Source organism: Thamnophis elegans, chromosome 4 (assembly GCF_009769535.1).
Source record: "Thamnophis elegans isolate rThaEle1 chromosome 4, rThaEle1.pri, whole genome shotgun sequence".
In the NCBI taxonomy this organism is placed as follows: domain Eukaryota; kingdom Metazoa; phylum Chordata; class Lepidosauria; order Squamata; family Colubridae; genus Thamnophis; species Thamnophis elegans.
This window is the reverse complement of record NC_045544.1, coordinates 98,001,108-98,055,078: the sequence shown is the minus strand read 5'-3', so window position 1 is coordinate 98,055,078 and position 53,971 is coordinate 98,001,108. Positions and strand designations below refer to the sequence as shown.

General features: G+C 39.9%; 1 protein-coding gene across 1 annotated transcript; it reads left to right on the top strand.

The window, feature by feature from the left end:
• The first annotated feature begins 732 nt into the window (after positions 1-732).
• On the top strand, positions 733-53,532 carry LOC116507428 (cullin-9-like). The gene is made up of 41 exons (XM_032215550.1): positions 733-829; positions 3,598-4,194; positions 6,281-6,435; positions 8,239-8,772; positions 10,936-11,074; positions 16,157-16,347; positions 17,228-17,600; positions 17,808-18,000; positions 19,844-20,051; positions 21,657-21,850; positions 22,205-22,413; positions 22,907-23,144; positions 23,887-23,992; positions 25,236-25,463; positions 25,866-25,956; positions 26,061-26,232; positions 26,807-26,912; positions 30,829-30,924; positions 31,936-32,111; positions 32,750-32,883; positions 32,979-33,164; positions 33,822-33,937; positions 34,464-34,646; positions 34,843-35,000; positions 36,958-37,192; positions 37,336-37,507; positions 40,001-40,146; positions 41,041-41,149; positions 41,452-41,648; positions 41,734-41,993; positions 42,095-42,458; positions 42,771-42,911; positions 44,764-44,928; positions 45,016-45,179; positions 46,350-46,443; positions 46,772-46,846; positions 47,263-47,373; positions 49,119-49,236; positions 50,228-50,361; positions 50,537-50,628; positions 52,006-53,532. The coding sequence occupies exons 2-41, from the start codon at positions 3,612-3,614 to the stop codon at positions 52,205-52,207; spliced, it is 7,548 nt and encodes a 2,515-aa protein (XP_032071441.1). The 5' UTR covers positions 733-829; positions 3,598-3,611; the 3' UTR covers positions 52,208-53,532.
• The last annotated feature ends 439 nt before the right edge of the window (positions 53,533-53,971 follow it).

The following is a 53,971-nucleotide window of genomic DNA, read 5'->3' as shown; positions in this document are numbered from 1 at the left end:
GCGGGCCCAATTGGCAAAAGAAAGCTCAAGATCATATTGGTTGGAAACACAAAGAAGAAATTTTCATCCTGCAGTGGATAGACAACGGCTGAAATGACAATGATGACTTTGGTACATCCAAGACTGTTGAAGCATAAAGCAAGGATAAAGGATGCAGAAAATTAGAGTGATTTTCATTTCCCTCTTATAAGAGTGTGGTTCTTCTGTTGAGCCCTGACAATCACACGTAATGCATTATAGCCAGAGAAAGGAAAGAGCATATGGTTACTGTACAGCCGTTCTTTATATTTTCCACTTTCTTCGTAATTTAGGAAAGTGCTGTAAAACAAACATTCCCATCTGTCAGTTTATTTGCATACTGATTATAATACAGTTCAAGGTTTCCATATTTTTTGACTTTATTAAGTACAATGTAATGTTCCAATAGTTAATCTGTGTCGCCATCGCGTTTACTTGCAGTAATGGCATAATTAAGTAATAAAACAGCTGCTGCAAACGGTCAACCACAACAGCGTTTTTTCAACGGGGACCACAGCGTACAGCAGCGCGCAGGCTTCTTTCAGCCACAGTAGCCCAGACAGATCGAAGGACTCGCATCGAGGAAGGACTGACTCATCAAGACCACTTCCTTCCACGTTCTAACCCCGCCGCTTTAACCGCTCCCAAAATGTCCCTCGCGTGGATCCGTAGGAAGGGAGTCTAAAAGAGTCGGATCCGTGCGTGCACGGGGGCTGTTGCGCATGCGTTCTGACCACCCGGAACTCGCGAAGCGGTAGAAGTGGCCGGCAGAAGAAGCAGGGAGAGGCGCCTTGCTGCCCTCGATAGCCGGGTAAGGAGTGGGAGGGGAGGAGGGTCGTAACACGGGTTGGCTCCCGGCTTTCGTTCCCGGCTTTCGTGTCTTCCCCGGCTGTTTGTTTCTAAGATGGTCTCCGCTTGGCGACCTTCAGGGTTAGGCAAACAAAACAGTTCCCGGCTGTGCAGCCGAAGGTGGTTAGTGGCTCATTTCCCCTCTTCCGCTTTTCCCGCCCTTTCCCTCCCTTTCTCCCTCCTTCCTTTCTTCCTTTTCCCATTATGAAGAAGGGAGCGTGTGAAAACGGAACTTAGAATATTGCTCGTTTTCCTCTGATAACGGGTGCGGGCTGGGAGGCTTCTCTGAACACGGAAACAAAAAAGGAAGCGTGAGGAAAATTTCTACCGAAAACGAAAGGGCAAAAGTTTTTCTTTTTTAAATACAAGAGTACATTTCCTTGCTTCATTTGATGAGTCAGAACCTATTTCGTATGTTGCGTGCTCGCATTGCCTCTACTGTGTAAAGTGACCGTATCAATGGCTGCGGCTAACAGGTCCCCTGCCCCCCCCCCGAGTTATAATCCAGCTCCGTTTGCCAGATGAAAGGATGACTAGAGGCTTCCTAAAGAAGTGGCAGAAAGGTTTTCCATCATTTTGGCATCTGAATGTGCTAAAATCTTTCTTGAATCCAGGCTGCTAAAAGTGGAGGAGAGTTTATTTCCTATCAGTTCATGAGTCTTTGTAAATTATAATTCGTACATCATTTGCTGTACTATTCATATGAATCTTTGTTTTTTCTTCATTGGGTCTGTCTGGCAAACCAAAGTCTCTACTGACTTTTGAAATTTGAGCTAGTTTAGATAAATTCAGTTTTAAAACATTGAGTACTTAATCATAGATATCCTTAAGGAACTAATGAGATGCCAAAGCAGGACAGTAGCCACCCAGTGCATCATCCTTGTGTTTTGTAATATATTTTATACTGTAAGTATAACGATCTCTGTACATTTCATTTTTTAAATTTTTGATACTATTTCATTTTTTCTGTTTTATTTATTAAATTTGTTGGCCGTGAGCCTCATGATATTCCAAATTCCATCTGATCTGTGGGATTAAGTGATCCCTTTCTGTTGAAGTTCAAAATTCAAAACACTCAACTGAGGAAATAAAAGTATGGAATATGAATCTGCAGTACAGAATTTGCTTTTCATTCTACACACCCACCAGCTGTCTCCAGGCTTTAAGGAGTCAAATATGAGTCATATGTTTCACTGGTAGTGGAAGTCCTTATTTCTTCCTATAAGTTAATCTAGCCTCCATATTAAGTCCCACATTATTACGTTTAGTGCTGAATATTCCTCTCGGCTGGAACCATCCAACAAATACTATAGTAGTATACTTTTTCCCCTTCAGCCACTATAATTGTGACACAACTTTGTCTATCAGATATAATTTACAATTTAGCTGTCTATAGCTGTGATGGCGAACCTTCTCGGCACTGAATGCTGAAAAGAGAGCACTCGCTCGCTCGTCTGGGCCATAACCTGGAAAAGGAGCTGCCCAGGTGACATTTGCGTGCCGGAAAATAAACTTCAGGTTTCTGGCACTGCCGCATGCATGAAGGCGAGCTGATCAGCGCATGCACCTGTGCGCCAGAAACCCAGATGAGGAAGACAATGTCACGCGTGCCAGACAACATGCCTCTGTGTGTTACTTCAGGTGCACATGCCATAGGTTCACCATCATGGGTCTAAAGCAATGATTTTTAAACTGACCCAATTCTTTCTCACCATCTTAAATAGTAGCATTAGCTTTACAAAAAACAAACCGGACTTTGCTTTAGAGAAGTGTCTCAGCAGTAGTGGTCTCAAAATGGATCCTGGACTCCCAATCAAACAATTACAAATTGGTCCATTACCCCCAGCCAAATTATCTCTTTGAAGTAATTAGCCCAGTTTAAAAATCACTGTTTTAAAATCAAACAAAAGTAACACAAACAAAAAATAATCAAAGATTGTGGTACTCTGAGAATGCCCAGACTATTCATTGTTCCTCCTGTGGGTCCAGGCAGGGGTCTTTAAAGGCTTTTCTTTATTCTTTTCTTAAATGCCAAGTCACTGTTGCTAAATTCCAGCAGGATGCTCCAGTAGACTCAGCAGTGAAAGTTTAATTAGTATTCTGGGTGGGTCTGTGACTTATATGGTGATAGCAGAAGTAGAGTAAAATAAGGGTAATGGGAAGATTGCAGGTTAAACATAAATTGAATCATCAAATTGGAAAAGTAAAAGTGCTCCTATTAGACAATTTCCTCAGTGCCATTTTACTGGAGTTCTTAAGTATATTTTCAGCTTTTGAAGTTGCTATGTATTTTCTAAGCCAAAATTAAATGAAATTTAAATGAGCAGGAAAGAGGAAGAATTGTCTTCATACAATTGTGTACTTTCTTAGAAGAAAGTAAAAATGAGATTTTTGAGGGTAACAGGTGCTATTACCCTAATTATGACAAATATTTCTTTTTAAAAAATCATTGAATGCAAAATTGTTTGTCACTAGAGTTCCAGTACAGAAATTTAAAAAAAAACCTTGTTTAGGGCAAAATGTTTATATAAGAGAAAACAATTGAGAAATCTTGTAGGTAATGTCCCTTTAATCCAAAAAGATGCCTCTGATGTGTTTTGCAGCAAAGTTATTTATGCATTTGAAATAGATCAATGCTTCTAAATATATCAAGTGAATGTTAATTATTTGAAAATTCCTTACTTGGTACTTTTCAAGTTGCATTCTAACTTCTTACACTTTTTTTCATAGATATATTTTCCATCATGGTGGGTGAAAAGAGGAATGGAAATCTTGGGTCAAAACTACAAGCTTATGCGGAGGAGCTAATCCGCCAACGTCGTGGACACGATGGACATACTGAATACCTGATTCGCTGGAGCATCCTGAGTTTAGATGACAACGTAGAAAATGCCACCCAGGCTGCTTCAACTGAGAACAAAATGGATAACATTCTTATGTGGATGTCAGCAGAAGAAGTTTATGCTAATTGTCCCACACTATTGGGCAAGAGGAAGCCTGAGGGGCAGCGAGTAAAAGAAGAGAAATCACCTAGCACATTCCCATCTGATGTCACAGTGGATGAAGCTTCCTTACATGAAATGAAGGCTGACGTCAGGAACCTGGTACAGCGTGCTAATCGACAGATGGCCAGGACAAGTGGTCCAGAGTCCTCCATCCTTAATACTGTCCATGTGCTCAGTGCTTATGCCAGCATTGGCTCATTGACAGGTGTCTTTAAGGAAACAGGTGCTTTAGACCTGCTGATGAAGATGTTATGTAATGAGGAGAAGCAAATTCGTCGTAGTGCTGGCAAGATGCTGAGAGCTTTGGCTTCTCATGATGCAGGTGAGGTTGCCTATTGAGATGTATGAGCTTTCTTGCAATAATTCAATCAGTTTTTGAGTCTTGTTGTCATATTTGAGAGATATATTAAGGTATATTATCCTGAAGAAAATCAAAACGTTTCCTACTTGGCATATCTTTCCACTCTGCTAATAAACAGGCTCAATAATTTTATAGCACCAAAGAAACAGTGCAGAGCATCTGCCAGTGAGGTCTTTGCTGCTATCTTCTCTGTAAGCATTTGTTTTTTGTTTTGTTGCCTTCAAGTCAGCCTTGGTTCCTGACAACTGCTCGGGCATGTCCCTACGGTTTTCTTGGCAAGATTTCAGAAGAGATTTGCAATTGCCTTCTTCCTAGGACTGAGAGAGAGTCACTGGGCCAAGTCATCCAGCAAATCTATGCTTACTCAAGATTTGAATAAAATTGTTGGAATTAATGGAAAAAGTTAATGACGAATAAGGCTTTTTGAATCCAGTGTCTATTCTAGGGCCACTCCCAGATTGGCTCTTTACTCATGCAATTACAGCACATGCTTTTGGGCAACAGATTATTTGTTTCTACCTTAGCAGTGATACAAAAATAATAGTTACAAATATAGTTCTTCATCTAAACTGCTGGAACTTGAAGGCAACAGTTTCTCTTTAGTGGGAATTTTTTTTTTTTTCATTTTCATGAATGGCTGTTCCCACATGTCATCATGGTACCATTTCGACAATGCCCTACCAAGTGAGTAGGGCATTTTTGGAATCCCCATTCATATTGATCAGTTATATTGAACAAATGTGTCATAAACTTGGGATAATTGGCTGGTTGCTGATTTTTGCATTCCATCTACAAATCTCATCACATTGTGTCTTTTGAATATGCTATTTTAACTATGGATATTGGAGCTATTATGTTTCTTATTTTCTTGTTATTTTTTTCATTTTAGTATAGTTTAGTATTATGTGTGTGTGTGTGTGTGTTGTATTTGTGCTGATAAATAAAGGGAGACTAGTATAGATCTATTTCAAGCTATTTAGCTCTCATCAGCTAGCCATACCCTTACTAGGATTAGAACCTGTGCTGTACTGCATCTTAGGCTTAGCTGATAAGGAGTAGAACTCTGTGGCTTAGTGGTTAACACATCTGCCTAAGATGCAATACAGCACAGGTTCTAATCCCAGTAAGGGTATGGCTAGCTGATGAGAGCTAAATAGCTTGAAATAGATCTATACTAGCCTCCCTTCATTTATTTATCAGCACAAATACAACACAAATGTAACAAAGGCAACAGTAAAAATATTGGGTTTCTGTCTGGATGGTCTCTTATGACGAGCCGATGGACAGAGAATGGAAGTAGTGAACTTCCTCCCATATTTGGGCATACGGGGGGTTGTAACTCTAAATAAATAAATAAATACATACATACATACATACATACATACATACATACATACATATAATGTCCCTGGTGGAAAAGGGAAAGGACACATGGGAAAAAACCCTCAACTTTTTACTTTTATATAATAGTATAAACTAGCCATTTCTATAACAACAAACCTATCTAATTGGTAAAACCCAAAATCAAAGTTTCATTTTTTCCACCTCAAGTACAAAGTCCATTCCATCTACAAGTCTCAGCACACTGCGTCTTTTGGACATGCTATTTTAACTATGAAGAGGATATTGAAGTTATTAAGTTTCTCAGTTCATTTAACAACTTAGTTTCCTCTTAGGATATTAGCTATCTCTGATATCATCTATGGGGAAATAAGTTTCTAGAGACTTGTATATTTGAGATGGTATTGTGGTATTAAGTGATATTGTGACATGATTTTAAGAGAATTGCAATGCCACTTGTCGGTTATCATTGCTAGCTAAAATATTGTGAAAAAATAAGATATCTACCATGAATATTAGTCTACCAATTTCATGTAAATTATATGACCTGCATTTATGATGTATCTTCTGTTCTCTGCTATGTCAAATATTTTAATATACTGTATGTCTAGAGCTGAATAGATTTTCAGCATGCAAGTAGATAGGTAATCTTGGAGAAATAAAATGTAGTGAAGGATCACATTAAGCATGGCTATTTTGGTTTCAGGTAGCCGAGCTTATGTTCTTTTGTCCCTGAGCCAGCAAGATGGCATTGAACAGCACATGGATTTTGACAGTCGTTATACTCTCTTGGAACTTTTTGCTGAGACTACATCCTCTGAAGAGCACTGTATGTCCTTTGAAGGGATTCATCTTCCTCAGGTACCAGCCTTTAGGTTGGCATTGATATGGATATCAAGATTTCTTTTTTCCAGAGGTTTTAGCGAAATATAAGACTATATATGAATATCTCATGAAAGAAGGATAGTCTAAAATCAAAGTTAGGGGAAATCACATTCATGAGATGATGACCAATTGTATCTATTCCTGTACCAGAAATCCTACCTGCAATCTCTCATGTCATTTTCATCTCTCTATGGGATTACTGCAAATGTTTTACATGGGGCTGTTCTTGAAGAACACTTTGAAGCTTCAATGGCCTAGACGGTTTTGGGTCATAGGGTTTGCCTGGGTTATGTCACCATTTTAGATGCAGCATTGGCTCTCAGGATACTTCTATGTGCAATTCAAGGTGGTGATCACCTTTGAAGTCCTGCATTTGTGGGACTGCCTTTTTCTGAGAGTCTCTGCTCATCTGACAAGCCCCCGATTTTGAACAGTGCTATCTTGTGGGACTAAGGAATTGCACCTGCCCTATGGAACAGTATAAATCAGCTGAAATGGCCTGGATTTCCCCTGAATGCTAAGCTCTATGGATATGGTTGGTTGGATGGTTTGTTATATGGTGTCTTAATTATTGTATTTTGATTTTTAACTGAGATTTTTTTTATTTGATTGATTTATATAGGTTTATTATATTGATTTGGTTGACTGTCAGTAGCCATGCAGCATTCATTGAGATGGACATATAATCCCCCCCCCCCCAATTAAATATATAAATATATTAAAATGGGATGGTTGTTATTCACTTACTGGAAACTCATATGTGAGAAGTAATGGACACGGCACTGATAATTTGATTCTATCCAGATGTTTTATAGTACAGATAATTCTTGTTCATTAAGGTAATTGGGACTGCAAACTCTGTTGCTAAGCAATGCAGTTATAAAATGCAATATCATGTGATTATACCATTTTATGGCAGCAATTTCAATAGTCCCAGTTGCTGTTAGGTCCGTGATGGCGAACCTCTTGCATGCATGCCAAAGGTGGCACGTAGAGCCCTCTCTGCTGGCATGTGCGCCACTGCCCCAGGTCCAATCTCCATGGAGTTTTTTTTGTGAGCTTCTGTTTCCCTACAAACGATGAAACGGAAGCTCACGAAAGAAAAAGATCTTACCTCTTGCTGCACTGCCGGTGTTGGGATGCCCCGACTTCCCACTGGCCAGCTGGTCTTCAGGTCTCTGCTGCGCATGCAGTCATGCACATGCCTGTTTGCGTTCATGCATTCACACATACTTTTCAGTTTGGACATGTGCGCATGTGTAGTTTGGGCACTCGATGTCTAAAAGATTCACTATCGTTGTGTTAGGTGAATAACAGGCAGTTGCAGCGTCCTAGAGTAGTGTAATTACCATTTGTGATCACCTGTTGGCTTCCTCATTGATTTTGCTTATTGGAAGCTAACAATGAACATTCCAAAAGGTGACCACTTGACTGTGGGATGTTGCAACAATGTAATTGTGAGCTTGTTGCCAAGTGCCTGAATTACAATCATGTGACTGGAGACTGCACTGGCTGCAACATGAGGACCCATATAAGTTCTCCTCGTTCAGTGCCCTTGTAGCTTTGAATGATTGCTGAACAAGTGGATATTAAACAAGGACTACCTGCATAATTTTGCAACTTTGACAATCTGTCAAATTGATGAAAATGATCCACAATATTTGGAGGTAATTCCATGACCTAAGCCTTTCTTGGAATCCAATTGTTTTGCTTACTGGGATAGAATTGTAAAATGTATTTTTTTTAAGTTATTGGTATGATAAGCTGTATTTATTTCAGATTCCGGGGAAGCTGCTGTTTTCTCTAGTGAAACGTTACCTATGTGTCACCTCCCTCATGGACAAGTTAAACAGTACCACAGAACTGGGAGGGGATCATCAGGATTCTTCAGCACCCAGTTCAAGCTTCGGGGAAAAAAGCCGGGTACAGCGAGAATTTGATTTCAGCATGGCCATGGCTAACTTGATTTCAGAGCTAGTCCGGGTCATGGGCTGGGATCGCAGCCACGAAAGGGAACTTCTGTCTCTGACGAATGCCCAGCCTCGAATTATTCGATCCATCTTCCAGCCCAAGGGTTCCACTTGTACTGCTGTTCAGGTGCCTTTAGTAACTTCCAACCCTTCACCAAGAAAAAAGCAAGGACAACCATTTTTGACTCTGTCAGATTTTTCCAGTCGCAGCAGCTATGTTGAGTATGTGCAGGAGAATCTCAAGCCAGGAATGACTGTGCGGATGTTGGAAGAATACGAGGAGATTGATGCTGGAGATGAGGGTGAATTTCGTCAGAGCAACAGCGGAATGCCTCCTGTGCAGGTAGGTTGAGCGGTAGAAGTTTCTTTAAATGCCTCCTGTGTCTGGGTAGTTTGGTTTTGTAATACCGTTTGGTATAATTTTTTTAAGTTAAAAAACCCCACCTTTTTATTATTACAAGAGCAGCAGGAGCAGTCAGTTTCAATTCAACCAATGGTTGTTGTTTATAAAGCCCTTCATGGCATAGGGGCCAAGCTATTTGCAGCACTGCTTGTCTCTCATTTTCTCTTCTTATCTAATAAGATTGAGAAGGGTAGGACCGATCACTTCCCATCTTTAAATCCATGTCATCTGATAGGACCTAGGAGATGCCTTCTCTGTTTGCACTGCTTACCCCCTGGAATAGTATCTCCCTGGAGATACAAGCTGCTGCTTTTTTTAAACAGGACTTGACCTGGCTCCCCTCTCACCACCCCACCCCACAGGCTCTGATTTAGGAGTGCATCCCTAAGTGAAAGCATGTTAAAGTTGTCTGAAAGTTTGGTTATTGCTATTTGTTTTAATGTATTGGGTACAATTTTTAACTCTCATGTTTCCATGAGCTTAGGTGACTTTTATACAGATTGAGAAAGCTGGATCATCAAAAACTATTAAATGAAGAAAAATGGATAGCATTAGCCCTTAAACTTATATACCACTCCATAATGCAGGGGTTTTCAATCTTGGCCACTTTAAGACCTGGGGACTTCCCCAGCCAGCCATCGGGAATTCTGGGAGTTGAAGTCCCCAAGTCTTAAAATGGCCAAGTTTGAAAACCCCTGCCAGAGTGCTTTACACCACCGTCTGAGTTGTTTACAAATGTCAGCATATTGTCCCCAGCAGTCTGGGTTCTCATCTTACTGACATCAGAAGGATGCAAGGCTGAGTCAATTTAAGCTGGTGAGGATCGAACTCCTGGCTGTGGGCAGTTAGCCCACAATACACCATTCTAACCACTGCACCACCATAGTACTTTTGAAATATACCAAAGAAAATTTTGGAATACCTTAGACTGCAAGAAAAGTAAATCATTCAATATTAGATGAAGTAAAGTAAAATGTTTATTAAAACTACTACTAATGAGGCTAGAGCTACAGATAATGAGGCAATTAGAAAACGGGTTGATACTAGATGGGTATCACCACTGAGGTGACAAGAACTGAATTACTGAAAAAAGTCTTGACAAAATAATGTTCATTGGGGTTATGAGAATTTGGAAATAATTGAACAGCACTGGGCACTGAATGAATTGTACAGGAATGCATTTAAAAAGAAACTATATAATGATGTATTGTGACAACTATGAGCTTAACATGAGCAATGAGTCTTCTCAAGAAAGATAAATATAATGTACTTTATCCTTATTAATTGATTCCCTTATCCTTAAGAATGTGCTGCAGCAAGAAATAATCCAGACTTTAGGAGTAGTAAAGAGAAACTGCTGGTTATCCTATAATTCTGTGGGCAATTCATCTGATGAGTTGGTCAGAAAAGGGATTGATTGCTATTTGTAGAATACCAATTTGCTAGGAAAAAACTGATTTAATGCTTTCTTAGCGCTGTTCTAAAACATACAATGCTATTATGTGACTGTACTATTATTCTATCGTATAGAGCAAAAACTCAATTGCTTAATTGCTGCTAGGAGACAATATGCCCTTAATAACAACCTCCCCCCCAAAAAAGTGTTGTGGTAGAAATAAGATAATGTGCAGCCTAAATTACCTTTCCTAAAGTTGATGCCCTCTAGATATGTGAAAATTGTAGTACTGTTTTAATTATATTTATTTGTATGTATTATGTCTTTATGATTTTTACAAATACTGTAACTCAAGGCAGCAAACCTGTCAACACCTTTCTCCAATTGCTCCCTGCCCCCAAGCAACAACCCTATGAGGTGGTTTGGACTGGGGGAGAGTAACTGATCCAAAATCACCCACCTGGCTTTTATGAGTAGGGCGGGACTATCTCCTGTTCTCTTGCTTTCTAGCTGGGTGCCTTAATTACCAGACCAAACTATATTGCTTACTGATAGTAAAAAGTGATTCAGTTTACTTTGATCATTAACATAAATGAAATTATAAGTACTTCTGTTCCATGCAAGCTGGGCAGTATTTGTTTCTATTTTGTGGCATGGAGAATTTGAGGGAACAGATGGCTTTAACTATGTAGTTCATTGTTTCGCAGGTTTTGTGGCAATCTACTGGCCAGACTTATTGGGTGCACTGGCACATGATAGAAATTATTGGCTCTGGGGAGCAAAATGAAGAGAATGCAGCACATGAAAAAGTATCTAGTTTAACAGAGAACCTGAAACTACCCACAGGTGAGATTAGAGGAATTTACAAACTAAATTATGTGTAGTTTTAGTTTGAATTATTGCATGCTATAAATTTATTGTTGTTGTTTATTTCTTTTAACTAGTAACATCTTAAATTTTATCTAAGTAAAAAAGTTTACGTAGATATTATTACACTTTAGGTTAGATGGTAGCTTACTTTTAGGATTAAAATACTTATTATGAAGTATTATAAAATAGATACTTTAGTTCTGTAGCTTTATTTATTGTCATCTGAAGAAATGTAATATGGTTGACTAGTAGCAGCTATATTGTGCCTTACATTTTTCACTATATTATTTTCTCTGAATTGCATTAGAGATCTATTTATTTTATTATTTTATGTTATTATTTTATGTTAATTATTTCCTTTTAGTATTTATTTCCTTTTAGTATTATTTCATTTTATACCCATCTATATTCTTTTAACAAATAATTTAAGGTGGTGAACATATTTAATATTTATTAATTACATTTTTATGTAGCCCACCTCCCCTGTAAGGTGATCCAACCATACTTTCCTCCTATTTTCCTCACAATAGCAATGCTGTGATTGAGCGGGCTGAAAGAGTGACTGACCCAAAGTTACCCAGGTGGCTTTTGTAGAATCGGTGTGCATTTTTAGTTCAAGAATTCAAATTCTGCAGCTGAATAATTGCTTACAGGATTCTATAGTCCTACAGTGAGATAGGCGGTAAATAACTTTAACAAATAAATAAATAGATTGAGCATATTCTTTTCTGTAGAATTCTAGAGTGCCTACAAATGAGAAGTTCCTAAGGAAGAATCTTGCTAACAAATTAGTTAGAAATAGACCGTTGTACTTACCTGAACAGTCATTTTTGGTGTGCTGCGTGATAATCCAAAGGAATGGGTTAATTTCGATCTGCTTGCCTAAAGACTGAATTGAAGAAACTTGGCCACACCTCCCTTTTCACTCGGCTAGTCAGTTTTTTCAATGGAAGGCATGGCCGTTTCGAAAGATGAAAGCTCATGAAATGCCCTCCTAACCTCAAAACCTACTGCCCACAATGACCCTGGGCCTAATTGCGAATGGGCGGGGTTGGATTCTCACGCAGTGCACCGAGAACGACCATTCAGATAAGTACAACGGTCTTTCTCCAGTGCGCTGCTTAGAGAATCCAAAGGAATGGGATATGCCTAAGCATACTGACCTAAGGGTGGGTAGTTGACTGGTCCAGGGAGCCAGAGTCCAAATGAACTGCCTGCAATACCCAACATCTGAAGGCAGCTTCGGCTGAAGCATAAACATCCAATTTATAATGTTTAATGAAGGGCGACGGAGATGACCATGTCGCTGCCCTACAAATCTCCTCAACCAAGGCTTGTGTGGCCCAGGCTGTGGTGGTGGCCGCGCTGTGCGTCAAGTGGGCTGTGATGTGACAAGGTGGTGGGTGGCCCTACACCTCTTATGCCTTGGCGATATAGGCCTTCAACCACCTTCCAATAGTGGTGGGTGGCACTTTCTGTCACATGGAGTCGGGAAGGAAGGCAACAAAGAGGGCGTCCGACTGTCAGAAGAATGCTGTACGCTTGATGTAGCATCAAAGGGTCCGTAGCACGTCGAGGTGATGCCATTTCCATTCATGAGGGTGCGTCGGTTGGGGACAAAGTCAGGCAATACCAACTCCTGGGCCCTATGAAACCAGGAGTTGACCTTCATAAGAAAGGAAGGGTCAAGCTGGAGGATCACCCTGTTAGGATGGAAAATACAGAGGTCACTGCGGACCGACAGGGCAGCCAATTCCGAGACCCTCCGAGCCGAGGTGATGGCCACAAGGAAGGCCACCTACAAAGTCAGTAGACGAAGGCTGATGGAGCAGATAGGTTCAAACGGTGCTGATGTCAAGGCTTTAAGTACTATGGGAAGCTCCCACGACAGGTAACGATGGCCCGTCAGAGGTCTGAGGTTGGCGGCACCCCTCAGGAAGGCATGAACCCTGGGATGGTGTGCCAAGGAACGGCCCGTGCCTCCATGAAGAACCGTAGCAAGTGGCGCCATCTGTCTTCGCAAGGTGTTTGGGGCCAGTCCCTTATCCAGGCCATCCTGGAGGAATTCCAGGACTTGAGGGAGCAAAGCCGATCTCTAACCCTCCGCCCTGGGTGTCTGGAATCTGCTGAAGAATCGAGGCAGGTGTGTGTTGGTTAGACTCAGCCAATCCGTCAGCACGTTCGTTGAGCTGGAGATGTGATCCGCCCTGACGGAGAGAAGTGAGATTTCACCCACAAGCAGAGTGCCTGTGCCTCCAGAATCAGCCTCTTGGAATGCATGCCCCCCGGTGGTTGATGTGTACTTTGGTGGCCACGTTGTCCGTGAGGATCAACACGTGCCGCCCCACCACCAGGTCTCTGAATTCCCAAAGGGCCAGATGAATGGCCTGAAGTTCCAACTAATTGATATTGTTCGTCAGGTCCTGGGGGCTCCAGCGTCCCTGGGCCCCTTGCGATTGAGTGTGAGCGCTCCAACCGTATAAGCTGGCATCGGTCATGATCGTGAACCGATCCAGCTCTCTGAACAGACAACCTTTTAGGAAGGCAGAAGAGGTTCACCAGTAGTAGAGAGAGCAGGTCACTTTGGAGGACAGTCACACTATAATGTCCAGGATGCTCCTGTCTCCTTTGGTGCGGAAGGAGGAAGTATTGAAGATGGTGTGCGTGAAGCCGGGCCCAGGGAACAATCCCTATGCAAGAGATCAGCTTCCCGAGCAATGTGTAAAGGATGGACAGGTGCACTGATCTCTGGGCCAGCACCTGGTTCACCAGGGCTCGAATGCTGGTGCAACGGTCGGGTGACAGGGACACCTGACATTGAACAGTGTCCATTACGGTCCTGAGATGTAGCAGTGATGTTGTTGCTGGGGCTGCTGCTGTTGCCTGCCCCTGTCCCTAAATCTGGACATATCCTGGGCTCGATCTGATCCCTAGTAGTAGGATCTTTGATACTGGGGCCCAGTGGACCCCAAATCCCCCTGAAAGGGCTGCCCGTGGGAGCTACGGTTGGGACCTGGGGTCCGCCCGCCTTTGTACAGAGGGGAGCACTTTCTTTTTATCTCTATTCTCAATGAGAATGGGGTCTAGGGCCTCCCCAAAACATTTTCCTCTTTTAAACGGGGCTGCACAAGGCGCTACTTGGAGCCCATGTCCACTTGCCAATGGCAGAGGCAGAGGAGGCAGCGGGATATGATATTAGTAGCCAATGTCCTGGAGGTGAATTAAGCCACTGCTAAGGTGGCATCAGCGGAAAATTCCAAAGCTGCCACCAACTTATTGACATCTTGGTGGAGGCGCATGTCCTCAGGTGCTAGCTTGGACTGCAATTGTCTGAGCCACAACAGGGAAGTCCTGTTGAAAAAGGATGCGGCAGTAGCTACACGAATCACCCAGGCAGCTATCTGGTGCAACTTGTGGAAGGTTTGTTCCTCCTTACAGTCCTCTGCCTTCAGCCCCTCAGATGCATCTGAAGGGACAATGGCGGGAGAGGTCAAAGCGGCTACTGGCGGATCCACAGTTGGCATTTGGAGGAGCCCCTCCAGGTCTGGGCCCAAACAGCCGCTTGTCATTATTGCTCGGTGGGGGAACCGCAGCTGGCAGAGACCACTGTCTCTGGATGACATCCAGAAAAAGTTTGGGTGATAGAATAACCTCTTGCTCCAGAACCGGTTCTGAAAACAAGTGCTCAGTGGAATCTAGACCCAGCGAAGGTTCCACTGGGGTACCCTTGCTGCCCATATTGGCTGTGGTCTTTGCCTTAAAGAGCAAGGATTTAAACAGTGTAGGCCAGAAAAGGCCTCTGGGAATGGGCACCCTCATCATCTGACAACTCCAGGTCGCGTTGCTCCTCATCACCCAGGAGCGAGTCCTTTCTGTGGATAGAGTGCACAGGAGAAGGATGGTCCCTTGCAGGATCCGGGGAGGGCCTAGAAGGTGCCCTTGAATGTTTGGATCTCCTGTGGAGTTTAGAATCAACCCCCTGTGAGATGGCAGCTGAGATAAGATCCCTGAAATCTCTAGGGAGGTTCAGGACTTGGTTGTCCACCTCTCAGAAATCTCTAGGGAGGTTCAGGACTTGGTTGTCCACCTCCACCTGCTGTGGGGGTAAATGTGGCCTCGGGTGGGAATGCCTGGTTTCCGGTGTTGAATGCTTGGCCTGGGAGGCCTGCGCAACGCTGAGGCCCAACGCTACTCTGGAGCTCAATTGGCACCAAAACCAACGGCCCACCAATTCCAGGGTATCCAATCACCACTCAGCAGCTCTTGGCGCAGCCCACGCCCGCGAAATTCAAAGCGCAATTCAAAATGGTGGCTCTGAGCGCCTCAGATGGAGAAGCAGGCAGTGTCAGAAAGATGGCGAACCAAACCTCCAAGCGCAGCAAGAGGGGCTTGAGAATGGCGCACGGAACTCATGACTCTCGGAACCAAGCGGCTATCAGTTACGGGCTAGCCTGAGTAATCAGGTAGAATTGCCCACCGCACACGCATTCCCCTGAATGTGGAAACCCTAGTGACAGTTCTTGCTGGCGGACCGGGAAAACCAGCGCGCCCACTGAAATTGTACTACTGAAACAACAATAACAAAAGAAATGCAGTACCTGTGCTTGCAAAGAAAATCCAAAGGAATAGACTATAAAGGTATAGGAGAAAATGTAAATACGCCTCTTCAGGCAGACTGAATTGAAAAAACTGACCGGCTGAATGAAAAGAGAGGCGTGGCCAACTTTTTCAATTCAGTCTCTAGGCAGGCAAACTGAAATTAACCCATTCCTTTGGATTCTCTAAGCAGCGCATTGGAGAACTTCATTTCTTCTTCCCTGGTGTATCTTATGCTGCCTCCAAATTTGCTCTGATGAGTTGGAGAACCATCTTGAGTGATGGAAATGCTGGTACTGGGGATTGGAAAGGAGAAGGGAGAATAGCAGATATCACCTATCCTCTTTGTAGAGCTGTGAACTATTCCAAATGTTATCCTGTTTTCTCAAGATATAGGCAAGTGACAGTCAAATCTCTGAGTTCAAAAGTTAGTTTTTGCTTTTTTTCTCTCTCTCTCTGCAGCTACTCAGACATTTTACTGCAAACCTCTTGGAGGACTTTACTGCCTGCCATACTTAGTGGATCAGTTATATGAGAGTTCTGGAATGTTGAGTCGGGCTGAATGGTGGGAGCTACTTTTTTTCATTAAAAAGCTAGAGCAACATGAGCAACAGGAAATTATTCGGTTCATTCAGGAGAATCATGAGGAACAGGTAAATGGAACAACTTTTCCTTGGGAGGAAGGGAACATAACAAAACAGGCATCTGACTAGAAAAAAACAGCCATGGTGGCACGGTGAGTTAGAATGCAGTAGTGAACTGCAGGATAACTCACTGCTCACTCCAGGGGTTCGATTCTGAGTGGCTCAAAGTTGACTCAGCCTTCCATCCTTCCGAGATCGGTAAAATGAGGACCCAGATTGTTGAGGGAAATATGTTGACTCTGTAAACTGCTTAAGAAGACTGTAAAGCACTGTGAAGCAGTATATAAGTCTAAGTGCTATTGCTATCTGAGTAGGAAAAATGCAATGGCACCTCCAGCATTCCTGCTTTTTAGGAACTAAGAAATGTGAATTGGCAGCCAAGAAGAGCAGCTCCTGTGTTCTTTTCCTAATAAAGGCATAAACAACCAATGACTGGTTTGTCCCACCCCTTCCCCATATCATTTAGAATTGTACTATTGAAAGTTAGAACCAAACTAACCACATTCCCATGGTGCAGTTTTGCAGATTAAGAATCAGAATGCACTATTTTACAAGGGATTGGCCTAAAGTGTAAGAATGGTAATGCTTTACCTTCTTATCACTACCATTTCCTGCCACCACCATTCTAATTAATGAATGTTAAAAACAGTCTGAAAAGATTTTTCAATATTCTTTCCAGTGATTCTTATACATTGGATCCCATGGTTCTACATAGAGTCAAGAAGCTTAAATACAGCCTCCAACTGCCCAAAATGTGCCCTTTCCTGCCCTAGTATATGAAAGGTCCATTGGACAAACAGGCTCTTTTATCCTTTTACAGCTATGATTGGATGTGAGAAGCACTATGTATATAGACTTCTGATTACTGAATTGTCTTTTGCATTTTAAGCTGTCGGAACTAGATGAGGAGGGCCTGATTCAGCTGTCAATATCAGTAGAATTGGCTCGGAAACTCTTGCCGCTTTTGAGCAAGTACTGTCAAGGCTGCACCCAAAATGACCTCCAGAATTCCCACATTTATCTCAAATACACCTTCAGCAAGGGAAGTTCAGAAGAAGGTTGCCAAAGTATGGACATAACCTCTGCAAAAGATAGTGGCTTTTCTGAAGCCATGGCTTCCCAAAAACCAAAGGAGTCCATTTCTGCTGAAATGTCTTCTCCAGTGCTGTCCACAACAGAGAAGACTGATACACAGTTATTTAATAAACTTCTTCACGTAGAAGGACTTTACTCTCCAGAAATACCAGATGAAAAAGCCAAAGGTAAATGCCAAAAAGATATGTATTTAAGCTCATTTATGTCAAATAATTGCAGGGAAAAGAGGGAGGGTGGAGTTGAAGAAAACCAGAGACTAATTTAGTGCATGTATAGCTGTTGTGGAAAATAAAGAATAAAAGTTTAACAAAAAATACATGATTGGGTAGTTACTAAGAGTCTATTTTACTGATCTGTCCTTTGTTATTGATCAGCTTACTTCAGTGGGAAAGTGTCAGGAAAGAGGAACTCCCTGGAGAAGCTTGCAGATATTGTAGACATAATACAGAAATCTAGTTCTGAGGTTGCACTACAGGTGGCTGGACTCAGATTCATAATCAAGATCTTAGAAGATGAACCTGGTCAAGAAAGACAAATTATTAAAGTAGAAAGTGGACCCTCAATCAGGTCAGTTTTCTTCCTTCAATATGCAATAGTTATAGTAGGCCCGCATTTCAATTATAAAGCGTCTTTAGTATCTGTAGTTTTAACGCAGTCATTCTACTTCTGTGTGTGGGTCTTCGTAGTTTGTGATTTTCTCCAGTTCTTTTTCTTCTATTGTTTCCAAGTACATCCACTTCCACTAGCCAGATCTTTTTGTCTTTCTTATCAATAGTTGTTCCCATGTTCCCCCGAAAATAAGACAGGGTCTAATTTTCTTTTGACCCTCAAAATATTGATTGGGTCTTATTATCGGGGGGCTTATTGTTTTGGGGTTGCCGGGTGGCTGCTCTCTGTGAGCGGGTGCCCGAAGAGCCAGGCACAGTCTCAGGGGCAAACGGCTGTGTTGCGCTGTCGCAGCAGCACAACATACCAGCCATGAAGTGACCACGCTCATGAGCAGCCACCCGGCAACCCAGCCGAGCAGAGCGCCACTCATGGACCCAGTGATATCCCAAAGGCGCTAAGCTGCGTGGTGCTCTTCCCTCCCCCCAGCTCCCGCGGCTTAGGTCAGTGCCTGGTGCTCTTCCTGGCTGGAAAGGGAAGTTGCGCAAGCGCTTGTTCAATCCCCAGCTGGTGGGCCTCCCAACCTCACCATGCCCTGGCCCAGCTCTCCCTGCAGGGCCAGTGTGCTGCCGCCGCGCTCCAAGCATAACCTATTCTCCAGCTTCCAAACTCCGGAGATCCTCAGCTGAGTCTTTTGGCAGTAGCCGCTCTGGGGATATGCTCTATGGTTTTGGGCTGGCTGAGGCAGAGCGTACTCCCAGAGCATACAACCATAGAGTGTATTCCCAGAGTGGCAACTTTCGGAAGACACAGCATCCTACCTCTGTGCTTTGGAAGCCGCAGAAAAAGCTATGCGGCAGCAGCAGCTGCAGCAGCTGCAGCGGAGATGCCCTGGCTCTGCAGGGAGAGTTAGGCAAGGGCATCGTGAGGCTGGGAGGTGCGTGAGCAGGGAGCGGAAAAGCCGCTCATGCAACCACCCCTCTCCAGCCATGCAGAGCCCCATTCACTGACTAGGGGCATTCTGAAGGCGCCAAGCCGCGGGAGCCGGAGGATGGTGAACAGCGCTCACGTGGCTTGGTAATACCCCTAGGTCAGTGAATGGCGCTGTGCCTGGCTGGAAAGGGGGGTTGCTGGGTGGCTGCTCGTGAGTGTGGTCACTTCATGGCTGCTGTGTAGTGCTGCTGCAACAGAGCAACACAGCCGTTCGACCCTGAGGCCTTGCCCGGGTTTCGGGAGCCCACTCGCAAGAGAGCAGCTGCCCGGCAAACCCCCTCTCCAGTTGGGCACAGCACTGCTCACTGACCTAGTGGTATCCTGAAGGTACCAAGCAACATGAGACTATGCTCCCCCCCCCCCCCCGGTTGCAGCTTGGTGCCTTTGGGATACCGCTAGGTCAGTGAGTGGTGCTCTGCCTGGCTGGAGGGGGGGAGTGTCCAGAGGGCTTATTTTCAGGGGAGGGCTTACATTTTTGCCCACCCAAAAAATGTGGCATGGCCTTATTATCAGGACATGTTGTATTTTTGGGGAAACACAGTAGTCTGGAGTCACTCCTTGTCAGTTGTATATATAGTTGCATATTTCTGTTTCTTTCACAGAAACATATATCTTTGGACATAGTCTTCTGAGTTTGCAATGGCCTTCTCTTTCTTGAGCTCCACTCCAGCTTTCCTGGTTTGATTTTTATCTGGTCATCTAGTAATTTTATTTTTCTTAGGAAAAACTAGAGGTAGCACCTGAGAATTTATTTGCTCAGAACCTTATAAAGACACAACCATAAATTTAAAAGCTTTTTTATGCTCCTCAGAGAGAAGATGGTGAAGATGCTGGTGGAGCTGCTCAGCAACCAGCTGAAGGAGAAATTGTTGATGGTGACAGCATTAAGACTGCTTTATGTGTTAATGGCAAAGTATGATTGGCGAATCCTTTTTGCTACAGAAGGTGGGGTGCGTGCTGTGCTGGGCTGTATGCAGGAATATTCCCCTTCTGCATTGGTACAGCAGGCTGGCTTGGCAGTAAGTTGAATATATTAATGACATAAATTGATGGTGGGAATTTGATGTATGTGTGTCTCTGTTTGTTTTAGAAGAATTTTCCATTAACTCTTAATGGAAATAAAGTATATATTAAACAATAATTAATACATTAAAATACCAGAGCAAATAAATATGCTTAGAAATTAGAACTATGGAAGAATGTTTCTCAGAAAAATTCTTAACATTTATCATTTTTAATATGTTCTGAAAATAAGTCTTAATACCACATAAATGTAACTCTCAGCATGAAATTCAGTTTGAATTTAACAAATTAATTGTGCAGATAAAATTAATGCAAAGTATATATTTTTTTAAAAAATGTGAAGAGAAAAGAGAAAGAAATAAGTCAATTCCTCCTTTATCTCAGCAAGCATAAACAACTTTAAACAACTTTAGCAATTTGTCACCATCTCTTAAAATACAGCAACCTCTTCCATCTCATACCTCACCACATTCTCTTAAACAAATCTTTAAAATCTCATGCTCTATCTTAATCAACAAGAGTCCATTAAGGGTTACCAGAAATATCAGCCTATCTAGTATATGCTTGATCTAATAAACCCACCTGAATTCCATCCTTGTGTGTCCATTGTTAACAAATATCTACCATTGATAAAAGATTTTGCTCCATTCTGCATTATCAGATTGATACTAATAAAGGAGAATATTTGTAGTTCAGGGTTGAAATGAGGGGTCCTTCTCTGAGCTTGGTGGTTTTCTTGCAGTAGTTGCCTAGTTTGAGTAATGAAACGTCAGCAAAAAAACCACCAAGCTCGGAGAACACGACCCCACATTATCAGACTGAGCTTTAGGAAAGAATACTTTAATTCCCTTTAATTATAATACTTATTTCCTTCTACTGCTCTCTAGTCTCCAATCTTCAAAATCCCACTTAATCTTCTTGTTTTTCTTCTGGATGTAAAAACATGGATAGTTTTCTATGGGAAGGATTTTTATATTTAATTTCAGAATGTTATTAAATGTATCTGCTGACCACAGTAGCTTTTAATTAGATGGACAGATATATAAATGTGATGGATGGATGAATGGATGGATGAATATTGATCTTTAGTCAGTTTATAAAATCAACATTCTAGTCTCCCTTTTAGTGTCAATTCCAGAAAAAAGTAAGTTGTTAAACTTAAAACTTCTTTTCTGAAAGATAGAAGGACATTGACTCAGTGATTAAGAAATGAAGATCAGCGGAATCATCTTCCCTTAAAGGCTACATTATTAGCTTTGTGGAAATCCTTGACTTTTCATCATTCAACTCACAAGCACAACAATGCCAAGTCCTCCCAGCTACGAGGAGCCACTGTCCAGAATATGTCTGGGCGATCTCACAATCTCTCCTTTATCCTGAGAGATTTCCTGGGCCCAGATTCAGTATCTAGCCAGCAATTTCAGCTTAATGTTGTCCTTGCTTTTTCAGAAATGTCTTCAGTTTACTATGTCCTCAACAAAAGTCCAAGTTGAACAAGATTTCAAACAGCTGAAGTATAAAGTGGGTGCTGATGAAATATTGTGACAAAGGGAATCAGTTACTTATTTCTGATCTTCGTTTTCTGCTTTTGGTTTTTCTAGGCATTGAAAGTATTGGTGGGTGCTGGAAACTGTGAGCTACTTGGTACCAGTGGGAAATCATACCCTCTGAATCATTCAGATGCTCAGATGATGCGGGAAATTTTTGCCAGCATTGGTTCTGCTTCCAGCAAAGAATCTGACAATTTACTATGTGTAATTTGTATTGCTATTGAGAAGATGTTGGCTACACCTGGGTAAGATGAAAATGAAGTCTTGACTGAAATAAAGGAGCATATAACTAAGTTCAAGGAATTAATAATTAAACAAGAATAAGGAATGAATGTTGAGAATTCACTTTTTTTTCTTTTGTAGGGAGAATTCGGTTGATGCCTCATTTTGATAAGTTTTCTGTTCTGTACCTTTAAATCGGAGGCAATCTGACAGACATTAATAGGATTATTATTATTTCAAAACATGTAATCATTTCTTGAACTGAATAGGATTATTGAGTGCTTAGTGTTGGAATATTACATATTCCAATATTTTTTCCTTCCACATCCTTCAGCATTGCTTCAGTTGTTTATGCCAACCATTCCTCTTTTCCTCAGAGCCTCGTCAGCAGTGCAGAATGGGCTGTTGGTATTAAACATGCTGATCAACAATCATAAGGGCCTGGCAGAACAGTTGGGAAGCTGTGACCTCCGTTCGGTCCTGCAGAGTTGTTGTCAAACAGGCCAGAGCTCCAGTGAGATGCTAGCTCGAATAGTGCTCAATCGTTTGGCTGAGCATAAATTGCCATTGAGCCAGGAGAATGCAGGTAGAGATTGCTTTTAAGTTTCTAGTTGCTTATCTTTATCCTTTTGGCATTTTTCTCTCTAACTGTGTAATAGTTTTATTTCCATTAGGCTTTGCTTCATAGAGTGCTCTCTTTTGAGGATCTAATAAGGTCTTAACCTCTCCATTATGTTGGAAGGGATTGCCTAAGCACACAATCATCATTTTCTTATTCTTCTATATCAGCATGTCTTTCTGAATATCCATAGGCTTCCTTTTAATAGTAAATCACAGGAGATAGTTTTCACTTGCTGTGTTTTGAAACTTGGAAGGCCAGAGGTTAATTATCCCCATGGCTACTTCCAGGGATCTTTTCCTGCTGGAGAAGGAGCCCTCCTGGAGAAGATGCCCTGCCCCTGTGGCCATTTATTGGGGAGATGATTAGCAGCATCTGTTTTTTTTCCTCCATAGCCTATTTCAGGGAATTATATTTTGACATAGGGAGATCTTCTCCTTCTCTCCCCTTTTTGATACAGAATCTGAAGCTTCCTTTGAGTTCAAAGATATGGATGTACCAACCCTACTGAAAAACCTGCATGAAACCAGCTTTTCAAAAGATGTAGTGCTAGCACTGGAGCACTGCCTTTGTGACGAGGGTGTTTACCCTGAGAGAAATGTAACAGACATTTTGCCAGATCATGAGCATTTCTTGCTGCTGTTGAAGACCCTAGAACAGTTGGGAGCTGAAAAGACTGTCCAGATGGCCATGATGAGGTAGAATGAAGATGTATTTTACCATCATGGAATGTGGAAGATTTTTTTAGAAGAGTATTTGGATTCAGAGAAAGTCGGGTGGTTTGAGCAGTGGTGGGACCACTCTCTCTTCTGGATAGGTTAGCACGGAAGGTCTGAAGTAGGTAATTTAAATAATATAACTTGCTGACCTGCATCACCATAAGTCAATCTGTTCAAGAAAATGGCTTGAGGCTTGTGTATATCATAATCTTAGGAAATAGAACACTGCAGGAAATTGTTTGAAATGGGAATTATTTATTGTTATAAATTTTGGGACACTGCACTTTATAGAAAACTATCACTCTCACAGAGGCTTAGAATTCTGGGAACTGCAATCCTAAAAAGGCACTGAAGTGGGTGAAATGCCTGCAGTCTTTTGAGCTGTATGTGAAAGAACTGAACCACAACACAGAAACAGCTTTGTGATCAAAATCATAAAAATGAATATTTGGCATCAGATAATACAGAAAATGTTTGTTGCTACACCTGTAGAGAATGTGCTTCATCCCAAATGGTGTTGGAACATTTTAAATTGATGAAAAAATGTATTCTTTTTGCAAGAAAGTATTAATAATCATATCTATAAACAAAAAACCCTGATATTTATCGTATATTTTAAATACAGTTATTAAAATAGTCCAGGCAGTCAGCTTAAGAACTAAAGACTGCTGTTGTTCTTAAATTGAAATTCGCTTTTATAACAAGTATCTTCTCTTTGCAGGATTTTGAATAAGTTTTTGGATATTTCCCAAGAGGATGCATTGCCCTGGCATGAGTGCATTGAGCCTTGTTTGTCCTCAATGAGTACCCACAATAGTGAACGGGAGGTAAGGAATTAATTGCAACATAAATGGAAAAGGAGTTTAATAAGAGGCATTTGAAGAAGGTATGAAAAATATTAGTGAGCATGTTGACAAAATTGCAGATTCTCAATTCAAGCCAGATGTAGTTGGCAAAAAGCATTTTTCATCTCTGCTGGTAAATATATATTATTAGTAAACAAAATTTGGATTGAAAATCAAATAGAATTGGGCCAAGAAGCCAAAAGCATATGCAGGTAGTCCTTGACTTACAAACACAATTGAGCCCATAATTTCTGTTGCTAAGTGAGACATTTCTTAAGTGAATTTTATGGTGTCCCATTTTTATGAACTTTCTTGACAGAGTTAAGTGAATCCCTGCAGTGGTTAAATTAGTAACATGGTTGTTAAATAAGTCTGCCTTCCTCATTCACTTTGCTTGTCAAAAAGTGGGGAAAGATGGTCACATGATCCTGACACAGCAACCATCATAAATATGAGTCAGTTGCCAAGCATCTGAATTATGATCATGTGATGTTGCAATGGTTCTAAGTGTGAAAAATGGCCATGTCACTTTTTTCAGTGCCGTTGTAACTTTGAACAGTCACTAAATGAACTACTGTATATCAAGGACTACTGGTAGGTATATTTGCAAGTATAGAACAGGCATAGCTAAGTTCTTATCAGTCTAGATATTGATAAAGATTTCCCATAAGATTCATAAATAGGCATCATCTTTGTCATGAAAATTTGCTTACTTTTCCAACAGTAATAATCTCCAGTTTCTATTTGAAACACTTTCATAATGATCAAATTAACTGTTTTATCCTCAGAACTGCTCAAATTTGATACCCTTGGGAGAAACTAATTTTTAACTTAGCAGTTGATTACAGGCAAGAACTCCTCCCTATGCCTTTAAATAGGCTCTAACGTTAAATTCTTGTGGGCAAATAGAGTGTATGCCTGGAGTTTCTGTCTTTATAAGTGGCAAGAGAAAAAAAAATAGAGATTTTACACTATATTTACTGATAGCATGTGATCCACAACTTGTTTGAAAAGAATTAAATTGTCATTGAACTGAAATAGATCTCATACCCATGATGCATGGATTGATCAGGTGTTCCTGAAGACCCATTGAAGAAGAGTTGTAATCCCCTGGAAAATATGGTTGGTGATGAGGGATAAAAGGAAATACAGATGGAAAGAGGAACTTATTTGCCAAAAACTCTTGTTTCTGTACACTTTCTTGCTATTATGTTTCTGTCAACAGGTTGTGCAGGAGTTCATCCGTTTCCTGCATCGTTTAGCTACCACCAACAAAGATTGTGCGGTTGTGATGTGCCGCGTAGGCACAAAGGAAGCTCTGACCAAAGCTATGGACAAGCACAACTCCAACTTGTTATTGGTGACAGAGTTGCGGGACCTTGTGACTGACTGTGAGAAATATGCTAGCCTTTATAAGAAGATGACAACCAGTATCCTGGCTGGATGCATTCAGGTAACTTTGATCTTTCCTGTGTGTGTATTAGGTGGTTGGCCTAGGAACAGGTAAACAATGAGTATCAATAGAGTGGTCAGATAATCTGTAATAAATCAGAGCAAACAGTCAAGAGCTAAATTTGGTCAAAAACAAAAACTTCCTTAAAATTATGAGATTCTGTTCTCTCTTCTTGTATAGGTATAAGTAACTTTCTGACTCGTGTGTGTGTGTGTGTGTGTGTGTGTGTATAGGATTCAGGGCTGTATACAAAGGATGGTAGGACAGAGAAGCTTAGTAAATTGTGCTCAGTTGAATAGCTTGCATTGTAGAATCAGTAGATTTAAAGAATAAAAGTTTTTCTTTAACTAAATCTTAAGCTTTATTGATAAATATATTCTGCTATCTACTTTGTTTATACAGATGGTTCTAGGACAGATAGAGGAACATAGACGAAGCCACCAACCTATTAATATTCCCTTTTTTGATGTTTTTTTGCGCAACCTTTGCCAAGGTAAATATTTGCATCCTTTGGAATTTAAAAATTGGAGGATTCATGTACAGATCTGCTGTAAAAGGAGTAATTCTCTCTCCCTCCCTCCCTCCCTCCCTCCCTAGGTTCTAATGTAGAGGTGAAGGAAGACAAGTGTTGGGAAAGGATAGAAGTCTCTTCTAATCCACATAGAGCCAATAAACTGATTGACAAAAATCCAAAGACTTATTGGGAGTCTAATGGTAGCACAGGTTCCCATTACATCAATGTATATATGCATCGTGGAGTGGTAGTCAGGTAAGTCCCAATGGAGGCAGTTAGCTAATTGACTTTGAGAGTTTCTAGGCAGCAGGGTAAGAGCAAGCTCTATGATTAAATGTGAATTAAGCAGATAGTTGATGAAACTCATGAAATTATGTGCAAACTTTTCAGTTATTGGGAATTGTTTATTAGGCAAAATGAATAAAGCAAAAGCAGGGAGGAGGGGTAGATAAGTCTGATTTAATTTCAGTATGGTGAATTGTGAGATTAGCAGATGATGAAATAATTTCTCACAGTGACTTTTGAAATGAAAAAGCAAATTAAAAATCTCCCCCCCCCTTTTTTGCAAATAATTGTTTGCAAAAATGCAATATTATACATTTAACTGTAAAATGTCCTAGAAAAAAATATTGCTATGATTGATTAGTTACATTTAGGGGTTGGTTATGATTGCATATGTCAGTGTGTATGTCTATGTAGTGAGTTCTTTGAGAGGAATATATTTGGGGCTATTTCATGAAACATTTTTAGTCACTCAGGCAGACTTTAGTGAGTATGCCAGGATTCATCTAAAGTCTGACACAAATACAAAGTTTTGTTTTTGCTACAGGCAGATGACTTTAATAGTAGCTAGTGAGGATTCCAGCTACATGCCAGCTCGGATTGTCGTGATGGGAGGAGAGAACACATCTAGCATCACTAGTGAGCTCAATACTGTGAGTGCTTCTTTTTTTTTCCTCTAAAGCCGGTCTGCTTTTAGAAAGCTTCAGTAAGGAAGATTTTCTGCTATATTGCTAACATACAGTCAGGGTTCATAGACCTTCTACAAAGAATATGCATTTGTTTGAGCTGTCCATCCTTGATTTGAGATTTCGTTGGAAACTTGCCATTTCTCAAATTATCTGTGCTTCATTCTCTGATACAGTTTAATTAATTTATTCTGTTGAGGTGCCACACAACTCCAAATGATTCTGGTGCGTCTCACAATATAACAAGAAAGATAAAACACTGTTACAATCAAACAGAAAGCCAATTAAGCATTAATTAAAAATCAGATAAAGAACAAGATGGTGATTCTGGTCAAGAATAAAACTAATGATGGACTTTAACCACCCTAGCCTAAAGTCTGGGAAAAAAGACAGGTTCTTCAAGACCCCACAAAGGGCTTTCAGAGTAGGAGCCATTCACATGAGAGGTGAAATTGCATTCGAGAGGGCAGAGGGAAAATGTGCTCTTGGCTCATGAAAGATGACACCATTTAATTGAAGTGTTGTTGGTTTGTATCAGCCAGGTAGTCATCATGATAGGCAGAGGAGCCTTCAAATAACTAGGCCCTATAATAGGTAGGGATTTATAGTCTTAACCAGCACCTTGAATTACACCAGGAAGCAGAGTAATAACCAGCCTTAATAGTTGTCACATGGACATACTAAAGCTCACCCATCCTTTCCTCCACTGCTCTATTCTGGACCAGTTGAAGCTTCCAAATTACCTTCAAGGGCTTCCCTCTGTAGTGTTCACTGCAATAATCATGCTATGAGTTGACTAAGCCATTATAGTAATTATTTGAAGAGCCTTCCTATCCAGGAAAGGGAACAGTTGGCACAGTAGATGAAATTGTGCAAAGGTATCTTGGCCACAGATACCAACTTCTCAGAAGTGTGAGTTCAAGAGGATCCTCATATTGTATACCATCTTGAGTGGCAAAGTGAAGTGAGTGATCAAAATTGGGATGTTGAGGATCCCATTTTACAGCCACTCAGTCTTGGTAGAATTGATTTGAAGTTGTTTTTTCCCCAGTTCTGCCCACATAGTTTCCAGGCACAAGAACAGGATTTTGACAGTCTCATTCGGCTAGGCAGGGCTGATGAAATCAAAACCCAACTCGGTAGCATGTCTCACGTTGATGTTGAGTGGGAGGGGAGAAGGCACTCCACATATGGGGCCTAGCAAGTGACCTTTCTTCCTTGCCTCACTCCCCCCCCCCTTGGGTGGGGGAGACTGTATCCAGTCCCAAGAGAAGGAAAAGAACCACTCTGGAGCTAATCCAGAGAGATGCTGTGGTTGTCAGTATCAAATGCTGCTGAGAGATCAAGAAGTGCTACCTCCCTCCTGGCTTCACCTCAGTACAACCATGGCCTTCTCTTCATAAAATGCCAGAATGAAATGTGACTGAAATGAATCTAAAAAGTCCTTTTCTTCTAAGGTCCTCAGCAGTTGCAATCCCCAACCACTTTTTCAATACCATTCCCTAAAAGGAAGGTTGAAGATAGAACAATAGTTATCCAGGACTGATGAGGCCTCTTCAGAATGGGGTATACCACCGCTTCTTTCAAGGATGGAGGCACTACCCCTCCCTCAGGAAGGCAGATACCATATCATGGAACCTCCCTGGCCACTTTGACACCCGACCAGGGATTTGTGTCTAGCAATTATTGAGTGAGCTTACAGTGTAGAGATCCCTAACTCGCCTTAGCTACTTTTATTATTTATTATTGCTTACTTTCCTTTCATTATCCAATGCAAAAAAGTATTCCTAAAGTCAATTATTCCTGTAATAGCAGAGGATGTTGAAAGAGGCTGATGCTGAATGAAGCAATTCAAGATCCAGAGAAACTGCTTGCAAGTAGTCCTCGACTTATGAGGACTAAAATTTTCAGGTAGTCCTCAACTTACGAGGACTAAAATTTCTGCTGTTAAGTGAATTTTGTCCCATTTTATGACTTTCCTTGCCACACTTGTTAAGTGAATCACTACAGTTATTAAATTAGTTAACATGGTTGTTAAGTGAATCTGGGTTCCCCATTGACTTTGCTTGTCAGAAGCTTGCCAAAGGCAGGGGTGTCAAACTCAATTTCATTGAGGGCCACATTAGGGTTGTGTTTGACTTCAGGGGGCTGGAGTGGGTATGGCCAGATCAATGTCACTCATGTTGGGGGCGCCTGTGGTGGTTCGAGTGCACTGCCAGAGAAAACAGCCTCCTGTAACCCTCTGCCAACAAAAATGGAGCTCAGGAGGACCACCATTTTTGGCTGTGACAGCCTCCTACAACCCTCTGCCAGCAAAAACAGAGTTTGCGGCCCTCCCGAGCTCCATTTTTGCTGTCAGAAGCCCTGCGGGCCAGTCCGTTGCTGTTTCCAAGGCAGCCCTGCGGGCAATATCTAAGCACCCCGAGGGTCAGATCCAGTCCCCGGGCCTTGAGTTTGACACCCTTGGCCAAAGGTAATTACATGGCCCTGGGACAAGTGTCAGAATTTTGATACATGACCACAGGGATATTGCAGCAGTTCTGAGTGTGAAAAATGGTTATAAGACATAAGGCACCATTGTAATTTCTAAGAGTGACAAAACGAATGGTTGTAAGTCAAGGACTACCTGTACTTAATTTTAGGGAGCAGCACTTATTGTGCACCTTATCTCAAAACTGTTTTATGGGAACACATGTCTAATTAAGAACCTATTTGTGCATGTGTACAAGCAGCCTTTTACATGATTCATTCTAACCCTCCAAACCATATTTCATTTCTTCAAATTACACAATTGAAATTTTGTGTAAAAATATGTTTGGGACATAATTTGACATATGCCTCTTTCAATTTATATCTTATCAAACAAACCAAGTTGCTATATATTGTGTGAAAACATTTGTCTGGTTTCCTATTGCTATATTGCCCAGCAGTGATACTTATCTTAGGTGTAGAATTGTTTCTCTTCAACTGCTATCTAACTAATGAATCAGAGTGACAGATGATGAAACTTCAGAAGCAAATATTGTTACTTAACCACTGAGATGTATATGTGCATGGTTGAAGCTAAAGCTTATTAATGTGAAAGTACATTTGGATTTTGTACACATATACTTAATGTTTGCATTGGTTGACTGTCAGATAAATGTGGCAACCGAAGTGTAATTTCTTAGACATCTAATAATTTCTGTCAGCTTTTTTTCTACCGCCTCACTGAAAATATATTCTTGTAGTTTATAACTAGTTTTTTTCTGGAACTTGACATCTGTTAAAAATAGAAATAACCAACAGTTTCTCCAAGTAAGAAGATCCCCCTCTCCATTATTCAATTAAATAAGGATGGAGTTGCATTATTGCCATGTTTTAAATGCCAACATGTAGCTCAACATGTAGTCCCAAACTTTTTATGGTGGTTTTATTGAAAGTTTCTGTGTGATTCTCAGTGTTAATGCTAGGGCTCAGAGGTTAGGGTTTACAAATATAACTGAAGGGATACTGGTGGTAGAGAAGATTTAATCATATGTGTTTTGTTCACATCTGTTTTTGTTCTATGCTACCTTCAGAAATAATTGAGAGAAATCTCCCAGTTCTTGACGAAAGGTATATTCTTCTGTTGATAATGGGTGATGTTCTTCCTGTCCTTAAAAACTTTAGTAGAATGGAGAAGGGCTCTTCGAGTTTGTATTTATAAACTTTTTCACTTCAGACTTAAAGGAGTGCCCTCTTCTCCTGCCCCACTAGATACATTTATGCTGTTCTTATAGGGTGAGCATTATAACCCCCTATATATTATTAATTACATTAATTCATTACATCTGAAAAAGGCAGGTTGCTTTCTCCATTTGCATTTCTTATCTTGGTGAAACTTTGGCTCTTTTTCTAACAGGTGAATGTCCTACCTACAGCCAATAGGGTAGTTCTTCTGGAGAATATGGGCCGCTTCTGGCCAATTATACAGATCAAAATTAAGCGCTGTCAACAGGTAAATCTGAATGTTGTTTCTTGAAACAAAGCAAAGACTAAAGAGCTGTGCTTAACCATCCTAATTGTGACCCATGGCTATAAACTGGTCAGCAAAATAGATCTTTTGTCGGATTAGGCTTTTCATATGTGTTTCATTTTCCAAACAGTAAGTTGACACTTACCATATTTTTCGGAGTATAAGATGCACTGGAGTATAAGACGCACCAAGGTTTTGAAGAGGCAAATTTAAAAAAAAAACTTTTTGCACTCTGCAAACCTCCCCAAAACGGCCCATTTTTCACGAAAACAGGCCCGTTTTTTTTTTTTTCAAAAAAAGAGCACGAATAGCCCTTAGGTGGCTTGTAGAGTGTTCCGGTGGGCAGCAAAATGAGCAAAAAACGGCCCATTTTTGCTCATTTCTGCCCTCCCCAGCGCCCAGGAGGTCTCTGAAAGCCTCCTACAAACTATGCATGGCCATTTTGGTGAAGGGGCAGGTTTTTGGGAGGCAAAAAAATGCTATATTCAGTGTATAAGACGCACCCAGATTTTCAGCCTCTTTTTTGAGGGAAAACGTGCATCTTATACTCCGAAAAATACGGTGTTTATCGTTTATATTTGGAAATGGTATAGAGAAAATATGCTATGTGAATTATAACTGCATGTCTGAGAAGATATAAATTTTGCTATACGGTATGATGGATGACAAATTATTTTTAGCTTAATCACAATTTATGCTGCCTTTTTGTATGTAATTTTATTTTATTTGGGTTTTTTCCCCCTTCGAAATATTGACCTTCTGGCATTCCTTTATTGCACAGTTCATAGCTGCTTTCCTGCAAAAAAGGATTATAATAATTTTCTAATTGATAGAATACTGTTTTTATGTTGTTAGTAATATGAGTAATACGAGATGCATTGTTCAACTGTAAAAATTGAATGCTCTGCAAATGAAATAGAAATATCTCTGCATATTAGACAGGGAGTTACATGAAAAGTATTTCCCCATTGGAGAAAACTGTGTTATTTACAGGGTGGCATTGACACACGTGTGCGTGGCATTGAGGTGCTAGGTCCCAAGCCCACCTTCTGGCCCATCTTCAAAGAGCAGCTGTGCCGGCGTACATATCTCTTCTATACCACCAAGGCACACACATGGTGCCAGGAAATCTTAGAAGATCGAATGCAGCTGCTGCAACTTTTCAACAGGTCAGGCCTCTTCTGATATAATTCTTTTGTCCTTTTCCTCGGGGCTGTCCTAAGGATCAGGGTCTGCCCCAGAGCTGGCTTTTGCAAATCAAAGAAATGAGCACTGCTACTGGCCAACATTCTTAAGATACCCATGTTCCTGCTCGTTAATTTGTGTTGGTACTTCCAGTTAGATCAAAATAGGATTCTGAGTCACAGTAACAGAATCTTGTAAAGTCTGAATGCTCTTCCTTCCTTCCTTCCCCCTTCCCTTTATGTTTATGATTCTTTCTGAAGTTACATTTCTGCCCCAAACTTAGATTTTGTTTATCTGAATTTTGCCTTGGTTGCAGCTCCATGCATTTTTATGGTTCATTGTACAGTCAGCCAGTTGTTTAGACTAAATTTGGCATTCTTGCTCATCTATTGAGTCCATTCCAAGGACCTGGGATAGGCAGATGCTATTATTAATATTAATAATTTGATTTGATTTGTATGATCACGCATCTCACATAAGTGATTTTGGGTGACTCACAACATATAAGCAATGTATCATGGTATCTTAAGTGCCTGCCTCCTCACTGTATTACTTTTTTATTTTTACATTATGGAATTTATTTTTTACAATCCAAATAAGCTACATCTTTTTCCTACTGCAGATTGAACAGTGCCTTGCGCCATGAGCAAGTATTTGCCAATCGCTTCCTTCCTGATGATGAGGCTGCCCAGGCTCTAGGCAAAACCTGTTGGGAAGCTCTGATTACTCCCTTGGTGCAGAGTATCACCTCTCCAGGTACTGGTTGCTTCCCTGCGCAAGTCTTTTAAAACCAGGTCTTGCTTAACCCTTCTCATTCCAAGCAGATGTATTAACTGTCTTTCTCTTTCCAGACTCTAGTGGCATAAGCCCCATGTCATGGTTACTAACTCAATACTTGGAAAATCTGGATGCAGCCAAGAATTCCAGGAGCCGAGCTTCCATCTTTAATTCCCGTGTTCGGCGCCTTAGCCACTTGCTAGTGCACGTGGATTCTTCTGGCCCTGAACTTGAGGAGCTGAAACCTCCTGTTAAAACCAGTGAGTGTCCTCCTTTGGGGCAAATAAGTGAAAAGGGGGCAAGTCCTTCTTCCAGTGTTGAATGGTAACACAAGGGTGTATACCCTTGGATATATTGTATGGTCATACTTACAAGAACACATGTCATCTGTAAGATTATACTGTAAAGATTGATGGCATGGAATTATTGACTGGAGAAAAATTGTAAAGGATTTGGGAAGTTGGAGACAAGTATTTGGGGACTCTGTTAGCTCTGTATGTCAAAAATCTTTTTGCTACAGTCTTGAGAGGGGAAATAATGTAAAATATTCTCTCCTGTTTTATCTTCCTTCCTTTCTATTTTGAATTTAATAGAATGCCAAGAATATGTGAAAACCAGTATCTTTGGGGAGATTGTTGCTTTTTCCCTATCAAATGCCCTGGGTATAGCCAAATAAAATTATCTAGTGTCTGAAAAACCCTCTTTTCTAATAGGTATAATTATAAAGGTACACCAAATTTCTATTTGTCTTACAATCATATAAACGTAATTATTTGGAACAGACTTTTTGGGAAATGGTAATAGAATCCCACCTATTCAGGAGAGTCAATTTGTCGGGTGCTTTAAGGATTGTTGTGTCATACTAAAAACTAGGGATTTGTATGGCTCTTTAATATTGTGTAACATGCAATTTGCAGATGGGAAGAATGGTAAGAACAAGGAATCAAGCTCAGGAGTTATCAAGCCAGCAGTGAATAAACCCTGTGGGATGACAGGCATCACACAATGCTGGAAAGATGTAGTACAGCAGCAGGTAAGGATGGCTGAAAGGTGGTGTTCAGCAACAAGAGGGTGAATGTGTGCATGCAGTAGGGAATCGTATTAATGCAGGCTTTGGGGTCTTTGTACTGACACCTTCTATCATAAGCTATTAGCCAGTTCATTCATGCTTCTTTAGAATTCATGGTACAAGTTAAGGCATCTTTAGAGAACTGTATCAGGAGCTCTGTGGCTTCAAAGAGAGGCTGATGTGAAATCAAGCTCTCATGTGAAACTATGTTTATTCCAAATTTGTTCTCTGCTAAGTTAGGTAGAGTTTATTGTTAAATTTTAAGCACATGGCTCCTAGTTGCTTTTAGACAATTATGAATACAAATAAACAGACAATTATTTAAAATATTTAGGTGGACCATCTTGAACAAATAACAATTGGGCTTGAAATTTGCTTGAATCCAATGAAAAATTGTTAAACTTTCTTAACAAAACTTTTCCCAGGTGAGGTCCCACTAAGCTAGTTAAAAAAGTTGAAATGTTGCCTCTCCCTCTTCTCTGTTGTCCAGGTGAAATGTTTCTTGGAGTCCTCCTGGCAGGCCACTGATTTTGTGGAACAATATTGCAGAACCTACCAGCGTCTCCGGACTGCCATGGAGGAGCTTTTTGGACAACAGATTTCCTTCATGCTGGCCTTATGCCATGGTTTCTCTGGAGGCTTGTTACAGCTCTCTTTCCTGACAGCAATGCATGTAAGTCAAGAGATCAGGTAGATATTTCCATAAAACACAGACGTACAACTTGAGACCCCAAATTTGTTTTCTAAAAAAATAATGTGGTTACCCAAGATTTCCAAAAGTAGTTATTAAATTGTAGTTGGTTAATGTGACAGAAAGAAATACATGTTAAATAAATGTTTGGCAAGTAACATATTAATCTGATCTCCAGGTAAGTGAGCAGTTTGCCCGTTACATTGACCGGTGGATCCAACAGAGCTGGGCAGATTCGGGTAACGTGGAGACTTTTCAGTGCCTACAGCAGAGCCTGGAACCCGTCCTCTTCCTAGCAGATCTGGAGTTGGCCAACACTTTTGAGCGATTCTACCGGTGAGGCTTTTGTGGAGAGGAAGAAGGAAGGGAAAGATGAATGTACTACTTTTACTAACAGAGTAGACAGGTCTCAGGTAGGAAGCTTTTTGGCAGTAATGATAAAGCATCTTGCTGCTCCTTCAATCTGGATGAAGATGTCTTCAAGGACATAAATATAGCTCTGTTTTAACGAATTGAGGTACATGCAACGAATTAGCGAACACCTTGAAGTAAACAAAGTAATATCCAAAAGTCAGCATGGGTTTGTCAAAAACAGATCATGCCAGACTAATCTTATTGCATTCTTTGACAAAGTGACAAAATTAGTGGACCAGAGGAATGCCGTTGATATAGTTTACTTGAACTTCAGTAAGGCATTTGATAAGGTAGACCATAACCTACTACTAGATAAAGTAGAAGAATGTGGGTTAGACAGCATCACCACCAGATGGATTTGTAACTGGCTGACCAACCGCACTCAATGCATAGTCCCCAATGAAACTGCGTCTACATGGAGGGAAGTATCCAGTGGAGTACCCCAAGGCTTTGTTTTAGGCCCAGTACTCTTCAACATCTTCATCAATAATTTGGATGAGGGAATAAATGGGGAACTCATCAAATTTGCAGATGACACCAAGATGGCAGGAATAGCCAACACTCCAGAAGATAGACTTAAGATACAGAAGGATCTTGACAAACTTAAACACTGGGCACAATCTAATAAAATGAAATTCAGTGGTGAAAAGAGTAAGGTTCTACATTTAGGCAAGAAAAACGAAATGCACAGGTACAGTATAGGTGGTACCTTGCTCAATAGTAGTAACTGTGAAAGGGATCTTGGAGTCCTAGTGGACAACCATTTAAATATGAGCCAGCAGTGTGCAGCAGCTGCCAAAAAAGCCAACACAGTTCTAGGCTACATAAACAGAGGAATAGAATCAAGATCACATGAAGTGTTAATACCACTTTATAATGCCTTGGTAAGGCCACACTTTGAATACTGCATTCAGTTTTGGTCACCACGATGTAGAAAAGATGTGGAGACTCTAGAAAGAGTGCAGAGAAGAGCAACAAAGATAATTAGGGGACTGGAGACTAAAACATATGAAGAACGGTTGCAGGAACTATGTCTAGTTTAATAGAAAGAAGGACTGGGGGAGACATGATAGCAGTGTTCCAATATCTCAGGGGTTGCCACAAAGAAGAGGGAGGCAAACTATTTTCCAAGGCATCTGAGGGTAGAACAAGAAGCAATGGGTGGAAACTAATCAAGGAGAGAAGCAACTTAGAACTGAGGAGAAATTTCCTGACAGTTAGAACAATTAATCAGTGGGACAGCTTGCCTTCAGAAGTTGTGAAGGCTCCAACACTGGAAGTCTTGAAGAAGATGTTGGATAGCCATTTGTCTGAAACGGTATAGGGTTTCCTGCCTAGGCAGGAGGTTGGACTAGAAGACCTCTAAGGTCCCTTCCAACTCTGCTATTGTATTATAGTGTATAGTTCTCAACTTACAACCATTCGCTTAGTGACTATTCAAAATTACAACAGCACTGATCCCATGGTCATGCAAACAAAATTTGGACGCTTGTCAACTGGTATTTATTTGTGATAGTTGCAATGTCCTCTGGTCATATGTGATCACTTTTTGTGACCTGACAAGCAAAATCAATGGAGAAGATAGATTCAATTAACAGTTAATAAAAGTTAACCACATGACAACTGAAGTGATTCACTTAACAAGTGTGGCAAGAAAGGTAATGGGGGACAGAAATCACTTAATTGTCTTGCTTAGTCACAGAAATTCTGGGCTCAATTGTGGTTGTAAGCTGAGGACTATCTGTACTTTAAAGGAACCTGGCTCCTTATGAACGAAATATGCCTATATCTCCAAGCATACCTTAAGGACTGTGAGAATAAGGGTGGCTGATTGATGAGCCTTGTTCTGAATTTCACCTTGAACACTTTGCCTCTCCAGATACTATCTAGGGGATCGTCTTCTGTCTCAAGGGAAGACGTGGCTGGAATCTGCTGTAGTGGAGCACATTGGGATCTGCTTCCCCAACCGTTTCCCTCAGCAGATGCTGAAGAACTTGAGTGAGATGGAGGAGCAGCAGCAACAGTTTCATCTTTTCCAGTTGCAGCAGTTAGACAAGCATCTGCTGGAACTAGATCAACAAGGAAACCAGGAGGAGGAGGAGGAAGAAAATGAGGTGAAAAGAACAAAGCTAAAGCAAAGTGGCCCTCTCAACTAAAAGTTTTTTTGTCTTCTCAAGTCTCTTTTGTCTGGTTGATTGCTGCCAAGAATGTCTTGTTATTAGTCACAAAATTGATATTGCATCTGTTTTGCTCCCAGATGATGGAGGATAAACCATTTTCTCAAGAGGAAGAGGCAGAAGTGAAGGTATTGGCTTTGTCTCCTCGTTGTTGGACCATCTCTCCCCTCTGCTACCTGGAAGACCCTGCCAGATTTTTCCCATCCTCCCTCAGTCAGCAGCTGAGAAAGTTTGCAGACTTCTATACCCAGAGTGAGTATGAGGCTATCCTTAATCCAAATTGGGTTAGGAAGGAGTGTTCTTTATAGTTCCCACTGAATCCTGGTGTAGTTGTTGGTAAGCAAACCAAAAACTTCACCCAGAGACTTTATAATAAGGGGAGGGGGGTTCACAAACCTTAAAATTACTAGCGTAGATTTCCGCTAAAGAAATTTCAGTAGATTTTTAGAGAGACCATCATAAATATTTATTATCTCTGGAACAACTGATCAATTATAGGAGTAAGGTACGTAGTAATCAATTGGCAAGGAAAATCATATTTAGTTAGAATAACTGTTATCTTAGAAGTAAAAATTTCAGTGTTTCTAAAGTGCAAAGAATTGTGTAGACCCTAAATTTCCAACATGGCTAACGTCACTGGAATATTGCCTGGCACTTGACAAGTTCTGTGCCTACCTCATTTTATTGTTTTAAATTAGAAGTGGTTGGAGATTTAAAAAGATGATTAGGAAACTCCGATAGAGGGTTGCAAAGTATACACTGTTATTTGGCATAATATTTACTTCTAATATCTATGGGGATTCTCAGTCCTCCAGGTCATGGTTGTCCCAAAGGTGCTTTTCCAAGATGCGAATTGACTTTCTTATTTTTCTTTGAAGATATTTCACTTCTCATCCAAGAAGCTTTTTCAGCTCTGTGTTAGTTGTGCCTTCTTTATAAATTCTGTTACCTGTTCAATACTTCTGTTGGTAGAAGTGATTTCAGTTCTTAGAAGTTGTGTTCCATTCTCTCTTTAAAAACCTCAATTGTAAAATTACTTTGTCTTATTTTTTCATTGAGAATTGGAGCTGAAGAAGCTTCTTGGATGAGAAGCGAAATGTCTTCAAAGAAAAATCAGAAAGTCCAGTTGTCTCTTGAAAAAGCACTTTTTGTTTACTTATAATAATGTTTCTAGTTCCAAAAAGATCCAAATGGTATTGTTAGAAAAAGAAATGATGGATGGCTGCCACCAGGTTTCCCTTTCTTCTTGACACACTCTTTCTTTATATATCTGTTTTGCTCTTCAATCCTCATTCTCTTTGTAACCAAACCACCTCACTGTACATTTTTTATACTGGTCATTCAGTTTGTATTCAGTCAACATTCATTCAACACCCATTCAATACCCATTCAGTATTAACACTATGTGTTCTTGTTTACTTATCAAACTCCTTAATCTATTCTCATTTCATTTCATTAAACTTTTTTCCCTCAGACATATCAACATTTCTATAACAAAATAGGCAAAAACACTGTTTTCAACTCAGCCCTTTTTCATTTTTTTGATACCGCGTTTCCCCGAAAATAAGACAGGGTCCTATTTTCCTTTGACACCCCCCTTCCCCAGAAATAAGTCCTTGGCCTTATTTTTGGGGCGTTCTTATTTTTGAGGTGCAGGAGGCAGTGAGGTGGCCACCTCATGGCTGCTGCTTTGTTACAATATTTGCAGGGAGGGCTTATATTTTGGGGTGGGCTTATTTTAGTACTTGTGCTCAAAAGCCCAATTGGGCTTATTATCCAGGGAGGGCTTATTTTCAGGGAAACGGTATTTCTCACAATGGATTACTGTCATTCTGCCAGTGTTTTGCATTTCTTAAAATTTCTTATCATTTTTTCCTACTTCACAGAGTTATTATGCAGGGAAAACAGGAGTGAAACATTATGCAAAAAACTCCACCTTTAGTTGTATAGAATAATGGCAGGATGTAAAACTTACCATCATTACCCTCAACTTCTGTTGCACACCATCATGCTGTTACCCACCTTTATTAGGGATAAGTAATGTACTCAGTGACCATGAGATGTTTTAATTAATTAAATTTTATAGTAAGGCTCCCTAATTCAGAACAAGCTATAATACAAGGTATAATATTAGAAGCAGATAAAAATAATTATCAAAATATGAAGCAACATTGAAAGGTTGGCATTTATTCATATCAAGAGTCCTCCTTGGGAGGTGGGGCTGATGTTGCGATGATACAAGGTACGATCTTGGAGCTCCAGGATTGCCGTCGATATCTCTGCTGCTGGATGGTCCTTTTGGACCTAAACCGTCCCGTAGAGACGGTGATAGAGAAGGGCACATCCTGCCGATCCCAGGGACTTCACAAAGTCTGTGGTAGATCCAGGAGAAGCCCTTTTTTCCGGCCACAGAATAGCAGCCATTGAAGCTGCTGAAAGTTGGGACAGCTCCAGAACAGAAGCAAAGCGGGAGAGAAAGTGTGTCGTATTGGTGAGATAAATTTTATTATTAGAGAAGAGAACACCCAAAAAGATCAAAAGTAAAGTTAAGATTGAAGACAGAAGAGGTTGTGCAAGATTAAGCCTGAGTCAAACTTAGTGTGCTATTTTTTTTTTCTTTTTAATATTTTTATTGATGGAATTCTCACAAATGCTTCTTACTTTTTAAACCGGACTGGGCTTATAGAAATATAGAAATGTTTTGATGAGCTTTCAGTGTATTTTTCTCTACTTTTTCTCTTTTAGGCCGGAGCCATTTTGGGATGGAACATACAAAGCCACAACGTTTACAGTGGACATGGCTGGGTCATGCTGAACTAAAGTACCAGGGCTACATCCTGCAAGTGTCCACCCTGCAAATGTATATTCTTCTGTGCTTCAACCATGCGGAGGTCCTGACTACCTTGATTCTTACTTCATTGATATCATAGGAAATTGCTTCATACCTATACTTAGTATTTATCCATCTGCTTTAGTTTTATTGACATTGATTGGGCTAGGAATAGAATAATTGTTATTTAGCCTCTCCATTCCTTTCCCCTGTTTCTGGCTTGTGGAAGGGAAAGCATGTTATTGAAAAATAGAAACGCATATCCTTGCATTTCCCAAGGATTTGTTTTGTACTGAGGCATCAGGAAATTTGGTTTGAACATGCTCTATTTGGATTTTTGTTTGGTACAGATATGTATAATTTGTCCTTTTCATAAGATAAGAATGTTTTCTCCCTGACTAGGGTAAGTGTAGTGGCATAATGTTGGATCAATGACTTTTGTTTATCAGCTTGTAGTCAGCTAGCTATTTTGCCTGATTTAGGCTGGAGGTGGCTTAGGGGTTTTGTTGTCTTTTATTTACTGGCATTGCTTATAAAGACAGAGAATCTGATAATTAAAAATAAATAAATAAATAAATAAATAAATTTAAGGTGCACACAGTTGTATAGGATAACTTTCAATGAGACTGCTTCTTATAAAAAAAATAGTTTCCTGATATTTTCTACAGTGTTTGAATCTTAATATGATCTGAGTTATTCTGAACGGGATGATTGTGCTGAACCATTGGTGATTCTGGATTGATTGATTCTTTCTGCTCTGGACTGGGAAACTATCAGGGGCTCTTCTCCTGGTCACTAGCACATATTCCTGTAAACATGGTAGGGTCTCGGAATGGAAGTGTTATTAATTTGCAATATTCTTTACAGTAGGGGCTAAAGACTAGGTGTCACTGCTTTCTTCTTTGTATTCCTTTTTTATATGTTTAACTTTATAGTTTTCTTTTATTGGTTATAGGAAGTTTCTGTGGAGGTACTATTAGAAGTCACAGGTCTCTCCCCTGTCCTCCTAAGTCATGCCCTGAAACCTCTGACAAAGGAGAATGGGATCCTCACCCAGAAGCAGAGTAAGTACAGAGGACATTCCTGTAAAATGAGAGGGGATAATGAGAGTATGTAAGTTGGTCTGAAAATTCAGATGGAATTATGACTTTTATTTGTCTATAAAATATATTCCATCTTAAACTCTTCACAACAGAATCATTAAATAAGCTTTTAGTTGATTTCATGACTCAGTGATGAAGCTTCATTTCAACTTTAGTGATGAAGTTAAAAGAATTTTCTTAGTCATGTGTCACAGAATACAGCTGAATTTAGGAAGGCAAAATTATCTTAGCTCTGCTCAGTCCCTGTCTTCTCTGACTGCTAGGTCTTTTGAGGCTGAATGAGGGGACACTGAGCCAGGCATCCGGTGAGCGCCTGTGGCTCTTGCCCAAACAGATGTATTTGAATGTGGAAGAAAATGAGGGTTGTGCTCTGGAGAAGAAGAGGAATACTATTTGCTGTCTCCTTGTCCAGATCCTGAAGGCAGAGAAAGAGATGCATATTGACAACCTGGTATTTAAGGTATGGAACACAAGGACTTAAGCCCCTTACTGAGTTGGCAGCCAAAAAGAAGATTTTCTTCATTCATTCTTTCTACCTTGTTCAGGTGATTGATGCATGCCAGAAACGGGAGGTTGGCAGTACCCTGAAATTTTTGAACTTTTGCTGTAGTAGCACAGATGTCCTCTCTTGCATCCTGCATCTACTGAGCCAAGGTTACATCCAACGCCAGGAGGATAACCCACATATCCTGGAGTACATTTCGGCAGAGCCCACCACACCTCACCGGGGTCAAGCCCAGCTCATTTTTCAAAACATTAATTACCAAAAATCAAAGATCGCTTCTGGGACAGATACAACCAAAAGGTAATGCTGTATGTTAATGTGCTCTGCATATACAGTAGAAAGTGAAAGCCATCCTTTGTTGTTGTTTTTGTTGTTGTTCTTGATAAGGCTTTTCTTGTCAGATTGGATACCTTTGGCCTTGACACAGAACAGGTTCTGATGGAGACGGTACTCTTGCCTATGGGACGTACAATGAATCAAGAAGAAGTTGAGTTGCTGATGACCCAAACAGTGGAGAAGGTGTCAGATACTCTAAGCGTGACTGCAGATATAGCTCAACATCTGCTGATACACTGTAAGTGGAATGTGGATGTTCTGATTCAGCGATACACAGAAGACCAAGAGTCAATGCTGTTTTTCTCAGGGCTGCAAGTGCGAAATCCTCAGCCACCTTCAAGCCCTGTCACCCACTGTCCAGTTTGTGTGAATCCTCTGAATGAAACAGACGATCTGCCTCTTCTGTGTTGTATGCACTACTGCTGTAAGGTAAGAGTTTACTACCGTGAAATAGGTATTTGGGAGGGGGAGCAATTTCTTTCGTTCTGTCACAGTAGTAGTGCGTTAGTCTGCCATCTTCCTCTGTAAGCCTGAAACATTCATCTTGTGTTTCATTCATCTTTGTGGATTGCTGTGGACTTTATTCATATCCATGAAAGAACGTTGTCAATATTTAGAATTGGTTTCCATTCCCAAGTAATTTAATAGCATTTTCTTTTATAATCCATAGTAAACTGCAGTTGAAATATTCCCTATTTCTTCCTCTGCCTTCATTTTTATTTTTATTTTTTTCTTAACTAGTCCTGCTGGAATGAATACTTGACTACTCGGATTGAACAAAACCTGATTCTGAATTGCACTTGTCCCATTTCTGATTGCCCTGCACAACCCACTACTGCCTTTATCCGCTCTATCATTTCCTCCAAAGAAGTCATTGCCAAGGTAAGCAGGGTAATTATAAAAAACTGGCTTTAGCTGATTGAAAAATGCGTCAATCCCCTCCAGAAAGGAATTTTGTTCTTATGAGTGGATGCTTGTTATATCTTGAAGCCTGAAAGTTGGTCACAGAAGGTTAAGCTGTTAATCCATTATGCTAGGCATGCTAAATTTCACATTTGTAGAAACTCTCTTGTGGTATGTGACTGATAGTTGTTGCTTAACGTTCACAATTGGGCTCAGGATTTTGGACCTGACTTGATTTTATGACCATATTAATGATGGTTGTTAACTGAATCACCATGGTCATTAGGCAAACTATATGGTCTGTCAACTTGTAAAGCGTTGCCATGACTATTATCGGGTTGGCATTGGAGGGAGAATTCCATGCATACCTTCGGCCAGAGCCAGATCTCATATTTCTACAACCTTGTTGGTGAATGTGATTTATGACCCAGACAGAGGGGAGGGGACACGGATAAAGTTCAAATGCAATTAAGTGGAAGTCATTTTCGGCTCCTTAGGAGATCATGCCTGAATGTTGATTCTAATAAATGAATGGATTTCTTTTGAACTTTGTCTCGAGGCTCGTAAATTAATTAGGTCATCTTCTGGGAACTTCACATGGTCATTAAGAAATCCTTCACATCCAATGAGAAAGTGGCAAAAAATACTGCAAGTTGCAATCACGGGATCCTGGGATGCTACAACTAGTTGTAAATGTAGGCCTGCTGCCAAGCACCTGAAATGCCGTCCCTTGATCATGGCACAATGTTTTACAACAACCCAAAGTGATTTATGGGCCGTAAAACACCCTTGCTGAGACCCTCGTAATTTAAAAAGGTTGTTAGGTGACGAATCATTAAGTGAGGACTATCTGCAGATTTTTTTTAAAAAAAGCTCAATCTTCCTAAAATAATTGAAGCAATCTGCTCTGCAGATGTCTCCTCTCCTTATGCAGTGAGTGTTGGTGGAATCTAAAGAGTACTTGGCCAAAGTACTTGGTATATGACTTTGTAGAGAGCCAAATACAAAACAAAAGAAATAATAAAAAATATTTTTTATCCATATATACTAGTTTGCATACTGTTGTACTTCTCTCTCTCTCTCTCTCTCTCTCTCTCTCTCTCTCTCTCTCTCTCACTCACTCACTCACTCACTCACTCACTCTCACACTCTCACTCACTCACTCTCTCACTCTCTCACTCTCACTCACTCTCTCACTCACTCTCTCACTCTCACTCACTCTCTCACTCTCACTCTCTCACAATGTCTATGGAGATTCTCAGTCCTCCAGGTTGTAATTGTCCCAAAAGTGCTTTTGCAAGAGGCAATTGGACTTTCTGGTTTTTCTTTGAAGACGTTTCTTTTTCTTTGAAGACGTTTCGCTTCTCACCCAAGAAGCTTCTTCAGCTCTCAGTCTTCAAAGACATTTAAATACAGACTTTCTGCTAAATGGTTTTGAATAATGAAGGAAAACGTTTGGGATGCACTATTCTAATTGATTTTGCTGATTGTTTCATTTATAACATTTTATCTGCCTGTCCTCTTCAGAAAATGATATAACAATATATTACTTAATTGAAAAAAAATTATTAGATTAGTTTATGAAGGGATAAATCTCATCTCAAGAAATTATTAAGGAATAAGGTAGTTATTTTTGCACCCAACATTAGTAAATGTTCTTCTTTTAGGATTAAGGTGCTATTCTAAATAGAATTATCTTTTTAAAAAATAAGAAACCTGTTGAAAACCTGCCTTTTTTGTTAAGAGATTTATAATATGCATGTAACACAAATATCTCCTAGATATTTTTAACAAGAACTCCAAAACTAACATTCATGCATTTTTAATACAGTATGAGAAAGCCCTTCTAAGAGGCTATGTTGAATGCTGTTCAAACCTGACTTGGTGCACCAACCCTCAAGGCTGTGATCAGATACTCTGCAAGGAAGGCCTTTGCTATGGAGAAGCTTGTTCAAAGTGCTCTTGGATCTCCTGCTTCAGCTGCAATTTTCCTGAAGTAAGGTTAACATGAAGCTTGGCGGCAGAGGGCTCTCTCTCTCTCTCTCTCTTTAGAACCATTTATCAGTCTCTGGATTCTTCACAGGCCCACTATCCTGCCAGCTGCAGTCACATGTCTCAGTGGATGGATGATGGTGGTTTCTATGAAGGAATGACTGTGGAAGCCCAGAGTAAGCACCTGGCCAAACTCATATCTAAACGCTGTCCAAGCTGCCAAGCTCAAATAGAGAAAAATGAGGGCTGTCTACAGTGAGTATGTTTTTTCAGTACATTTTTGTATAAAGAGGAAAAAATATATACAAGGAAACTTCAGTAATTTATGGTTTATTTGACAGATTGGATTATTATGCCTTCTCTCTCAAAGACACAAATGATTTGTGTCTTCCTCATTCTAGAGACAACAGTTTGCAAGACAAAGAAACACCTAGTTGATCAATTTTCTCCATCCTGGTGCCCTTTATATATGTGGGAACTACCATACCTAAACCATTCTGCTGTTTTGGGGCATTTTCCTTAAGTAGTTTTCACAATACCAATTCTATCTCCATTGTCATTTAAAGAGCGTTCTTCTCCCTCTTTAATTATGTTGATATGTGGGTGTTATTCCTTTGAAAAGTTAGAATGGAAAACTTGATTTGATGGACAGAAAGTACTTTCTAGATTTCCTCCTTACATATTAGTTCTTGGTGTCTGGGCACCTTTTGGCTCAACATTTGCAGCCTTAGCTGCTTCTTGTGTGATCTGAAATCTCATAGGGCAAATACAATCCAAATAGAGATTAAAGAATATATATTTATCATTTAGTGTTTTCACTTACCATGTTTGGATGTAAGGCAGAGCATCACCTGAACCTTACTATGTATCATGTTTTGGAAGAGAAAGTGTTCTCTAGTATTTGCTTTTATTTTAATCCTTAAAGCAATGTTTCTTCCTTTTCTTTTTTAATATTGTAGTGCCATTCTGTATGGCTTTCCGTGTTTTATTTATTTGGTCAATTTATGTGGCCACCCATCTCACAAATCATAAAAAAACAATAAAAAAATAAAAAAAACATTACCCACCCCCATAATCTGCTGGAGAATACACTTACGTTCCTATCAACACAGCCACTTTTCAAGCTTCATGTTACTAGATTCAAGCCAGATGAAAAAGCCATGGCTTGAAATGTTTCAGAAGACCAATAAGGTTGGGGCCAATCTGACCTCCGGGGGAATTAAGTTCCAAATGGTGGGTAGTGTGGCAGACAAAATTTTCCTGTTGGGTCCTGGCAGATGACATTTCTTTGTGGAGGGACCTGGATCTTGCTCATTAGTGTGTACTTAGCTGAAAGAGCCCTAGAGTTACTTTTCACATTAATGATCCAAAGCATGAAGTTGGTGGCCACATCTTACTAATGGCCCTCATCTCCATTATATGCAGTATGACTTGTGCCAAATGTAACCATGGATTTTGTTGGCGTTGCCTGAAACCTTGGAAACCAACCCATAAGGACTACTACAACTGCTCTGCCATGGTGAGTGTTTATGCAAAAGACAAGCCCGATATAGGAATATTTTCTTCTAAGGAAATATAAGTAGTAATATGATCTTTTTTTAATCTAAAGTCCAGGTATTTTTTTTTAATTTATCCTGGCATTTGGTAAATAATATTTTGTTTGTTTTTTTATCATTATATTGTATATCAGTTACAAACTCACATTTTAGAAATATAATTACATCTGTAATTTTGGACTTCTTTTCCAATGTATGTATGAAATCGACTTTATATGTTACAGCCTAAGAATTTTTAAAAAAAATGTTTGCTGTTACTGTGAGTAAATGCATTCCCTCTCTCTCCTTCAGGTAAGCAAAGCAGCTCGACAGGAAAAGCGTTTCCAAGACTATAATGAAAGGTGCATTTTTCATCATAAAGCAAAGGTCAGGATCACTATTTTTTAGTTGAACCTGTGTCATTAAGCTTTTATGCATTGGTCATCTTAGAATATTTAGCTGTAGGCCATTCTAGTCATTGAGAACAGTAATATGTCATCACTTCATCATCTGACAAGGCAATTTAGGGAGATCGATTGTTTCAAAACCAATAAATGAAATCAAACCTTGTTACTAGAAAAGAAGACGCCTTTTCTCCGTACTTTCTGCATTTTAGCAGGAAAGTAGAGCTCATGTTCTTTTTCATTTTGTTGTAAATACTCTGCAAGTAATCCTCTTCTACGTTGTTTTTTCAATATTACCCTAGAAGTTTTATATACATAAAAAGGCATAATGTTTTTCCGAGTAATGTAGTAAATAAGAGTAGACACCAAGAAAACTGATGCAGTTCTCATCAATTTCAGGAATTTGCTATGAACTTAAGAAGTAGAGTTTCCACTGTCAGTGATGTGCCACAGATTCGGACCTTGACTTTTGTTGTTGATGCCTGCAAAGTGCTGGAACAAGCACGAAAAGTAAGACCCATCTTTCAATGTATGCTCCATTTTTCTGCAGCATTGTCCCCTTCTTTTCAATTCTGTTTTTTATTTTATACTTTGTATAGCCCCACAAAGGATGTAGAAAGTGTAACAGAGGAGGTCCACATCATGTTCTTAGAACTGTATTGGATGGTGAACATAAAAATGAAAGTGGAAATAAATGGTCAAAAATGGAATGGGGGAACAGTGTAAAATTAAGGCTAAAAATGTTATTGCAACATGATATTTTAATGCAGTAGAATGAAGAATAATAAGGTATTTGTAGACAGTTTCATTCTATTCAAAGCCTAAATAGTATTTTGTCAAATTTACATTCAAAGCATACTAATCATAAATGTGCTCTGATTTATTCTGAAACAATTCAGCGATTACTTTAAATTTAATTTACTTTAAATTTTCTCCCTAATTTATTCAGGATTATTTCTCTGCAAATTTCTAAATCAATCAACCCTTCCTTCCTTCCTTCCTTCCTTCCTTCCTTCCTTCCTTCCTTCCCATCTTCAAAGAAAAACAAGAAAGTCCAGTTGCCTCTTGAAAAAGCACCTCTGGAACAGCCATGACCTGGATGACTGAAAATCTCCATAGACATTTCTTTGGAAGATACCTTAGAACCGGGATGGCGAACCCTTGGCACACGTGCCACAGGTGGCACGCGGAGCCATTTGTCAGGGCAAATGGCCAGCTGAATTCACCATTTTTTGAAGCCATTTTTCACCCTCCCCAGGCTTCAGAACCTGGGGAGGGTGAAAAGAGCCTCCCTCCCCCCCATAGGCCCTCCGGAGGCTTCATGAGTTTCCTTGAAGCCTCTGGAGCACTCAAAACGATGCTCCGACCACACCAGAAGTGACTTTTGGTAGGCTCAGAGTGTCGTTTTGAGCGCTCCACAGGCTTCAGCGACCTTCAGGAGGCTTCCCTGAAGCCTCCGGAGCGCTCAAAACGATGCTCCGAGCAAACTGGAAGTCACTTCTGGTTTGGTCGGAGCGTCATTTTAAGTGCTTTGGAGGCTTCAGGGAAGCCTCCTGACTGTCGCTGAAGCCTCCAGAGGGCCTCCGGGGGGATGGGGGGGCTGTTTTCGCCCTTCCCGGGCTCCTATAAAACCTCTGGAGCCTGGGGAGGGTGAACAGAGCATGCAAAAAAATGGGGATGGGAGCACCTTTAGTTCGTGCATGCACACTGGGGTGTGTGTGTGTGTCACACATTGCATTATGAGTGCGGCATGCCCGCACATGACCCGCCTGCACTCCCCCCATTTATGGCACGTGAGCCAAAAAAGGTTCGCCATCGCTGCCTTAGAAGAATCTATAGTGGCTTTCAGAAAAAAACAACTCCAGAATGCTTTTTCATTCTTAGTTTTTCTTTGGATTCTCATTACAAAGCCTTTGTCATTCTATGGATGTTCCATAACTGTATTCATAAAAGAAATAATATAAAAACATGGAAATTTACCCTAGCATTATTTCCCTCCAAGCACCTATGGTTTAAATTTGAGCTACGAAATATTCTTTTCTCTCCTGCTCTAAGTAGGAAAGTGGTACTATGGTGTAACAAGCTTCTTCCAGTTACTTCATTCTAATTCTCTTCTAGGGGAATATCATAGGAGAGGAGTAGAGTTGTTGGAATGTGGGGTCATTATCATCTCTCTCTGCCCCTAATGAAACCATTGGATAGGTTCCAACTGGAATCTATGATTTATATGCGTTGTGATACATGATGTGTTTCAGGTCCTGGCATATTCCTGCATCTACAGCTACTATAACCAGGACACAGAAAAAATGGATATCATGGAACAACAATCTGAGAATCTGGAGCTGCATACTAATGCTTTGCAGATCCTTTTGGGTGAGCCATTATTGACATGCAAATAATTGTCATTTATTTGAGACAAGTTCAGAGAATACTGGCAATATTCGTAATATGGATTTTTTTTTAAAGTCTACATAATCACCAACAAAAGGGATAGTGTTTATGTAGTTAAGGAAAAATGGAATAATGACTAATGAGTAAAATAAACAAAATAAAGACTAATAGGAACAATAAGTAACTATAAGTAATATTTTTCCAGTCATTAAGCTTATTAACTCTGGACTATATAGCAACATATTCCATTTCATTTTTAGAACAAAGACTTTCCAGAATTAGTTAAATTCATATCCTGGATTCATTCCTTAAAATAAAAAGTAAGTTTATTTCCAGTTGCATAAAATTATCCTCTGCTGTATTTGTAGGTTCAGAGATGTAAACCTCTTTGCTTTTTTACAAAAATGTATTGCAGTTTTCTAAAACACATGAATAGAAAAACATTCTGGGAGTTGAAGTCTGCCAGGCTTAAAGTTGCCAAAGGTTAGAGATCCCTGAAATAAAGAATAAATAGAAAAACAATATTGAAGAAAAATAAATATTTAAACAAAAAGAAAAGTTAAGCAGATAAACAGAAAAAGAATTCTCCCAAATTAAGGCAATAAATTAAGATAAATCACCGAAATATATCACATAGTCAATTTCATAAAAACAATATATAAAATTGTGCACAGCAATTTGTCTTTTCTTGAAATACATGAAACTGTTAAATGGAAAACATGCTATTTTTTAATTACTAGAAAAAAATAGCCATTTCAAAAAGGATTCCAAGGATCCTAAAGTTTCCAGATCCTCAAGCCTGTTAACATTTCATAAAAATCTAACATCCATTCCTTTTCAAATGTGATTTGAAATAATATTTCTGATGAATTAATTTCATTTTATAGCAAGTTTATTTGGCTTTTGTTTTTACACTTGGGTTCGTTCATTCGCAAGTGCTCCCGTTTGGAAATGGATCTGCTTTTTCTTTCAGAGGAGATGCTGTTACACTGCCAAGATCTTGCCTCTTCCATTCGGTTGCTCAAAGCAAAGCATTTTAGTATTGGTTTAGAGTTGGTTCGAAGGATCCAAGAACGGCTCCTGTCAATTCTGCATCATGCTACTCAGGTAATACCTGCCTAGGCAAGATATATATGGTAGTAAAGGCATTTTTGCTAATTCAGTATTGCAGCAAAAATAAATGTGCTAAATCATTATATCTAAATTCTTAATGGTTCCATTTTCTTTAGGAGAGTGTTTCTAGCATCTTGCTATATCCTTTCAATCTTTTATTTTGTTGCAGGATTTCAGAGTGGGATTCCAAACTCGACAAAGCTCCGAACAGGGGGGGATTAAGTTATCCAATGTACTTAATGGCACTTCTGCTTATAAACAGTAAGTTTTCTTATGGCGATATGTGAATAGTAAGTTGGGTGTCAGGTTTCTAGTGAAAAGCAGTCTGGCTAAGAGGAGCCTAATTCAAGCATGCCAGCAACTATTCAGATAGATGGTATTTCTCAGTGGTTCTCAAACAAATTGATTTATGACTATAGTTGAGTCTACCCATTACAGTCATAAGTTGTGATAGTCCCAAAGTGGGTCAGCTATACTTGACTGATCTGATTATATGTCCTTTAATGTGACAATTGCTAAACAAAATGCTGCAGTCGTAAAGCAAACCCATTGTTTGCTATAAGTTGACTTTACTGAAAACCTGTGGTAAATGTCAGTTTTCAAGAAAAGTGTTTCAAAACATGTCCATGTTACTGTCGGATGCTGCATATGGCTTCCAGTGTGAGCCAGTTGCCTGATGTCTGATTACTTGACCAGAGGGATGACTGTCAGACCTACAGAATTGGGTTGAAAGTACCCTGAGGGAGATCAGTTTAACTTCAAACGGTCGCTATGCAACCAGTCGGAAATTGAGGATTACCTATACCAAAGTACTTTCTGTCAAGCAGGAGATGATTTCCTTCTTCTACATATAAAATAACATATTTTCCATAACAAGCCAGGTATATTTGAATGTCAGGTATTTAAATCAGTGATGTGATATATATAGATTTGGAACAAACAAGATGCTTTTGGGAGCAACAAAGGAAGCCATATTTTTGCTGCTCCTTGAGTAATGTAATGCATTATTATCATTTCTCCAGTTCATGTAGTGTCAGTATAACAGTAACCTCTTGCATCTCTTAAAATAACATTGGTAAAAACAAGTACGGAGTTGAATTCTGTTACAGTTTAGAAAATCTTAATATAAAATATTATATTATATAAATATAAATATATTATATAAATATAAAAATATTAATTATGAATGTTAGTATTTAAAGCAGAGGCAGGTAGTCTGTTTATGTTTATGGATTATATTACTTTCAAGTAACTGAAGGCAGTATCATCATGTCATGTAAATGGAAAGTTCCTGTCTTGCTTTTTGTTTGCCCAGTTTTAGAAAACCTTTTAAAAATGGTTTTATATTCAGTAAGCCTATCCATTCTATAGTTCACTAGTCCCTTGCTAAAAATCAGTAGAAATCAATACTAGTGAATTTTAACAGCAATGTTGACGGAGGTTCTGAGTTGACCCCAAAAAATATGGTTTAGGGACCCCCAATAGTTAATCAAGAAATTCCTAGTGAGGAAAGTCCTTATTAGCTCACGTCAAACATATTGGGGTGTAAGTCAAGTTTGATTCAATAAGTATCCTGTTGGAATTTAGATGACTACTGTAATGCAAAAGTAAAATGATGCTAAATTTGTTTCTGCACAGGCTGATTTTTTATGAAGGATCTGATTCACCTGATACAGATGATGGGGGCAAAGAGGAAGATGAGGAAGATGAGTATGTTCCAGAGTGGCAAGAATATGATGAAGACCTCGATGATGATGATGATATTTCTTATGACGATGAATCAGAAAATCTAGAGAGAGATTGCTTTTTTTTTGACGACGAAGATGAACCATTTGATTAGAGTTCACCTTTGGACTTTCCAAATTCTGAAGAAGAGGACCTTCAGGCGACCTTGTCCCTGCTAATTCTGCTACTATCATTGTCACAAACTGCAGGGAGAGAATTTCAGTTAATTGGGAGTCAATTATATGATTGTTTACAATTAAGGGCACCTTGACTTTGAGATAGATCTTTGTGGCTATTGGAAAATTCACAGTGCCTGATTACATACAAAGTTAATTAGCCAAATAAACAAATGAAAAAGTTGGGGAGCAGTGAGGCTGCAGGACTGTAAACTTTCTTAGAGAATAAGATAAGGCTCCGGTCTAGTAAAAAGACCATTGCCTCAACTCCAATGCAGGCTTCAATTTTAAGAGAGCGCTGTATATCATCAATTTATGTGAAAGTTTCCACAGCATCCCTTCCCATATTCCCTGTACCTTATTGCCCATTAGCTAATACTTACCCAGAGGTTTTATTTGATAAAAATATATCTGACTTTATTATTTTGCCCAGCATTGAATTAAAATTCTAGGACCTAATAGCAATACAGCCTTATTTATGAGTGCCCATTCAGTTTTGCTCTCCAATAGTGATTCATACAGTAAATACATGGAAGCATGAATGTGTGCGTGTGTATGAACACAAGTGTACATAAATATGCAAAGTCTCTAAAGAGGCTTCTTGTCTGCCTGAACCATTTTCATTTCCATTCTAACACAGCTCCAAAACAATGAACGGAGATTTTGATTTCATTGCAATATAAATTATTCTACAAGATTCAGTGCCAGGGACAATGATATTCTCTAATTAGTGAAAGGGCAATTTAGGAGATTGATTGTGCGTGAATCACTTGAATTGCATCTCGTTTGGACAAAAATTGTGTGTGCTGGTGTGCATACGTGCGGATGCACGCTTGCATATAATGTTTGCTTATGAATGTTGGTAAACTGGTGTTTTTTTTAAAAGTAAAACAACTCCCAAACTTGGTTAAAATGCCCTACTATGACCCTATTGGATAAATCTGTAGGTTGCTTATGTTTTGAACTGAAATGGTTTTGTATTTTGTATGGAACTCTTTCATGAAGATATTTTTTTTCTTTAATGTTCTTTTGCCATTTGGAATGCACTCTGCAGGTGGGAATTCTGCAGGATATAGACGTTCAGAGGGTTCATATATACAATATAAACATATGTATACATACATATATATGTGTGTGTATGTGTATGCAGGAGCTAAAATTGTTCGGAGTATTATGCTTTCTCTTTTTTTGAAAATGAAAAAGAACCCCAAAATTATACAACTTCTGTTTATGAAATAAACCGGTTTTCTTCTGTTTCTCTTTTTATATGCTTTTCTTTGATTCTGCTTTGCTATTCTTTTTTAGTGCCAAAATATTTAATGGGAATGGGGAGGTTGTTGTTGGGAGAAGCCTCATAATCTTGGAAGTATCTAGTTAATAGAAACCTTTGCCATGATGCCATTTTCTCGGTTTCTCCAGCTCAACAGATTTCTAATACTCCATCGTTTACAGAGAACAGAAGAGTTTGTATGTGCAATGTCACAAGACCCATCTGTTACACTCTAGAGCAAGTGTGGGGTATAATGGGATGTAGAAATGACTTGTGAGAAAGGAGGAAGAGCCATAGACTACCAACATGTAAAACATGTAAAAGTCCATTGAAGCAGAGGGAATGTGGAAGGTGTTTTAGAAGGGACTCTTCCTAATATTCTGAAGACTAAAAGAAAAAGGAGAAATACTTTCAGACTTGCAAGAATCTGTTA

What these genes read in the sequence shown, in the direction of transcription:
- LOC116507428 (XM_032215550.1), top strand. Translation starts at nt 3,612, where the DNA reads ATGGTGGGTGAAAAGAGGAATGGAAATCTTGGGTCAAAACTACAAGCT. An exon ending in GAAAGTGGACCCTCAATCAG is followed by an intron (nt 18,001 to 19,843) that starts GTCAGTTTTCTT and finishes TATGCTCCTCAG; the next exon opens with AGAGAAGATGGTGAAGATGC. An exon ending in TGCAGACTTCTATACCCAGA is followed by an intron (nt 37,508 to 40,000) that starts GTGAGTATGAGG and finishes TTTCTCTTTTAG; the next exon opens with GCCGGAGCCATTTTGGGATG.